At 50.8% G+C, this 67,479-nt stretch overlaps 5 protein-coding genes across 8 annotated transcripts; 3 read left to right on the forward strand and 2 right to left on the reverse strand.

The window, feature by feature from the left end:
• The first annotated feature begins 11,676 nt into the window (after nucleotides 1-11,676).
• Gng13 (G protein subunit gamma 13) lies at nucleotides 11,677-12,021 on the forward strand. The gene is made up of 2 exons (XM_035447941.1): nucleotides 11,677-11,788; nucleotides 11,916-12,021. The coding sequence occupies exons 1-2, from the start codon at nucleotides 11,691-11,693 to the stop codon at nucleotides 12,019-12,021; spliced, it is 204 nt and encodes a 67-aa protein (XP_035303832.1). The 5' UTR covers nucleotides 11,677-11,690.
• Nucleotides 12,022-12,034: 13 nt separating this feature from the next.
• Chtf18 (chromosome transmission fidelity factor 18) lies at nucleotides 12,035-20,345 on the reverse strand. Of its 2 annotated transcripts, none has more exons than XM_027425058.2 (22): nucleotides 20,133-20,345; nucleotides 19,815-19,994; nucleotides 19,575-19,722; nucleotides 19,262-19,430; nucleotides 18,791-18,883; nucleotides 18,649-18,701; nucleotides 18,389-18,527; nucleotides 17,535-17,744; nucleotides 16,992-17,089; nucleotides 16,634-16,757; nucleotides 16,392-16,540; nucleotides 16,197-16,290; nucleotides 15,774-15,872; nucleotides 15,575-15,705; nucleotides 15,069-15,216; nucleotides 14,051-14,275; nucleotides 13,819-13,968; nucleotides 13,595-13,725; nucleotides 12,850-12,994; nucleotides 12,633-12,764; nucleotides 12,354-12,411; nucleotides 12,035-12,274 (listed from the first exon to the last, which is right to left on the reverse strand). In XM_027425058.2, the coding sequence occupies exons 1-22, from the start codon at nucleotides 20,221-20,223 to the stop codon at nucleotides 12,138-12,140; spliced, it is 2,904 nt and encodes a 967-aa protein (XP_027280859.1). In that variant the 5' UTR covers nucleotides 20,224-20,345; the 3' UTR covers nucleotides 12,035-12,137. The 2 variants fall into 2 exon arrangements, with proteins under 2 accessions (XP_027280859.1, XP_027280857.1); XM_027425056.2 differs by having other exon boundaries at nucleotides 19,815-19,997; nucleotides 20,133-20,343.
• Nucleotides 20,346-20,616: 271 nt separating this feature from the next.
• Rpusd1 (RNA pseudouridine synthase domain containing 1) lies at nucleotides 20,617-24,756 on the forward strand. 2 transcript variants are annotated; one of them, XM_027425067.2, is made up of 6 exons: nucleotides 20,617-20,742; nucleotides 21,100-21,310; nucleotides 21,442-21,565; nucleotides 21,706-21,808; nucleotides 21,951-22,052; nucleotides 23,681-24,756. In XM_027425067.2, exons 2-6 carry the CDS (start codon nucleotides 21,129-21,131, stop codon nucleotides 24,079-24,081), a joined length of 912 nt encoding a protein of 303 aa, XP_027280868.1. In that variant the 5' UTR covers nucleotides 20,617-20,742; nucleotides 21,100-21,128; the 3' UTR covers nucleotides 24,082-24,756. The 2 variants fall into 2 exon arrangements, with proteins under 2 accessions (XP_027280868.1, XP_035303818.1); XM_035447927.1 differs by having other exon boundaries at nucleotides 20,633-20,742; nucleotides 21,122-21,310.
• Nucleotides 24,757-25,559: 803 nt separating this feature from the next.
• Nucleotides 25,560-41,059, forward strand: LOC100773505 (mesothelin-like protein). The gene is made up of 17 exons (XM_027425065.2): nucleotides 25,560-26,336; nucleotides 29,235-29,312; nucleotides 29,868-29,999; nucleotides 30,822-30,933; nucleotides 31,950-32,070; nucleotides 35,566-35,651; nucleotides 35,800-35,926; nucleotides 36,004-36,194; nucleotides 36,549-36,639; nucleotides 36,801-36,942; nucleotides 37,287-37,474; nucleotides 37,546-37,701; nucleotides 37,776-37,903; nucleotides 38,952-39,082; nucleotides 39,241-39,335; nucleotides 39,677-39,926; nucleotides 40,591-41,059. Exons 3-17 carry the CDS (start codon nucleotides 29,957-29,959, stop codon nucleotides 40,788-40,790), a joined length of 2,061 nt encoding a protein of 686 aa, XP_027280866.1. The 5' UTR covers nucleotides 25,560-26,336; nucleotides 29,235-29,312; nucleotides 29,868-29,956; the 3' UTR covers nucleotides 40,791-41,059.
• Nucleotides 41,060-41,574: 515 nt separating this feature from the next.
• Nucleotides 41,575-49,855, reverse strand: Msln (mesothelin). Of its 2 annotated transcripts, none has more exons than XM_027425070.2 (17): nucleotides 49,709-49,855; nucleotides 46,875-46,965; nucleotides 46,443-46,486; nucleotides 46,061-46,110; nucleotides 45,652-45,772; nucleotides 45,010-45,095; nucleotides 44,678-44,807; nucleotides 44,392-44,585; nucleotides 44,071-44,161; nucleotides 43,897-43,996; nucleotides 43,461-43,639; nucleotides 43,207-43,362; nucleotides 42,979-43,121; nucleotides 42,771-42,898; nucleotides 42,412-42,506; nucleotides 41,867-42,053; nucleotides 41,575-41,795 (listed from the first exon to the last, which is right to left on the reverse strand). In XM_027425070.2, exons 2-17 carry the CDS (start codon nucleotides 46,960-46,962, stop codon nucleotides 41,707-41,709), a joined length of 1,881 nt encoding a protein of 626 aa, XP_027280871.1. In that variant the 5' UTR covers nucleotides 46,963-46,965; nucleotides 49,709-49,855; the 3' UTR covers nucleotides 41,575-41,706. The 2 variants fall into 2 exon arrangements, with proteins under 2 accessions (XP_027280871.1, XP_027280869.1); XM_027425068.2 differs by lacking the exon at nucleotides 49,709-49,855 and adding an exon at nucleotides 47,084-47,143.
• Nucleotides 49,856-67,479: the final 17,624 nt, after the last annotated feature.

A 67,479-nucleotide genomic window follows, 5' to 3' on the forward strand; every position in this document is an offset into this window, starting at 1 on the left:
TAAACCTAGAATCTCCACTCAGTAAGCCCATATCAGTAAACTCAGCCTCACCCAGTTTTACGTTCCTCCCACCATTATCCCATTGCTTTAAAATCCATTCCCACACATGTTCCCCAGACTTGTGCTGGAATGAATTATCGAACTCATTAAGCTCTTTAGTAGTGTGGTGTACCTCATGAACTACACTCTCTACCTTCCCATTAGAGCCTGCTTAGCCTTAGGTCTCTTTATAGGTCTAGAGGCAACTGCTGGCCAGTCATGAGGGACATAGGTACTGTGCTGTCTGGCACTTCCTTCAGACAAAGTCATTGCTGGTTTAGCAGACAATGAAGGATTAATTTCCTCAGTCAAAGGCAGAACAGGCCATATTTCAGAGTGTTGGGTGGGAGTACATCTTCTGCTGAGGTAAGGAGAATACTGCCTCAAGTGAGATAAACCCTTGAGAGCCTGAGAGTTCAAGGCTGGGCGTTGGTGGCACACACCTTTAATCCCAGCACTCGGGAGGCAGAGGCAGGGGGATCTCTGTGAGTTCAAGGCCAGCCTGGTCTACAGAGAGAATTCCAGGACAGCCTCCAAAGCAATACAGAGAAACCCTGTCTGGAAACAAACAAACAAACAAAAACCCTTGAGAGCCTGAGGGTTCAAAGTCCTCAGCTCCAACAGGGTCTTCCCACACATCCCCAACCCAAGTTACCCAATCTCACTCTTAACCAATTAATGTTATTACTTTAACTGCTGACACCCTCCTGGGCTGGGTCTTGAATTTTAGCTGTAATTCAGTCAACCTTATAATGAGGGCTTCAGTTTGATTTTCCAAAGCTTGAGCTCCGTGGCTGCTGGAGAGAAGATTCTTAGAAACCGTTAAGCTGTTTATATGCATCTGAGCTAGTCAGTGTTTTCACTGAGCTCATCGTTGTCCTTCACCATATTCTGAGATGCTAAAAATTTGGTTAATTTTTATCACAGACCTCATTCTTTTCCTTTGTCAGTTTATCCAGAAATGCTAGGAGCAATCAACCAACAGCATCATTTCCCTTATTTTTCCATCAACTGTCAACTGTTTGTCTTCTAACTTGTAGGACATGGTTTAGCCTGCTCTGGCTCTGTGCTTTCCCTCTGAACTCCTGGCCTTCCAGAGAACTAGGACTGAGGAGCCAAACCTGTGCTGGTTCCGGGGCCCAAGGGTGCATCCTCAGAGGGGTGGTGAGAGGCTTCCCCACCCCAGGTCCAGCTGGTGGGCCTGGCATCCTCCTCTAGGAGCTCTAAGTTGGTCCTGCAGGGTGTCACCAACCTGTACATTGCCTATGCTCCATTTGCTGCTCTTCTCTGTAGCTCAGACTCTTGAGCATGCTTTTGTCTTCTCTGGAGATTATATTCACTGGCCCAGATATGCAGTGCAGTGCAGGGGTTTGCATGGAGCATAAGTAAGGCTGAGTCCCAGGGTTCAGCGCAGAGCAAACACCCCAAGCAAAATGAGCCAGAGGCCACAGCATCTCCTAGGGTACAGTAGAAAGACCCCTCTGACCTCTCCAACATAGGACCTGCATCATGGCCCTTGACAAGGGAGCCTTCTTGGATAGACTCTACCCACCCAGTCAGGAGACAGCTCTAGGGTGCTGAGATATTGGCTGAGGTGTGGGTGGCTGGACCTGTGGGTATCTAAGAAGAGCAACTTTTCTAGACTTTACACTTGCCTTGTGAAGGACGCTGGGACCTTTGTATAGGAGCAATTCCATTTCTGTTAGAATCACACCATTTATAATCACATTTGTTCTTGTGTAGGGAGGAGCACAGGAATGTGCACAGGTGAGCTACACAGCAAAGGATGTCCCCTGTAAGTTCTCACAAAGATGGTCTCCCAGCCTCGGCAATTTACTTTGCTGTGTGTCGTGTCATTGCTTGGGGCTGCCCTGAGACCAATGGCTGAGCCACAGAGCAGCCCTGAGTAGATCATGGGCCAAGGATGCCCTCCATGGCAAGTTGTCCTCTCCACTGATGTTCATGAGTTCTTTCAGGCATTGCCCTCGCTCCACCTGACTTGTTCCAGTCTCATAACTGGACAATCAAAGCCCTATGAGTTGTTGAAATGAGCAATGACCCTCAGCACATCATAGCTGGGTGGCCTAGGGATCCTTGAGTGGGCCCGGCTCCACCCACACAGTATTACCAGGACACCAAATCCTGGACACGAGGAAACCCAGGTGAATCCTCCACACGCTCCAAGGTCCGCAGGTCTGGGGCCTTCTCAAGTCTGAGGCCCTCTGGGTGGGTGTCCAGCTCAAGGCTGACTAGCCAGGGCACATTTGTCACAGGCACACTGGAAACCAGTCCTCAGAACCTTATTATGTCCATCCACCTTTTGGGCTGAAGCTATCCTGAGTGACCACAGACTGGCAACCACTTTTAGGAGCACACAATTGGTTGCCCTACAGGACAGAAAATGGTGACTTCTCTGTTGGCTTAAGTGGCCAGTGTCAGAGCTGATGACAGACTAGAAAGACAGGGGCAGGTTCTAGGGGTAGTATTTGACCATTTCTGAGCAGTCACTGGCCAGATCTGGCTCCAGGTACAAGACAGGGTCCCTGTGTAGGAGTATCAGAGAGCTCAAGGTTAAAAAGTAAACAAGCCAGGTGACAGAGGTCACTGCCACTCCTGAAGACAACTCTGGCCACCTGAAGAGGATCTGGGGCTGGGACCCCTTCACACGCTCCCACGAGCAGCTGATCATGAGAGGCAACTCTTGAGCCTCATTCCTGGTTCAGGAACAGACCCAGGGCTAGAGGGACACATGACGGTGACTGTAGGGACAGCTCCCTTTGGAGTAGGATGGACTTCCAGAAGCCACAGAAGATGGATATGCACAGACTTTGTCCTGAGAACACTCCTGGTGGCAAAAGAAGTGAACCTTAACATTACAGCAGGAAAGGGGCCCTATAATTCCCAGGCTGGGCTCCGGATTTCTGGGTCAGGGTGTGGCCACACAACACTGCTCTCATGGCAGCAGCAAGTGAGGCCCACGGCCACAGCTGAGTGCTATCGTGGAGGCAAGTGCTGCAGCTGTTCACTCTATCCTGGAGCAACTCCACAGGCATCTCTACAAACAGTCCAGGTGGACAGAGCAGGTACAGTAGGTCTCACCTTCCCCCCTCACCACAGGATGTCATGTGGCTCATTCTCACTCACATGGCTCCACACGTGACCTCACCCGAACACCTATGCTGCCCAGGCCACATCACAGCTGCTGGACACTATCCTTATCTTCAGGAGGAGACAATGCCCATGAGCTCCACCCAGCCTCAGTGGCTGGATGTCAGGACAGGTGCAAAACACAAAACCATCCTCCCTACTCCTGAAACTGCACTGCTGTCAGCTGAGCAACACGGCCTGTTTGGGAGGCTTATCTTGGTTGATGCTCCTGTCTGCCATTCCCCTTGGTGTGAGGTTTGGGGATCAGTGCCCTGGCATAACCTGCTGCCTGGCTCTACAAAGAGCAAGCATATGGAGTGACAGTTGCGGTTCCTCTGGGGATGGTAACCCTAGTCCTTGGGCAGGAACCACAGAGTCAGAGAGATCCACGTGGTGCCACCACTGGGTGTGGGTTTTGTCCTTGCAGCCTCCCAATGCCTACTCCTGCTTCCCACATTAGATAGAATCAATCTCTCTCTCTCTCTCTCTCTCTCTCTCTCTCTCTATCTATCTATCTCTCTCTCACTCTGGTCTCACAGTGTAGCTTATGCTTGCCTTGAACTTCAGGTGATCGTGCCTCAGCCTCCCAAGTGCCAGACTGAACACAGACCCCACCATGCCCAACTTGCATAGTTGTTAGCATAGAGACCCTTATGTCTTCAGCAGGCTTTTCTCTGAAGCAGGATCCTCAGTTCACCATAATTACCATGGTGTCCAAGATTTAAGTCAGCCCAATTAAGAGGTATGCTACTCAAGATGGGATGTGGAGTCTGTGTCCCTAAGCTACTGTTAGCTGTCTCCAGGAGTGGAATTGGATAAGAGCCACCCACATGTGTCTTCCTTGGAATAACATTACCCCCTTGTGGTGCAGAACTAAGTAGAGAATTCTCAACAGAGGAATCTGTAATGGCTGAAAGACACTTAAGAAAGTGCTCAAAATCCTTGGCCATCAGAGAAATGCAACTCAAAACAACTCTGAGATAACATCTTACACAGGCCAGAATGGCCAAAATAAAAAACACCAATGACAATCTATGCTGGAGATGATGTGGAGAAAAAGGAACACTCCTCCATTGCTGGTGGGAGTGCAAACTTGTAAGACCACTTTGGAAATCAGTATGGCGGTTGCTCAGAAAAATGGGTATCAGTCTATCTCAAGATCCAGCAATTCCTCTCTTGGGCATATACCCAAATAATGCACATTCATACAACAAGGACATATGTTCAACCATGTTCATAGCAGCATTGTTTGTAACAGCCAGAACCTGGAAGCAACCTAGATGCCCCTCAACTGAAGAATGGATAGAGAAAATGTTGTACATTTATACAATGGAGTACTGCTCAGCAGAAAAAAGCAATAGAATCTTGAAATTCACAGGCAAATTGATGGAACTAGAAGAAACCATCCTGAGAGAGGTAACCCAGTCACAAAATGACAAACATGGTATATACTCGCTCATATATGAATTTTAGACATAGAGCAAAGGATTACCAGCCTACAATTCTCTTCACCAAAGAAACTAGGAAATAAGAAGGACTCTAAGAGAAAAATGCATGGACCCCAGAGAATGGGAAGAGGCAGGATCTCATGAGCTAATTGGGAGCATGAGGGTAGGGGAGAGGGAGCTGCCAGAATGAGAGGAGGAGAAAAGGAGGGGAGAGGAGGAAATGGAGGACCAGAAATGTTGAGTTGGGGGAAGAATAGAGGAGAGCAGGATGAGAGATACCATATCAGAGGGAGCCATTATAGGTCCGAAAAGAGATCTGGCACTAGGGATATTTCCAGAGATCTACAAGGATGACACAAACTGACAATCTAGGCAATGGTGGAGAGGATAACCTAAACACCCTTCCCCTATAATGAGACTGATGACTACTTTTTATGCCATCCTAGAGCCCTCATCCAGTGGCTGATGGAAGCAGAGGCAAATATCAGTGTATACAGATATACACTGAACTGAACTCTGGAACCTAGTTGCAGAGAGGGAGGAATGAAGATCAAAGGGGTCGGGACCAGGCTGGTGAAACCCACAGAATCAGCTGGCCTGAACAAGGGGGAGCACATGGACCCCAGACTGTTGTCTGGGAGGCCAGCACAGGACTGAATCAGACACCTGAACATGGATGTCAATGAGGAGGCCTCCATACTCTAGGGGGACCCTGGTAGTGGATTAGTAATTTTCCCTGGTGTAAGAAGGGACTTTGAGAGCCCATCCCACGTGAAAGGATGCACTCTTGGCCTAGACATATGGGGGAGGGCCTAGGCTCGGCCCAGGATGATGTGGTGGACTTTGGGAAGCCCTGTTGAGGGCCCTACCCTACCTGGGGAGTGGAGAGTGGATGAGGTGGGGGGAAGGGGGGGGGTTGGGGGAGGCTGGGGGAGGGGAGGGAGAAGGGATTGACATGTAAAGCAAGCTTGTTCCTAATTTGAACTAAAAAAAAATTAATTACAAAAAATAAAATTAAAAAAAATAAAAAAACAGACAAAAAAAAACATTACCCCCTTGTGTGTATGTATGTGTGGTGTGTATTCACATGTATATACATATGGGGATATGTGTATATATATGCAGGTGCATGTGTGTGCATATTTGTATGGAGACCCTGGGTTGACACTGGGAGTCTCCTCGATGGTTCTCCAATAGTTCACTGAGGCAGGGTGTCTCAGGTGAATGCAGAGTTCACCAATACAACTAGCCTGGCTAGAAAGCTAGCTTCAGGGATCCTCTATGTTTTAGTTACTGTTCTATTGCTATGAAGAGACACTATGACCAAGGAAGATCTTACAAAAGAGAGCTGTTAACCAGGGGTACTGGAACAGTAGCTGAGAGTTTTAAATCCTGATCCACAGACAGTAGGCAGAGACAGAGAGAGACACACACAGAGAGACAGAGACAGACACACACTCACAGAGAGAGAAAAAGACAGAGAGAGACAGACTGGGCCTGGAGTGGGCTTTTGTAACCTCAAAGCCCCCTCCCAGTGACACACCTCCTCTAAGGCCACACCTCCTAATCCTTTCCAAACAGTTCATGAACTGGAGACCAAGCATGCAAATATGAGTCTTTGAGGACCATTCTTATTCAAACCACCACATTTTATCTCTACCTTATGAGTGCTGGAATTACTGAACAGCTACTACACCCACCTGGTGTTTATGTGGGAAATGGGGATCCAAACCCCCATCCTCATGCTAGGTTCTTCTTGTAGCTATCTGGATTATTTTTGAATCCCACTTCTACACTTTCTAAGATGCTATAAAAAGCCGTCTAGTCTGTTAAGAGCTGTTTAACATGAAACAGCATTTTCCTGACCCCTAGGTTGGCTTCTGTGGCCTGCAGGGATAGGTACAAAGTTAACTTACAGGCCAAAAGGCCTGGTTCTGGCTCAGCTTCTGTCACCATGTCCCCCAGAAAAGAAGTTTCATGGATCCTGATGGTCTGCAGGGTCACAGGTCACATGCCCAGCCTTTTCAGTGGATGGAGAATGGCCAACTTGAGTTCTTTCTCCTTGGCTTGGGCACAGCTCTGATCTTTGTACTTTTGTTTCTGAGAGAACCAACCAGCTGGGTGTTATGGTGAAAGCTTGCACCCAGCCACTGGCATCCATATACCCAAAGAGTCTGGAATGTTATGGTGGAAGTTTCAGCCAAGTCTCCCTCCCCTATCTCCCCCCAAACCCTGCTGCATCTCAGAAAGCCCACCAAATGATGACCCCCTCCCCCAGAGATGCTCAAGACCACATCCATGGGGTATTTAAACTCCCTCCCAGAAAATACTCATGGTTTTCTGGTCTGTCTTTCCTGTCTCCTCTCTGAGGGGCTGGAAGGCCATCTGGGAGCGTTGTATCCATTAAACATGAGCTTTTTCTAATTCGGTTCTATTTGATCTGATTTGGATTGCTGCATTAGTGGTGCTGCTTATCGGGATGCAAAAACTTTTCACTGGGGTTAGAGGCTGTCCTCTGCATGGAGCTTCTGAAATGCTTCCCTGTCCAGTTTATTCACCACTACCACCACCACCACCACCCCTGGAGACTTAAGGAAAAAGCAATGAGCTCAGCCCTGGCTACACCAGAGTCATACATAACAATGGGCTCCAGATTTGGCTGGGCCAGGACAAGGCAGCCTATTAGCTATCTCAGCTCCTATTAGGAGCTCTCTAGCCTGGGGAGGCCATTTCTAGGCCAATGGAAGGAACCCTGTGTGTGCTCGCCCAACGGCCCAGTTAATGCCCTCATTTCATAAAGGAGCCCAAGGGATGGCTGCTCACACTTGTGTGTTAGCAGGAGGACACCATATTCTTTCCTGAAAATCCTCCTTCCATCAAACTTTTTTTGGGGGGAGGGGAGGGGAAGGAGGGGAAGGGTTGGCTTTGTTTTTCTTTTGAGACAGTTTCATTATGGAGCCCTGGCTGGCCTGGAACTCACTATCTTGACCATGATGCCCTCAAACTGAGAGAGCCTCCTGCCTCCCAAGTACTGGGAGTAAAGCTTTGTGCCACAAAACCCAGCATCTTTCACAAAACTTTTGTAGCATGTCACTATTGTGGCCCAGCATCAGGACCCCTCCAGGCTGCCTCCTGCTTGTGACAACTGGGACAGGAGAAAGTTTCAAGTCTAGCTTGGGCAGGAGGGTAAAAACTAAGGTGTCCTAGGATCCCTGTTTTAGCCCAGTCAGGGACTCACATATTCAGAACCGATGGTATCTGGGGTTTTTTTTTTTCTTTTTTCTTTGTTTTTAAAGATTTGCGTATTTATTATGTATACAGTGTTCTGTATGCATGTTTGTCTGCAGGCCAGAAGAGGGTGCCAGGTCTCATTATAGATGGTTGTGATTTCTGGGAATTGAACTCAGGACCTCCGGAAGAGCAGTCAATGCTGTTAACCTCTGAGCCGTCTCTCCAGCCCCTTTGTTTTTTTATGGTGGGTTTTTGTTGTTTTTGAGATAGAGTCTCACTATATGTCCCGGAACTCACTCTGTACACCAGACTGGCCTCGAACTCACAGAGGTCCTCCTGCCTCTGCCTCCCAAGTGCTGGGATTAAAGGGTCCATCACCTGGCTAGCAGATGGTGTCTTGAGGCCTCTCAATCTGGTTCCAAGACCTGACAACCTCTAGGACCTGTAGTTGCTCCAGGACTCGCTTGCTCACCTTGATAATCCCCTAGCTAACTTCCCTGAGTACAATTAATTTCATAAAGCCAGAGTTCAGAGCCTTTGGGGCTGGGTTAGGAGACACTAAGGCAGGTTAGGCCCACTGTCTACTGTCCTCAGCAACAGGAACTCCCCCAAGACCTGGGACTCACCTGAGGGTTCAGATTGTCCCATTGGAGCCCAGTCAGAAGCATTACCTCATCCCAGTGAACGTAGGCACCCTGGAGTCTTCTGGAGGTCACCTTGTCCTGCAGCCTCTAGAGTGACTAGCCCCTTTTCTCCCCACTGCCACTGTGCTCTCTGGTGACTCTCCTAGACTCTCTCATGCCACAAGGAGACACACCCACAGTAGCCTAAGTGTTAGGGTGCTCACCCAGTTACGGGGCACACAAAAGACCTGGGGAGGGAGGATATCACAGGTCCCAGGAGATAGGACAGCCCTCCACCCCACCAGCAAGAGTGGCCATCTGCCCTGAGGCCTGGCACCATTAGCCTTAAGCTCCCCACCCCTAAAATCCATGATAAGTAATCTCTGCTTCCTAGCGTGTCCCAGTTCCAGAGATGCCTCCTGATCCAACCACATGTTGATGCTCATCACTTCACTGATCACACCAGGAAAGCCTGCTGGGTGACCAATGGTCCTGGGAGTCCAAGGAACAGGGACCTTGTCTGGGTTCAGGCCATCTCCTGGGCAGGCTGGGCAGTGGGACTACTGAACTATTTCAGTTCCTCTAACTCTGACTTATCTTGTTCAGTAAGGGCAGAACAGCCATTCAGTAGACCTCCATCCCACAGAAGACCCAGAGTACTTGGCAAGGTCCTGGCCCTGCCTCCTAGGTTTGCCTTTCCAGAGCTCCTGCCTGGCCCACCCCTCCCTCAGGAGCTGCTGTTGCTGCCTGGGGCCCCCTGTCCAGGTTGCAGCCTGCAGCATTCGTCATATGAAGGTCCCCAAGGTATAGCTGCTCCAAGAGCTTGTAAAGTGTAACTATGGCAAGAATGACACTGGGAAGTGAGCTGGAGGGAGGAGCTGCCCTGGGAGGTTGAAGGCCGGGTTAGCCCACTGCAGCCCCATTACAATCCCCGAGAAGTAGGGAGCTGGCTGATGGGCACAGGACCCAAAGTCCTGTGGCTAAGCAAGTACTCTTCCTCCCCAGGGGTCCCAAAGGCCATCCAGCATCAGCTAAGAAACTGGCCTCCCTCCCTCCCAAAGTATCAGGTTCTGCGGTACCCATGGTTGAACATGGCTTGGGAGCTTCAAGTGTGGAGGGTCACTCATGACTAGTTCTGAGCAGATTAAAGGGTAACTGTTTTGAGGTCATTGCCTGGAAATGGTGGAAGGTACCAAGAAGGTAGCTGTGCTATGGAGGCCTGAGGCCCTGCCAAGAGAGGCTCATGTCCTGGGATTCTACAGAACGTTCCCTAGCCTACCATAAGTGGACAACACTGAAGGTCACCTGCACCCAGTGGGCTGCAAAGATCACGGTGGGTAAGCGTTTTGCTTCCTCCTCCCCCCTCTACCCAGCTGGCTGGTAGCATAGGAGGGCCCTGATCAGAGAAGCCTCATTGGGTGGGGCATGTTTTGCCCTTTAGGGCCCTGGTCCCAGGATCACAGGACAGTCCAAGAACCCAGCCAAGTGGGCAGCCAGCAGTCTTATCCGACCCAGGAAAGCCTGGAATGCTGCATGTCCCACCCCAGGGGAGACCTGGAGAGGCTGTAAGGGCCGCCCAGGGAGCTCTTGGGGTCAGCCCAGCCCTGTGAAGGCGGTGCCAAGGCCCCAGGTGGCAAGAGTGGGCGGGGCGCCTGCCTGGGCTCCCCTGGCTCCGGACAGCCCAGCCTCACTCCACACATCCCTCGGCCCTTGACATCTCTGCTTTTGCTGTCTCCTTCAAAAGTAAGTCCAATGAACAGAACCTTCACACTAGGGGGAAAACAGACCTCAGGGCTCTAGGGTTTGACCAGGTGGGTCCCCCCTAGCCTAATCCTAACTCCTGGGACTAGGGCAACTGCCTCCGGGTCTCAGGGGCGGGGCGGCCGACCGATCGAGTCCAGCGGCGCAGGAGCGATCGTTGCGCGGCGGGGGCGCGTCTGTCCTGCGCCGTGCGCGCCGCCCGCAGTGCCCGTGTGCGCCGCCGTGCGCCTGGCCGGGGGCGTCTCGGGGTGCACAAGCGGCCGGGCTCCGGCGGCGGCAGCAGCACAGGTAGGGCCAGTGGTGGGCCATGCCCCCAGCGCAGGTGCTCCCATTTGTGGAGGACCCGCAGCTGGTCCTCCGCCCACGTGGCTGTTGGCGTGTGGCGCGAGAGAACCAGGCAGGGTGGGGCACTGTAACTTGGGGTCCCTGGGAAAGGTACTCTGCAGGCGGCCGCATACACTGGGAAGATACTGACCTATACAACCTTTCACCCATTCCTAGGAAGCCCTCCCAGGACCCCTTTATGATGGGCAACTCTAGAGACAGCCCCATCATCAGGTCCTAGATTCCCCCAAGGCCGGTTCAGCTGCAGTATCCCGGGATAGAGGCTTTGCCCGGAAGTGCCCGTCACACGGTGCCAGACCCCTCTCAAGGTCGAGGAAGCTGTGATTGGAGGGAGAATCAGGGACTTGGTCTTCTGGAGTGCACCCAAATAGGGAGGGGTAAAAGGAGGCCCATTTGTTGTGTCCCAACTGACAGTTCTCCCTAGTCAGGTCGGTGACTGCTGTGTCTGAGTACAGTGGTCTCAGGAGGATACCCACCTCCCAAGTCCTGGGCTTGCTGAAGGGCCTGTATCCCCAGACCTTCTGCACATACCCCACCCTACATGCAAATTGCAGCCAAATCCTCCCAGCCCTGCGATTAACTTGGCTTCTTTACCCATGCAAAACAGGCACCCAGGAAGGCCAGGCAGCACCCAACCTCTCAGGACCCTCACCCCACCCTTACACCCAACTCAGGGTCTGAGTTAGAAGTGGGACCAGAACAAGGATGGGGTGGGGGCTGCTCTACATACTCAGGAGTTCATCTTGCAGTCTCCCTAAGCAGGGATGAGGCTGCCCTACAAATCCAGGGCTGGGCCTTGTCAGGCTCATTTGCCCGGCCAAGAACAGAAAGTTTGCTCTACTGCTAATCAGCCCCACAGGGTAGAGAAGGCCCAGGGGCCTTGTTAGTAGGTCCCTGTGGCACTGTCCAAGCTCTGTTCCCTAACATCACTGCAGACCTCAAAAGAGCCAGTGGGTGGTATTGTCCAATGGGCAGTAGTCTCTGGGGGGCAGCTGGCATTTCCTCTGTCCTGAGGCCAGGGGTGGGGTTGCAAACCCAGCTTTTGCTTCTCTTGCCCACCAGCCTCAGGCTGGCTACCTCCGACGCCCCCGACGCTATGGAGGAGTGGGATGTGCCCCAGATGAAGAAGGAGGTGGAGAGCCTCAAGTACCAACTGGCCTTCAAGAGGGAGATGTCCTCCAAGACGATCCCGGAGTGAGTGCCCTGTGATGTGTGTCATTAGCCTGTCCTGCCTCTGCCCCTTGGGTTAACCAGGGTCTCACATCCCAGTGGGCCGGTGACATGAGAATGACCGACATTCACTGAAACTCCTCACTCACAGGCTTCTCAAGTGGATCGAAGATGGGATCCCCAAGGACCCCTTCCTGAACCCTGACCTGATGAAGAACAACCCTTGGGTAGAGAAGGCCAAGTGTACCATCCTATGAGTCTGACCCACACTCTGTGTAAGGTGTGACTTTATAAATAGACTTCTCCAGATGTCTTTGCTTTTGTACATTCCCTGTGGGAGTCACTGTGATCTGATGTCCTAGGGCAGCGGGGGCTACAGCAGGTCCCTGATGTACAGGCTGCGTCGCACAGCATTGGAAACACCCTCGTTGAACCGGAACCAAACCTCACTCCTGCCCACTGCCACACCCATGCGCCACTCGTCTGTGTCCTTCTCTGGGGCTTCAGCTTCTGCAGGGACCAAAGGGTTGCACCTCAGCAGACCCCAGCCCATGTCTTCATCCCCCCCCCTTCTGTGACCCATACACACCTCTGCTTGGGACAGCCACTCTCCTGATGACCACACGTCCAAAGAAGTCCCTCTCGGGCTAGCAGAGAAGAGGGGCCACCAGATTGGTTATGTGGGCAAGTGGGCACACCCAAGCCCTTCCCATGGGAGAGGAGACTTCAATACCTCAGAGCTAGAACTGCAAGTAGGAGTACCTCTCCTAACCCACTGCCCACTTTCTGGGAGCAACAGGTGGGTCCTTGGGACCTGGAGCAAGCCCCATCCTCCATTCACCATTTGACCCAGCCCTATCCCCCACACCTGCTCTTGCACGACTGCTTTCTTCATGATGTGTTCTAGCCGCTGCTCATGGTTACGTGGAGCAGGTTGCCTCACCCCTTTATCCCCACTGTCCGTCTGCAGACTTGCAGGCCCTGAGGGACCCTGGTCCACCTGAAAGGAAGTATAGTAAGAGCTGGCTGGTCAAGGACAAGCCACTGATAGTCCATGCTATCTCAGCACCAAGGGGCAAGCTTACCTGGGGGCCACCTCTAGCCAAGGCCAAAGCCTCTGCCCGCCGCATCTTCTCCATTTCAATCTCCCGGGCAATAAGCTGCTTAGCCTGGTAGGTGAGGGGCTTTCGGGCAGGCAGCTCGGGGAAGCGGCAGACCTCCTCCACATTCCTGACCAGGTGGGTGAGGCAAGATACCAGGGTACCAGTCAGCAGCGCTGGGGTCTGCATATTGCATCACCCCCACAAACCAAGTTCAAGAGCTAGGGAGTGGAGTCAGTAGGGCCAAGGTCTGCCTGTTACACCAACCCATACACCCAAGTTCCTGACGCTACTACATCCTAACACAGCGGCAGCTGACTACCTGAAGCCTCAGTTTCCCCAACTACAAGTGGGATGACCAAGAACAGTGTCACGGGGGGATATAAGAACAGGCAGGGACACTGGGGGCCTCACAGGAATTGCAGGCTGTCCGGATTGCTGCTGCTGCGCATCAAGTCACTGGAGCCTTCTGGAGCCCCAGGGAGCAGCAGATACAAAGACATAGAAGACTATCCACCTTTGGATGGACAGAGGTCAATGAACCCCATACTAAAATCTGGCTGTCGGAACACTGTCTGACCTGGGTGGGGCACAGTGCCAGCCACATCTGTGCCAAATCTAAACTGTAACCAACAACCCCTTGGGCACCTCACCAAGGCCACACTGGCTTTGGCACCCACATTGTAGGTCCCCAGGTGTTCCTCCCTGGCCCAGGCACAGGGGCACTCACGGCTCCAGCCTGTACAAGTACTGCCCATCAGGTGTGCGCTCCTGGTGGTAGGTGAGACTGTAGGCAAGCATGGTACCCACAAGGCTGGACAACTGCTGCTTCTCACGGGCACTGTACAGCTGTGTGCTCACCTAGGGTCAAGTGGGCACAGACAGGGCAACTGAGCAATGCCAGCAGCCACACCAGCCACAAACTCCATCCTTTCCTCCAAATCTGACACTCACAGGGCGCAGCTTGGGTGCAAGGACATCCAGGAGCAGGCAGAGGGTATCCAGAACAAGGGCCTGAGGTGTGGCCCTGCTGCGGGTGGATGGTGCCATACCTGACACCAATGTCTGGATGTGGTTCTTTGTCTGGCTCATCCGGGTCTGGGCCTAGGAGAGAAAGTGAGCTAGGGCCAGGTGAGCCGAACCCCCCAGGGCCATACCCTAAGTACAAATGTAGCAGATGACACACCTCCTGCTGGCTGCTGGGGAAAGTGATACGTGGCACGTGGCTGGAGGCAAAGAGCACATGGAAGGCAGCAGGCAGGAAGGGCAGGTAGCGCAGCAGCTGGAAGCTCTGGCCATGGTGGGCAGCCTGCTCCAGCAGGTCATCAAAGGCCAGCCAGTCAAGGGCACAGCACACGGTGCCTAGGCTGGAGTCTCGGAGGCGAAGGTGTAGAAAGTTGTCAAACAGGCCCTAAGAGTAGTAAGCAGGCCATGACCCCCTGAGGAGCGGGTAGGCCCAGAGCCTCTGACCCTCATCTCCCCACAGCATGAGCTCCAGCCTCAGGATCCTTTCTCTAGCTCCTACTCTGTGAAGTCCAAGGTGTAGGATCAGCTGCCCACTCAGGGAAGGATCTACCTGTCTAATGAAGACCCTGAGACAAGGGGGCGGACCTCCAGGGGTCCAGGTGGTTTTGTCCCCAGCCCTTCCCTGATGTGGCAGAAAGTTATATCCTCAGAATCCAGGGCACAGCATCCCCAGCTTGGCCCGTGTGAGTCCAGTTCCCACTGGCCACACCATATAGCCCCTCCAAACTGCAGATTTCCAGATTGTCCGTGGATTCCCAACTGCTAATCCAAAGCTGCTTAGAGTTGAAAGCAGCTTAAGCCAGGCCTCTGGGGAGTAGTGGAGGTTATGTCATTTGCTCAAGTCCAAACCTTTACCTGCTTTCTACCCCATGTGTAACCCTCCATTTAGAATTTAGTGTCTCTAAGCCCCAGACCCCAACATGTACCTCGCAGAGATCCCCAAATGGTTCCCAGTCACCAGCCCAAAACTCATCCTTAGATGCCTAAACTGTCTTATGTCACCTCCAAATTTATTCCTTCAGTCCCCTTCCTGGGTCTGAGGGTCATTCCATGTAGCTCATGTCCTTAATCCTGCCATGCCCTTGAATGCCTGACACCCATCCACCCACACTTTGGAACTGATCCAGAGCATCTTCTGTTAGTACCAGGATCATAAGAGCTGGGGTGAGCACAGGTACCTGGACAACCTTCTCATGCTCGCCTGCAGAGGTGGTCACACGTAGGATATGGTAAAAGCGCTGGGAGGCCAGGGTCAGGGAGCCCTTGTCCCCATCATTGAGCAAGAGAGCATGGGTTGGTAAGATCAGGTCTTGGCCCACAACTCGCCTGCAAGTAAAGGGTGCTGAGGTTGACACCAAACCCAATTGAAAGCAAAGATGCCACCATCATCCTAGCCACCTTGGCTGGCCTGTCTTATATCATTCTGAAGGAACAAGCATCTCTAAACAGTCATATAGGAGCAAAGGACTCTGACTGACTAAAGGAAGGTCAGGGAAGGTCACCTTCTGGGCCGCTCCCCTTGAGACACTAACTGGGCCCCAACTCAAATCAGGTCCCTACCCACAGGACACAGTGAAACTAAACAGCTGTCCTGGAGCCCTGGCAGCACCAGGTGTTGTCTCAGCTCTAGGCACCAGGAGCATCCAGAACAAGGCTGGCCTATCACACCACCTGGACTACGTACCTTTGAGCCTTGGGCAACTGGAAGACCTCTTGCCATACAGAGAACAGCCCCTTGCGCTGGTCCTTCAGGCCAACATGGGTGGTCTGCACATCCCTCACGCTCAGCTCCCGCCGGCCCCTCCCATAGAGAAACTGGACAAAGGGAGAAGTAAGCAGTAGCCACCTCACTCCACCCTGCCTCCCCCGAGCCACAGTCCCACCTGTAGGGTGTTGATACAGGCACGGATGTCATTGTCAGTTTTCTCACAGAGGGCAGCTAGTGCACCTGGGTCAGACCGCATGCCATGCTGCAGAGAGATCTAGAGGTGGGGTAAGAAGTAGAGTGTCTACCACTTCTGAGAGGACCTATACCCCAGTATAGCACATCCTCAGAGCCAACCCTGTGGCCACAACCTGGTTCCCTGGACATGCTGTCCTGTGCTGGGACAGCCAGAGAGTGCAGTGCAGTTCCTATCTTAGGCCTATACTATAGGCCTATACTATAGGCCTAAGCCAATGGGAGAACACCAGGGTGCTCAGGGGGAAGGAACACGGGAAGGCAGCTCAGGATAGAGGCTGCATCTCGAACCGGAAGCTGTCCTCCCCCTCCTCCCCCTCCTCCTCCTCCTCCCTGCCCTGCTGACCTCCTGGAGTCGCTGCACCAGCCTGGAGGGTAGAGTTGGCGGAACATGGAGCAGAAAAGCCTGCTGCTTTAGCTGCCTCAGGGAAGGTGTAAACCTGTAGGACAGGACCTGCGGTTGCCACACCAGGGACAGGCACAGGGGCTAAGCCAGGGGACCCTTCTGGCCAGGAAGGCCCAGTCCCACCACTGCACTCACTGGTCATTGCAGATGCAAATGATGGGCCTTGTCAGGAGGCCCCCCTCGGCCCTGCGCCGCCGACCCCCTGCAGGTGCAGCTGTGTCTCCTTGCTCTGCCTCCTGTGGACCCTTGCGATTCAGGACACTCAAGAGAACATTGATGGCTGCCTTCAGGGAGGCACAGAAGACGTCAGTGAGCCAGAGCCCCAATGCATCCAACCTGGCTTCCTACCCACCCACCTAAGCAGCAGGGAGGCCTACCGTGGAGGCCCCGTCGATTTCATCAATAACCAGGCAGTTGGGCCTGCCACCTGCACCCAGCACCGACTCCATTTGCGTAGCTGCTTCAATGCGTGTACGGAAGGCCTCAGGACTACGGTCATCACTGGAACAGCAAGGCCAAGACAAGAGTTAGGGATAGCAGCCAGCATCCCAGCAAGATCCTATGAGGCTCCCAGTGGATGTAGCTACCACCAGGCTCAGCAAGCCCTGAAGGACAAGTCCCAACCCCAGCCTACACATCCAAGACCCTAGCTCTTCCCACCAGCCAGGGTTTTAGAGCTGCACCGCAGGCTCCACCTCATGGAAGCCCCAGACACGGGTCTTCCCCTCCACTCACCTCGCATTCATCTCAACCACGCAATACCCTGCATGCCGTGCAACCACGTGTGCCAGTGTGGTCTTGCCTAGTCCTGGAGGGCCGCACAGCATTGCCACCTACAGTCAGAGGATAGACCGCTGATCCCTTAGGCTCCAGGGAACCCCTGGCTAGTAGCCAGGGACTAGAGACACACTCCAGCCATCAAAGAGAACACCCAGGGTACTCAGAGAAAAACCTGAGGAAGCAAATTATGTGGGGACTTGACAGGAACGTGAAGACCCACCCAGTGGACCCGTGCCCCTTTCCCACTGTCCATCATCCTGTTGGTGAAGCACAAAGCCTTCAAGGAGCGCTGACTATATCTAAACCCTTAGGAAAATGGATTCAACTTCAAATTCACAACATTGGTACTTGATGCCAAACCTGATGTTGTTGTACCCATAGACTCTAGAAAAGTTAAAGATGTCTCATGGACTCCCAAGTCTATTGCAGTAGTACTGGCTACCCAGAGGGCAAAGTCCCAAGCTCAGCTATGTTCACACAGGTTCAGGTGTGGTTTACCTTGTGCCGGGGCCTCCGGCTCGGGTCCAGCTCATCTTCTAGCATCTCCTCCAGCACCTGCTCATGACTTTTCCACTTGCCAGGGGCTGTGGCCTCCTTCCCAATCCGGGTTGGCTCTATACTGGGCCTGGCCTTCCGGGCAGGCCTCTCATGGCCAAACACCACAAGGTCCCATAGCTTCAGCCACTTGAGGAGGCAGCGGTTAGTGAACTGTTAAGAAGAAAGCCTAAGGGAAGGGCCCCTGCCAAGCCCACATTTTCAACACAGACAGGGACATTGAGGCTCAAAAGGAAGACCCAGGCTCACTAAGGCCTCCATCTCTTAGCCCTGGCCCAACCTCTGGGACCCTGTGCTTACCCCAGGACAACCCACCACCAACTGCTGAGGGTGAGCAAAAGGACAGGCTAGGACAGCAGTTCTCAACCTGCAGGTCATGACCCGTTTGGGGGCTGAACAACCCTTTCATAGGGGTTGCCCAAGACCATCAGAAAACACAAATTTACATTATGATTTATAACAGCAAAATTACAGTTATGAAGTAGCAATGAAAATAATTTTATGTTTGGGGGGGATCACCACAACATAAGGAACTGTATTAAAGGGTTGCAGTGTTAGGAAGGTTGATAACCACGGGGCTGGGACATCTAGACCTCTAACAAAGCCCACAGCAGGTCACAGTCAACTAGCAGTAAGCCAGTTTTGTGCTGACTCAGTTTCCCCATTACCACTCAGAGTCCCCACATCACCCTTAGCACCCAGTGGCCCAGCACCATAGCCATCAACTGGATCTGACCCTTCTCCTCAGGCTGATAGGGCAAGCTAGTCACACTTAAGTGAGAACAAAAAGAGCTCACGTCATCGCTGAGCAGCTCCGTGTAGTGCTGGGGTGCAAATGCATCCACCCAGAGGCAGTGCTGAGTAGTGTGCTGGCCAGGGGCTGGGTCTTCCTCAGGGGTCCCCTCCAGAAGAGCGTCCACCCTTTCAGACCTGAGACTGCAGAGAATCAAGTCCTGATTCACTACACAGGGGTCACAGTGACCATGTCCACCATACATGCCAGAAGGTCAGTCCAAGAACAAACGAGGGTGCCTGGGGTGGGAAGGATGTAAATCACCTATGTAGAGTGTCTGAGAGCTCTTGGGCCTCCTCAAGCAGTTGCTGCCGTCGCTATACAAACAGGATAGACTAGCATCAGGACAAGTCCAGCCAGCATGTGGACTCAACACACATACCTCCCCACACTCCACTAAACTCACCATATTGTCAACCTGCTCCTTCAAGGAAGCGAAGGGGACACCCAGCAGGCCCAGCTGGCCATGGCCTCGCCACTGGACATCCAGAGGGGGATTCTGGGTGAGACAGATTTGTCATCTCTGTAACCCTCCCAGGTCACAATGCCCTTCCCCAAAAAGGCTGACAGAGAGGAAGAGACAAAAGCACGCCTAATCAGAGAGGAGCGGCCTCACTCAGATGGGCCAGGTCCAAGGGAGATCAGCCATAGGGTGTGGCAAGAGGAACAGAAGAGCAGAAAGCTAACAGCTGGGGTACAGGGTGGCACTCTACTGCCACATACCCCCAAAGTAACAAGGCTATTCCCAACAACGGACTACCTGGGCATGACAAATTCTAGCATTTCAGACAGGTGAAACTGACATCAACCTGCCGAAAGCCCATTGGCAACATAAAGGAACCAATGCTATGGCTAGCCCCATGCTGTAGTCACACACCTGCACCCCAGTGCCTGTGAGGTCAGCGCGAAGCACCAAAAAGGCCCGCTCTCCACTTGTGGATGTCACATTGATGTAATCCTCTAAGACAGGGGGACGTCTCAGGACAGGGTTGCGGGGACTTGGCAAAGCCTGCATGGTGCCTTTGTCAGCACTATCGTCTGAGGGCCTAGGAAGGACAGGCATTTCCAATCACCCTCAATGGGGAGCCTGGGCCCACACTCTGTCCTCCCATAGGCTTCCACTCCATAGCGCCTCATCCAGAGACTAGCAGCTTTCCAAGGTAGAAATTACATTTCCTCAAGCAACACACCCAGGATCCAAAATCTCAGGGAAGACCTCAGGACTCGGTGGTGGGGTGATGTCCCCTGGAGGGGAATCAGGATACAGGAGCTCCTCCGTATCTGGCTCAAAGTTCAGTCTCTTCACCACCTCCAACCTGGGTCGTTTGATCATGGGGCCTGCAGAGACAGAGGCAGGAAGAGGAGGCAGAGAAGAGAAATCTGGTCCTCAACATCCCCTACCCGAGTGCCCTGTACCCAGCTGGACATACTGGAGGGCCCAGGCTGGTCCCTACGAACATTCTTTCTGGTATTGCGGCAGTCATTTTCTGGAGACCCCACAGGGCAGGGACGCGGGGCAGTGTCCCCACCAGCAATGGCCTCTTCAAACGTCAATGGGGGACGGCTCGCTGGAGTCTGGAGGTTCCCAGAGGACGCCAGGTCCTGTGTCCCTGCTGAGACAGAGGTTCACAGCAGCCGCACACTGCAAGAAGCGTACTCTCAGCCACTGCCTATCCCATCCACGCAGCTCTCCACATCGGCAGGAGGATGCAGCCATGACCTGGCCGAGACCCAGGACCCGCACCCACCTTCCAACTCCGCCAGCACTTCGAGCTCAGCCGCGAACTGGTTGTGGAAGTCATCCTCCACACCGTACAGATCCTCCTCGTAGTCTTCCATAGCCTCCAGCGCAGCCAGACCACAAGCTCCCACAGCTAACTCACCCTCAGAACTTCCCGCGCCACTGCTACTGCGCGCCACTCCCCGCGAACCTCCAGTACCGCCAATCAACGGCAGGCGTTCCCAGAGGCGCCCACCATTGGCCAAGGGGGCAGGGCGGTTCTTCTCACGCAAAGGGCGGGAGGAGAGGAATAATAAGTTCAGTGGTGGAAGCGGAGGACCAAGGATACTTTTTATTGGCCTGTATAGCCATCTGTATTTCCCCGGGAGGCGGGGAAATAGGTGGGGCTATGAAGGTGCGTGCGCAGACTGTCAGGGAGGGGCCTCACTATCCTTCAGTGGGCGGGGCTCCGGGCCAGGAATGCCATTGGCCAGTATGGCCATCCATCAGCAGGTGGAGTGGGCAGGGTGAAGGCGGGGCTGCACGCCAGCCAGGCCAAGACCTGGTTCGTACTGTAGGGAAGCCTGGTTGATTGCCGGACTGAGAAGTGACGTTCTGGCCCCTTGATCCTTTTGCAGGTAAGTCTAAAGGGTCCGCTTGTGGTCACAGGCTGGTGGAAGGCAAGTTAGGGAACGCCTGCAGTTCTGGGTGGTCCAGGGCCAATCAGGGCGCAGCAGACCCTGTCCTCTTCCTTGCCTGCTCAGGGAAAGTCCATAACCTAATGTGTACGGGTGAACTGGACAACCAGGCTGTTAATTCCAAATCCGGGCCAGGGAGAGCTCCCTCAACCTGAGTCCAGGGCAAGTCAGGATCTCCTGACCTCGGCCAGATCCCAACACCCCGGCTTGGCCCGTTATGGAAGGCATGAAGGGTTCCAAGCAGGTGCTGGTACCCAGTAAATGTGCACAGTGCTTGAGTGCACCCTTCCACTCCAGGTTCACTCCCACCTGCGTGCAGCCCCACCATGGAGCCTGGCAGCATGGAAAATCTGTCCATCGTGTACCAGAGCAGTGACTTCTTGGTGGTGAACAAGCATTGGGATCTACGCATTGATAGCAAGACCTGGCAGGAGACCCTGACCCTACAGAAGCAACTATGTCACCGCTTCCCAGAACTGGCTGACCCTGACACCTGCTATGGGTTCAGGTACACAGCCAACACAGAGAGCCCCACTACAGCATCCTTCCAAAGGTTTCTGGGACACTGGACTCTGCCACAAAGGTGCTGGCCAGAACACAACAGGGTCCAGCCACTGCTGCCTCTCTGCCCCTTCCCAGGTTCTGCCACCAATTGGACTTCTCCACCAGTGGGGCGTTATGTGTGGCCCTGAATAAAGCAGCTGCAGGCAGCGCTTATAAATGCTTCAAGGAACGGCGAGTCACCAAAGCCTACCTTGCACTAGTAAGTCCTGGCCAGTTCCTAAGATACAGTATGGGGACTCAAGGCTCCTAGCCTACTCCAGCAGGTCCCTCTAACCCAAGCTCCATGTTAGAGGTGGCAGTGTTGCCCTGTAAGTTATACATTATGTCCTTGCTTGGCAGGTCCGGGGCCATGTCCAAAAAAGCCAGGTGACAATCAGCTATGCCATTGGCAGGAACAGTACAGAGGGGCGGACCCACACCATGTGCATCGAGGGCACACACGGTATAGTGGTTGGGATGGGGGCCATGGGCATGTCTCCAGCCTGAACCCTGCATGGATATGAACAGCCAGACAAGTGTGGATTGGAGTTAGCTCAAGCTCTAGGGCTGGCCCAGCTGACCCCCACATTTGCCTTTGTGTACAGGTTGCGAGAACCCTAAGCCAAGTCTCACAGAGCTGTTGGTTCTGGAGCATGGACAGTATGCTGGAGACCCTGTGTCCAAAGTGCTGCTGAAACCACTCACAGGTATGTCCAGGGCAGAGGAGGGCAGGAATCTGGTCATACAAGAAAGGACCTCGAGCTGGGAAGTGGTGGCACATGCCTTTAATCCCCAGGCAGGTGGATCTCTGTGAGTTCAAAGCCAACTACAGAGTGAGTTCCAGGACAGGCTCCAAAGCTACACAGAGAAGCCCTGTCTTGAAAAACCAAAAGGAAAAAAAAAAAGAAAAGAAAGAAAGGATGGACCTTGAGGCCTAGGCCTATACCAGGTGTGTGGACAGAGTCAATAGGAAGATCTTTGCTGGGGTCTGCATGTACCCTGGAGGTTTAACTGAGCTTGCTAGCTAGACCAAATGTCTCTGTAGCTGTGCCCTCACCAATGGCCACCCCAGCCCAATCTCTTGTCCTGAGTTCCAACATCTGATTTGTAGCAAGAGATGTGATGAATCCCATACTAAGGGCTAGACCCGCCCTGCCCCATCCTTCCTGGTGTTGCAGATTTGTAAAGTGGCTATTCACAAGATTCTTTTCTTTTCTTTTTCTTTTTTTCTTTCTTTTTTTTTTTTTTTTCGAGACAGGATTTCTCTGTGTAGCCCTGGAACTCACTTTATAGACCAGGTTGGCCTTGAACTTACAATGATCCACCTGCTTCTGCCTCCCAAATGCTGGGATTAAAGGCGTGCATCACCAAAAAACAAAAAAACTAGCTGGGTGGTGGTGTCACACACCTTTTTTGCCAGCACTCAGGAGGCAGAGGCAAGCAGATCTCTGTGAGCTCGAGGCCAGCCTGGTCTACAGAGCGAGTGCCAGAACAGGCTCCAAAGCTACACGGAGAAACACTGTCTCAAAAACAAACAAACAATAGCATGCGCCTTCACCACCTGGTAGGAGATTCTCTCTTTAAAAAAAGAAGATGTGGTGGCATATACATGTAATTCCAGTACTCTGAAGGTAGAGGCGGAAAGATCAGACTTCATGCCCATCCTTGGCTACAGATGGAGTTCAAAGCCAGCCTGAGCTACATGAGTCTTGGTCTCAAGAAAAAAAAAAAAAAAGAAAAGGGACCAATAAGTTAGCTCAGTGGGTCTAAAGGTGCCTGCCACCCAGTTTGACAACTTGAGTTTGATCCCCAGACCAACATGGTAGAAGGAGAGAAGTTGTCTTCTGACTTCATTTGTACACTGTAGCATCATGCGAGCACATACAGGAACACACACACAATTAAAATGTACTTTAAAGCCGGGCGTTGGTGGCGCACGCCTTTAATCCCAGCACTCAGGAGGCAGAGGCAGGCGGATCTCTCTGAGTTCGAGAACAGCCTGGTCTTCAAGAGCTAGTTCCAGGACTGCCTCCAAAGCCACAGAGAAACCCTGTCTCGAAAAAAAAAAAAAAAAAAAAAAAAAAGTACTTTAAAAAAAATTAAGGGGAGAAAGAAAAGAGAGTTGGGGGCACAGGGTAGCTGTAGAATGCTTGCCTAGCATCAACAAGGACCTGGGTTCAAACCCCAGCACTGCAAAACAAAACAGAACTGCAAGGGACTGCCATGATGCTCTAAAGCCATCCCAGAGAACTTGCTAGATACTGTTAAGAGCGAGGTAGGGATGTGATGAGAAATGGTTTATCCCAGCCTGACCTCCTATTCCCTGACCCCACAGGCCGGACACACCAGCTTCGAGTACACTGCAGTGCCCTCGGCCACCCTATTGTGGGTGACTTGACTTATGGGCAGGCTGAGGACCAGGAGGACCAACCTTTCCGCATGATGTTGCACGCCTTCTACCTACGCATCCCCACACAGGCCGAGTGTGTGGAGGCCTGCACACCTGACCCCTTCCTGCCTGCCCTTGATGCCTGCTGGAGTCCCCATACCTGCATTCAACCCCTTGAAGAGCTCATCCAGGCCCTACAGACTGGCCCTGACCCAAACCCTGTGGACGGAGGGCACAGTCCCTCCACACCCCTGGCCAGGCCAGGTCGGCCGCCTCCTGAGACTGAGGCGCAGCGAGCATCATGCCTGCAGTGGCTATCAGAGTGGGCACTAGAGCCAGACAACTGAGGGCCTCTGGGCTTTGGGGTTTGAGAGCTGCTAGACTCAGCAGCCATGATGGCTAGAGGACAGGGCGCTCGGGCTGTGGGACAGATGTCCGGTAGGCAAGTCTTTCTCTCAGCATTCTTCCAGGGAAAGCTAAGTTCTTTCCTCATGGAATAGCTTTCTGCCTCCTAAGCTTCACCCCAGGCTTGCCCAAGCCTTTAGCCAGGAGGGGCAGAGCCAGGATCCTCCTGGGCCCCATGATGCCTGAGAAGAGCCATCCTGGCATTAGCCTAGCTAGGCTCGATTACCTGCAGCCCCCCACCTGCCTCTTGCTGCCTGCCACTGTCATGTGCCTTTGCCTTTGCTGAACTCTGCCAGGGCCTCACCTCCTCTGCCTGCATCCAGCGTTTGGCCCCAATGCATTGGAGTGTGTTGGGGAATCAACAGAGGCGTCCTCCATGCATGCCCATCTCTCCAAGCCTGGTGTGGATGCTGCTTCTGCTCTATGGGCTCCTGGCTGGAGCTTCTGCCATGTCACCACCTGCCTGGCTTCCACATAGCCATAGACAGTCAGTGTCAGCCTTTGGGTCCTTTCCTGGAAGCCTTCTGGGCCTCTCCTATCCACCACAACATGGCCACAGCACCCTAGCTGCAGCTAGGCTCTAGGATTAAGAATAAATGTTTAGTGATCAATCCTGAGAGTGACCACAATATATCTGATGTGGGGTACCCTTGACCCTTCCTTGCTGAATCTGGCAGATCTCCATCCGATGGCTGCTTGGCAGTATCCACTGTAGACCTTAAGGTCATGTCTGCTGCCCTTCCTCACTCCATAGGCAATAAGAAACATGAAGTGGGGGCTTGGGAGTTCTTAATAGGGACCAGAAGTTGGGTCATCAACCCAGTCCCTAGACGGTCCCTCCCAGTTAGAAGCATTACTGTATATAGCAGCTTTCAACCAGGGTCCCTAGAAAAGAAACTGTTCATGTTGGCCTATAGCCTAGGTGCCCAGAGTCCCAGTAATCATAGGAGGGACATCACAAAGCCAGCATTCCTTCTGAGGTCACCTGGATCCTGCTCAGACCCTCCCTACTGCCATACGTCTCCTGGACTGCCACTCTGGGTTGGACTACAGCTGCCATGATGGGCCAGACCAGAAACCACTGCTCGCTAGACGTTGGTAAAGACTACATGGAAGTCAGGGCCATGAGGCCCTTAGCTAGTTGCTTCTGCTTCCTATGCCTGTTTTCCAATCTGTAAAAGTAGCTTAAGAGTAGCTTGGGAGGCTATGTCCATCCCCATTGACCCCTCAATGGCCACTCACATGTTTCTTTGTCTTTCTATGGGGAAATACAGGTCTTTTCCTGTCTCCTTAGGCTCGGGATGTCTCTCACTCAGCACAGGCCTAGTCATAGTGGTGATCTGGAGGGATGTCTCTGCAGACCTGGCACTGGGAGTTGACTTCCCTAGCAGCCAACTCCAAAGCCGCTGCCCTCAGTTCAACAGCTGTCATGCCCGTTGTCACCACACAGGGGCACTGCTGAGTCTTGTCACCAGTGTGTCTGCACCTGGACCCTAACGCATGGGTTCCTCAACTTGTGATGTGGCCAACCTCATACCTTTGCAGTTCTCAGGAGTTCTTCCCTGACAGATCTCAGGCATGGATATACCAAGACTTCCCAAAAAAGGCTTCCCTTGGGAAGTTCAACACTGACAGGCACGTGCCAGAGACCTCGGGGCAGTGCCTGAGTAAGGAGGCTGTCTTCCTACAGGAAAGAACCATTGCCTCTGAGAGTCCAGGTCAGCTTCTATAAGTCACCAAAGGCAAATTTTCCCATTTTGAAGATGAAATAAGACTGGGGATGTAGCTCAGCTTAGCATTCATGGACCCCTGGGTTCCAACCCCAACAGTACATTCAAGCAAGCAACAAACCCAAAAAGCCTTCACGTGGTGGTGCACACCTGTAATCCTCAGGACTCTGAAGCAAAGAGATCTCAAGCTCAAGGACATCCTCAGCGACATAACAAGTTGGAGGCCAGCCTGATACAAGAGACCATTTTAAAAAGCCCTTTTTTGGAGGGGCTGGAGAGATGGCTCAGTGGGTAATGTGCTTGATGCACAAGTGTGAAGACCTGAGTTTCAATCCTCAGAACCTACATAAAGCCAGACATGGTTGGCTCACAGTCCCAAGTTTCTACAGTGACATGGGAGGTGAAGACTGGAGACTCCACAGAAGCTTATGGGCCAGCATGCCATGAACACAACAGTGGACTATAAGGTACTATCTGAAACAAGGTGGAAGAGACAAGGCAAGGACTAACCCTGACAAGGTAGTCTTCTGATCTCCACACATATATGTACTCACACACACATACACATACAAACACACATTCACTCACACACATACACACACAAATATACATACACACACACAAACACACATGCACTCACATACACACACACAAACACACATGCACTCACATACATATACATCTACATACACAAACACATGCGTTCACACACACACACACACACACACACACACACACACACACACACACAGAGGGAAAGACAGAGATTATACAGAAAAGAAGCAAATCTTCCATGGCAGGTGTCTGGAACAGGAAGCAAAGCAGTGACTGACCCCATGGTCAGCACTTTTCAGGGCACAGGAGCTGCAGATGAGTCCCCAGACAGGCAATACACCTCTGCAACCTCCATGACCTAGCCCACCTCCCAAAAGACAAACCAGTGGGAGCAAAAGATGCACCCTCATGTCGCAGACTCTGCCAGACTTCAGCTTAGTGCCAAGCACCAAGTGGCCTAGGGTAGTACCAGTATGCCAGCCATGGGTTGCCATCAGGGGAGGACCCCAATGACCAGTATTCAGGATCTATCACAATGGCCCGGCACACAAGTTGAGGCCAGGGAGTAAGGAGTGGGATAGATGGGAAGATGGACAGACAGGCAGACAGGACAAGTCGGAGGGAAGGCAGGCAGAAGCCCTGGGCAAGGCCCTGCTCCAGAAAACACTCTACTACTATGTCTGCCTAGAAAATCCTAACTGACCCTTATGGTCTCCCAGGATCCTCTGTTACTATCCATGTGATCCAGCACCTGCTCCCATCCCAGGTGGGATATCCCCCTACTGAGGCTCCAGAGTCCCAGTGGGATACCCACCTTTGCACATCTACCCTCATCCTGTGGCTATGGGGTGGGCAGGGTTCAAAGGGTGGACAGGGTTCAGAGGATAGAGCATTAGACAAGCTTCCTGGAAGAGGGACCTTCTAAGACAAGGCCAACCCAGCCAGCACTCCAGGCAGGGTCAAGTAAAGGGTGAGCAGGGTGTTGAAGACCTTGCCCCAGGGCACTCTGGCAATGGCACTTGCTATGTGCCCTATTCACTCAGCCTCTCTGGGCCCCCATTTTTCTCATCTGGAAAATAAGGATTTGAACTCTTCCAAGGCTGTGGGAGGGTTCAGTTAGCCATAAACATGAGCAAGGGATAGAATGTGACTGTGCCAGCGATGATTCTATCACATGATCATTTGTTCATCTTGGGTCTAGGACTGCCCTAGAGGCCAAGCCCACAATGTGGCAGCCTCTGCCCTAGCTGGAATGTGGGAAGTCTCCTTCAGCCTAACTGGAGGTAGGTGTAGACCCCCACCACATGACACCTCTTCCTGGCAGGTATCACGGTGACCAGAGCCGCGTTTTAAGCCAAAGCAGGCATGTAATTCAGTGGTAGAGTACTTGCCTAGCATGCTCAAGGCCCTAGGTTCAATACCAGGATTAACAAATACAAAAACACAAAAACAACTTCTTACCAAAACCTGTTCCCAGGTCAGCAGTGGAGTTAGAGTGCCACTGGCAGTCTGTCCCTGACCTCAGGTTAATGCTGGGGCTCAGGGTAGGCCTGTGCTCTATGCTTAAGGTCCTTTCCCAAGCCTGTCCCTGAGATCTTGCTCCTCCAGAATGGAGGCCCCTGAGCCTCAGTGTCCCCTCACAACTGCCAAATGTAACTGCTGGAAACCACGATGTCACTACACTGGTCCAGATGAAAACCTAGGAGCCCTGTGAGACCCATCCTTCTGAACCAGCCAAGCCATCTGAGCTCCAGCCTATTAGGGAGCCCACCTGGCAGATCTTCTGGGACTCGTGGGAGGCTATGGTCTGCTCTTACTACAGCTGCAAGCCTCACATGGGGCTGAAAAGCCGGCTTGCTGGTCACTTTGCATTTTGAGTACAGACTGATTATGTAGCTTCAGACTCACACGTCAGGGCCTCAGGGCCCTGGAGCCTTCCTGCCCTCCACAGCCCCTTCCAAAGTCAGAGCTTCAAGTGGGCCATGGTCAGTGCCAGGAGCCAGGGATCAGCCTGGGACAGGTAGGATCCATACTTCAACCCACAGGCAGCTTCCCAGCAGGTAGGCTGGGAAATCCCCCTTGCAGACTTTCCTCTTACTTAGGTACTTCCGAGACTTGCCATCATCTTGGCCCTGGTGCTGATAATGATTGTGTCCCTGAGTAGATCCGTGGGCTGGAATAGGTGTGCAATGTCTGCCTCTCTGCTTACTCTGTCCCACAGCCCACATGTGTCTACATGGCACTGTGTTTTTACACCCATAGGATGGCCACGCCCAGCCACCATACTTGTCTGTGTGTGCCTAATGTCCTGTGTGGGGACAGTTTGCATATGGAAGTTCTGGGGATACATAGAATGTGCAGAATGAGATACACCTATGTGCACAGAGACACCAACACACATGAATTCAGCCCACACACACACACCCCGCACCCTGAGTAAGGCTGGGGGCCTCAAGGGGAAGGTGTGTTCTGGGTGCCTGCCAACCCTGAGCTCAGCCCAAGCTCAGCTTGAGTTTCTCCTGGGGCTGAAGAGCAGGTGCTTGCTATGTATGCCTGGGGCCCGAGGGGTTGATTCAAGCATCACCTGGCACAATCTAGTCTCCTCCCCACAGGCCTGCCTGGCAGATGTCACTGCTAGAGTGGATTGACTAGGCAGGGAAGTCCCATGCTGTGTCCTGGGCCAAGCTTGCAGATGAGCAGAAACCGTGGCAGCTTTACCCACTTCTGCCCTACATCCTGGGGCTCAGCTGCAAGGATTGGTAGAACCTGAGCCTGGATCACTAGTATCTGGAATGCTTGGTTTACTCTAGTGGCTGTGTGATCAGGAGTAGCCTCCTCCCTGGGCCCTGGACATCACCTCCTCTACCAGAGACCACATTCCTGCTCAGGTAAGACCTGTGAGGACAGAAGACACCAACCAGTGTTGCAGGCTGCTAGGTATCTGAGCCTGTTTTACCCCCTACATAGGACAGTGACCTTCCTGTGTGCCTCTTGGACCACATAGAATCAGATCACAGGGGCCCAAAAGTCGTCATACTGTACACACAGCAGGGAGGGGGAGTCAGTAGCACAGGGTAGTCCAACAGCTCTGGCTGGGCCCCCTCTTGTCTCCTAGAACTGGGATCTCAGAGACAGCTGATGCCTGAGGTTCTGGGTCACAAGATATGGGGGCACCTCTCCCCCACTGCCTGGGAGATTTGCTGTTTGTGAGATCTGCTAATTGGAGTCAATGCACCCGTGGGTCCCCGGGGCCCGACCTGTGATAAGAAAGGCCAGGTTCACTAGTTCCCCTCCCCTGCCACTCCCTGTCGTTGTGATGCTTGTTTGTGGGGTTGTTTTCCTCCCCAGACAGGGTCAGGCACCCTGCAAGATGCTGATGCTGGCTTTCTCTTTCTCTTTCTCTCTCTCTCTCTCCCTCTCCCTCTGTCTCCCATAAAACTAAGCTGAGTCACTCCCTGCCTCATCTCCAGCTAGACCTGGACCTACAACCCACTGCCTCTGGGCTTCCCTGCCCTGAGACGCTCCAGCCAGGATGATCAGAACTCTCCGACAGTCCACCTTGGGCTCCAGACTGGGTGAGAAAACACTTCCACACGGAGGGGATTCCCTGGGCCCTTGGGTGGCTGTGGATCAATCACAGTGCTGCAGAGGTGGGGATTCTTCAGGCTCTATCCACCCAATCCACATGAACTCAAACTTGGGGACATGCTACAGGGGAAGGAAGGCAGGAGAGTGAGGTTCCCTGTACACAGGCCAGCTAGTGTACATTGGACATACGGTCCCACCAACACAGGCCTGGGGGTCCTAGTGGAGACAAGGCAGGGCTGTGACCAAAAGGAGCCACCGCTGGTCCAGGCAGCAGGACATAGACCAAGTCCTGTTTGGTAGTCCTAGCATAAGCCAGGCCAAGCTCCAAGGAGGCAAGGAGGGGAATGGTCCACAAAGGACATCAGAGTATAGCCATCTTCCATTGGCCTTGTTGCTGTTGCAGAAGGGATTTTGCTAAGTGTCTACTTTGAGCGATGAGAGAAGCATCCCTGGAAACAAACCCCCTCCTCGTAGGCCGGAGATCCTTTCACGTCCCATTACAAAAACAAGGGGCTTGAGAGAATATGGAGCTAATCCCCTGTCTCTGAGTTTTGGGGTCTTGGTGTTCATATTAATACACAGAGCAGCAATCATGGAGGCACTTACACACATGCACTCGCCAGAAAAGTATGCAAACTTGTAGACACTGTGTGTACCAGAAGACACATACCACATGCAGGTCCAGGCTGTGTACACAGAAACTGGTATGGTTCTACAAACCTCCTCCAGATCCTCTGTCTTAGGAGGAACTGTGGCTGAGGAGGTCACAGGGAGCCCCTACTCATACCCTTACTGCCACTCTGTTGCAGGTGCCCTGGCGAGTCCAGGTCTCGCCCTCCTTCTGTCCCTCACTGCCCACTGCTCTGGTCCTCAGACTAAGGGCTTCCCCAAGGGAGGGCTGAATGCTAGTGAAGCCAACAGGTGAGCAAAACCAAGTCCAGCAAATTGTTTCCTGTGCCAGGGCATGGAGAGGAGGAGTGGTCCTGAGTCCTCTGTTGGTGGTCCCAGGGCAGGGAATATGTCCAGAGTCTACACATAAGGCCCAGACAGGGCTACTGTTTGACAGCTCTGACCTAGGGGGCTTAGCCTAACTTCATTGTCACTGCTGGCCTGCTTCCAGGATCCAGTGTGAGTTATATGCCAGCAAGTCCCTATCCACTGCCAAATGTGTGGGCATACTCACAAGAAGCCTCAACCATCAGAGACTTGCAACTTCAGCCAGTGTCCCCCCAGACGTCTCCCATGGAGCTCTAGGCTATCACCCCTTACTGCTTGTGCCAGGCCCAGGGCCTTCAAGGCCATTGCTATACCCCAAATCATTTTAGCTTAGTCATTTCCTTCTGTCCCAGGCTCTCAGACCTGGACTTGGATGCTCCCCTATTTCTTGGAGTGATGACCATCAATGGGCCAGTCAGTTAATGTGATGATTGGTCAGGCAGGACCCGGATCCCAAGTGGATCTAGCCAAGCCTGGGTTGGTATCAGAAACACCCTCCCACCCGATAGGTGGATTTTATGTCACACCTTGAGAAAGGTCCAGAAGATAGCCTCACCCATGGTCACCCAGCATGTGACTTCATACCCTTCAGCAGCTATCAGGACTGGTCCAAGCCTGAGTTCAAAGTCATCTGAGCCTGAGCCCTAGAAGTGATGGCAGGACCCGTGTTAAAGTCCCATCCAGCTGACAGCTTGGCCCTAGCAAGGTTCTCAAGGAAGGAAGGAAGGAAGGAAGGAAGGAAGGAAGGAAGGAAGGAAGGAAGGAAGAAAGGAAGGAAGGAAGGAAGGATCTTCCCTGTAATGGGTGCTGCCTGCCTCTTACTTCCTCAGTAGTGGAGACAGCTGAGTGATCAAGTCCCCCTTGCAGTATCCAAAGCCTTCCTTACCTTCCTTCCTGGGTCTTTCCCTTTGGACCCAGCATGGCCCCCTCCTTCTATACAGGGGCAACACCTCCCTCTTGCAGAACTTTTGGTGCTTGCCAGCCAGCCAGATGCCCCGGGAAGAGCTCTCTGCTTTACTCAGAAGCCTGGCTTCGCAGAGGGTCCCACTCAAAGCCTGGCAGGTAAGCATTTCCAGGGCTGAACAAGCACAGTTGTTGTGGGCTACCCAGGACACTGGCGAGCATACAGGTGGAAGGGTATTTTGCAAGAACTTGACGTTGGCACACAGCTTCCCTGAAGCAGAGGACTGTCTCCAAGTCATCCTGCCAACCTCAAAACCACGTAGAATGGGCCGGACGGTAGTGGCGCATGCCTTTAATCCCAGCATTCGGGAGGCAGAGGCAGGAGGATTGCTGTGAGTTTGAGACCAGCCTGGTCTACAAGAGCTAGTTCCAGGAAAGCCTCCAAAGCCACAGAGAAACCCTGCCTTGAAAAACCAAAAAAAAAAAAAAAAAAAAAAACCAACAACAACCCACCTAGAATGTGACTTTTTGTTTCTGTTTTTAATAATTTATTTAAATTTATCTTATGTACATTGTTGTGAAGGGGTCAGGTCCCCTGAAACTGGAGTTACAGACAGTTGTAAGTTGCTGTATGGGTGCTGAGAATTGAACCTGGATCTTCTGGAAGAACTTTCAGTGGTCTTAACCACTGAGCCATCTCTCCAGCCCCTAGAATGTGACTTTTTGGTGGCCCCACTGTGACAAGAAGTCTGGCCCTTCTAAGGAGACTCTTCCCCTATAGGGCGATCTGGGTGAGCACCCACATTGGGCAGCTCTAGCATGTTTCAGCAAGTCTGTCTACAGGGTGCTTCTGCCTTGACTTGGAATGCTCACAGGCTTGTCCACTGCCTCAGGCCTCTCCCTATGCTCATCTAGGACATGGTGCCTCCTTGGGGTGGTCCAGCCCCAGGGCTCATGAGGGAAGATCTTGCAGCCCATTGGCCTCTCTCTCAACTGGGGCTGCAGGAGTCTGCTGAGCCCACTTAGTCCTACATCACCTGTCCATGTTAACAGAAAGAAAGAGCTAGACACGGCATGGGCCTTTAACCTCAGCGCTTGAGGGGCTCTGGCAGGAGAACTAATTTGAGGTTAGTCTGAACTGTGTAGAAAACTCCTCTATTTTTTAACATAATATATGTACACCACAAAGTGTCCAGATACACATGACACAAATTGATAGAATGGACAAAGGACATGTGAATCTGTTGTGGTAGCCAGTGACATCCACTGCCTGTCAGGCCAGGACAGGTGCAGCAGCCGGGATCAAAACCATGAAGAGTTCATTCAGCATCTCAATCAAGTACATGGAGCTGATATGTGCGGAAAACCTTATCCCACAACAACAGAATGCATACCAAGACAGACGCATCTCTGCTTCTAAGATCTACCTTCCCCAGCTTTACAACGTAGACAGCATCCAGTATCTGTTCTCAGAGCACAACAAACTTGAGCAAGAAATCAGTTGCAGAAAAGTATGTAGAAAACTCACAGATACATGGAAATCTTTTTTTAAAAAGGAGATTTATTTTATGTGTGTGGCTGTTATGCTGCCATGTATGTATGTATGCACACCACATGTGTGCCTGGTGCCGGAAGAGGTCAGAAGAGATGCCCCAGAACTGAAGTTATGGATGGTTCTGAGCCATCATGTGAATGCTTGGAATTGAACCCAGGTCGCCTGGAAGAGCAGCCAGTACTCTTAAGTGCTGAACCATCTCTTCCGCCCATGAACAAACAACACACTTTTAAATATTACTTGAGCCAAAGAACTCTCAAGATTTTTTTCTGGGAGTGGGGGTCTCATGTATCCCAGCCTGGTTTTGAACTCACTGTGTGGCCAAGGATGACCTTAACTCTTTTTCTTTTAAAGAGTTTCTAAAGTATTATTAATATATATGGGTGTTTTGCCAGCACATACATCTGTATACCATGAATGTGTGCAGTGCTTGAGGGAATCAGAAGAGGGCATTGGATCACCTGGCACTGGAGTTACAGACAGTTGTTAGCCACCATGTGAGTGCTGTGAGCCAAACTCAAGTTCTCTGCAAGTACTGCTGATCACATGCCTACCTCAAGAGCCCTCAGCCCTGAACTTTAACTCTTGATCTTCCTGTCTCCACCTTCCAAGTGCTTGGGTTACAGGTATGACTGCCACATCTTCCATCAAGACAGTTGGAAAAACAATATGTTTTTAGCTAAACGAAAATAAAAATAGAGCCTGCTATGCTGTCACCCCAGGCCTCCAGAGACTGATGCAAGAGGTTTGGAGCCTAAGCTACAGAGTGAGACCCTGTCTGGAAAAAAAGAAAATTTATCAAAAACTGTGGGGTACAGTGAGAACAATGGTTGACTATGGCTTTGAATATGTGTGTTAGAAAAGAGACAGATGTGGGTCTTGCAAGATGGCTTAGCTGGTAAAGGGATTTGCCGCTGAGCCTGACAACCTGAGTTGGATCCCAAAACACAGATGATAGAAAGAGAACTGTCTCCTACAAGTTGTCCTCTGACCACCACATGCATGCCATAGTATGTATGCAACCCCACTATCACCACAATAAATAAACAAATTAAATGTTAAAAGAAAGTATCTGAACTCAGCGGTGCAGTTTCCTATCGGGAAACCAGGAGAAGACGAGAAATAGAAGAGATGGAAGGATGAAAGCTGGAGGTAAAAAATGAATGAAACCGGATGGAAATCATCAATGCCACAAGCTGCTCTTGTGAAAAGGTGAAGAGCCCCCCAGCCTGGCTAACAGAGAGGGAAGAGACACAGATTATCAATAGTGGAAACGAGCAAGGGCCATTTGTTGCAGGCCCCTTGAAAATAAAGCGATTGTAAAGGGATCTGTGTGCACAGGTGTGACAATGTAGATGTAACGAACCAGTTCCCTGAAAGGCAGATCTGTCAACAACCACATGGGGACATGGAGACAGGTCATCAGAACAGGCATGATTCTATGTCTGTCTTCTCAGTACGCAAGAGAGTCTTGAGTTCACATGGCCAGACAGGTTACACAGTGAAACCCCTATGAAGGAGGGAAGGAAAGGAAGGAAGGAACTAATGAATGACCGAACAAACGGAGGAAGGGAGGGAGGGAAGGGAGTCAACACTCCCTAGGCAAAGCTGACCTACTTTTAATATCCGTGGGGCCATTGTCTTAGATGAGCATTGTAACCTGTACAAGGTTGACTGACTACAAATCTAATTTGAACATCTGTGGATTTTTTTTTTTTTAAACAGGGTCTCTACATAGTTCTGGCTGCCCTGGAACTCACTCTGTAGACCAGGCTGGCTTCCAGCTCACAGACATTCTCCTGCCTCTGCATCCAGAGTGCTGGGATTAAAAGTGTGCACCCACCGGGTGTGGACCCGGCTCATCTCTGGCTTTTAGCGGCAGTCCATTCATTTGCCTCTCTCAGGACTGTCTCAGACCTTGTTTTTCTCTCTGCCTTCTCATCTCTGAGCTACTACAGGTTTTTTTCCTCACATATATCTCCAATTCCTTCTTAAAGTGTGCCTTCTCCTGAGGGGAGTAGGGGCTGAGCAGTGTCCCACCAGGGCCAGTCCACACTGGACAGATGGTGACCTACTGTCCAAACTCTGCCCCTGCTCAGCTTAGCTGCTTGGCCAACCTCGCTGCACAGCAAGGCCTTCAGGATGACTTCGAGTTCTACCCACCCAATCTCCTACTTTTCTACAAGTGAGTGTCCCTGCTGTGGCCTTCTCATTTCTGTGCCTGCCAGCTGTGGTTGGGCTGCCTCCTCTGGTCTTGGGCTACCCTGGAGACACTAGGAAGGCTATTGGGAGGCCCAGTCCAGCCTCCCTGACATCCCTCCACTTGTTCTCAGTCTGAGCCAGGTGAGCGAAGCCAACTGCCGGGCCTTTATTCACCATGCTGCCCAAGGGGACACAGAACTGCTGGCCAACTTGCCCAACCAGAGAGTTGCCCTACAGCACACAGCCTTGGCCTGTCTGGTAGGTGCCTCAGGTGAGGACAGGATTGGGCAGTGAGGCCAGGCCATCTGTTTAGCACTGACCTACTGTCCCTGCAGGGGAGACCCCACCTACAGCTCAGTGCCTCAGACCTGCGGCTTCTCGGGGTCCTGGTATGTGACCTGGAGGCACCCCAAATCGTGACTTCAGACCCCCATGTGCTGAAGAACCTGCTTCAATGCCCGAGGCTAACTGTCACACAGACTACTGCCTTCAACACCCTGCTGGCCAGTGGGAAGACACAAATTGGGTGGGTAGGGAGTTTTGAGATCAGGGTAAGGGTGGACCAGGGAGGCTAGAGGGGTTCCCTCCTTGAGATAAGATGGGAGGGAGCTTGAGGTTTGAACCCAGGATGGTAGGGATGCCTTCCTAGAGTCTTGCTATTTGAATCCTGACCCAGCCCCCACCCCACTCTGACATTGCATGCTGAGGCATGGAGGCACAGGGTTAAGGGTGCTCCCACCACGTGGGGCTCACAGCAGAACAAGTCCCTGTGACTTTAGGCACTGGCCAGGAGATAAGGGCCTGTGAATATTCTGCCAGCCTGCTTAGGGGGTGGGGTGACATGTCAGGTTCCGACACAGCACCCTTTCCCATGCACCAGGCCTCCTGGCTCCTGGAACCTGGAGGAGCTGAAGGCCCTAGGACCTCTGGCCACCTACATCAGCCCCCACCTGTGGGAGAAGGTGCAGGAGGTAGGAGGGAAGCTGGAGTGGGCACCAGGGCCATGAGTGCCACACAGCCACTCTGAGTGGTGGCCCTGGGTGCTCCTATCACCACAATATAGCCTGTGGGACAGAGGGAGGGACTAGGCTGGCTATTTGAATCTGGGAATGGACACACTTGCCCCTGCCAGGCTGTGGGCTTGGACTTCTTCCGCAGTGTGGTGGCTGCTTACCGGGCAAGCCAGCTGAGCAGGCATGATACCATGCGCTTCATCACCAACTTCCTGGAGTCCAAGGCCAATTCAGTGTCCTCAAGGCTCAAGCGGCGCACAGGTCAGTGTGACCAGGGTGTACTAGGGACACTATGCCTCCCTCAGTCTAGACTCCTAAGTTTGGCCTAGTCTGGGCCAAGCGTTTGTCTAGAGACCAAGAATGAGGAGTAAGTCAAGGTTTAGTTACAATCAGAAGCAGAGGGGGCTGGGCATGGTGGCACTTAAGGGGCCAAGGTAGGAGGATTTTAAGTTTGAGGCCAGCTTGGGATACATAGCAAGACTCTGTCCCCCAAAAGCAATCAGACAAGAAAAAAGTGGAGACCAGAGTCTAAAATGGGTCTTAAAGCCAGAAAGTTGTTGGTTCGGGGCTTCACCAGCCAGCCTGCTTATCAGCACATTCTTCAGGGAGCGCCTGTGTCCGTGGCAACATCACAGCAGCCACCCTGCATGATGACCTCTTCCTGGTGCACTACGACTGCACCCAGCTGGAGTCCTGCCTGGGCACACGTGTGCTCAGGGCCAACCTGGACCCCTTACTACAACACCCCCTGCCTGCAGAGTGCCAGCGTGTTGTCAAAGCCAAGCTCGCTCAGGTGTGTGGATGGTCATTATGGGGTGGAGGCTAGAGGGCTCAGCTACAACTTAAACTGCCCACCTGCCTCAGATCTACCCACACGGCATTCCTGAGGACCAGCTGCGCCTCATCACCTCGCTGGTCTACCTCTACTCCCTTGCTGAAATAGGCCAGTGGAACATCACATCTGGAGACACAGTGATGGTCCTGCTGGCCTCAGATGCAGCTCTGGAGAACCAGACAGAGGTGAGAGCTGGTAATGGGGCTGAAGCTGGCTGTTCTGGTTTGCCCAGAACCACTGACCCTGGGCCTGCCCCTAGGCAGTTCTACAGAAGTACTTGGACCATAATGGCAAGGTTACTGGCGCTCTTCTGGTGGCCATTGGGGGTTCCCGTCTCTGCTGGATGAGCCTCAAGCAGATCCAGATCATCCAGCCCTCGGAGTTCCGGTGAGTCTCCCAGTCAACCACCTTCCCAGCAAGAGACATAGGGGAAACTGAGGTTGGGGAGAGGGGGTGGAATGGTCCGAGCCAGGCTATCAGAGGCATATTGGACCACCATAAGAAAATGTCACAAACAGCAAGGGAGACAGCACAGGGACCTGAGTTCATGTCTCCAGCACACAGCGTAAAAATCTGAAGCTAACAGTCACACCTGTGATGCCAGCAATCTATCTGACCAGTCTAGCTGAAATGATGAACACCAGGCCAATGTCCCCCAAAATAATTGCTAATGAGGAAGATACCTGGAGTCAACCTCTGGCCTGCACACATGCACACACACACACACACACACACATACATACACACGCAGGAACACGAACACACACAAAGAGAGTTAGCAAGAGGGTTCAGAGGGTAAAGATGCTTGCTGCCAAGTCTCACAACCCGAGTTCAATCCCTGGGTCCCACACAGTGAAGGAGAGTACTGACTTCTTCAAACTCTCCTCTGACCTCCACACATAAACTGGGGTGCCCATGCACATGTACACACACACACACACACACACACACACACACACACACACACACACACACACGAATAATATAAAAATGATTTTAAAATATATAGAATGAAGGAAAGGAAGTGTCACAAACCAAGTGACTTAAAATGAGAAATATATTCTCTAGGACTTCTAGAGGCCGGAGTGCGATGTCAGAGTGTCCGCAGGGCCAGGCCCCTCGGAACCTCACAGGAAGGCCTTTCTTGCTCTACCTGTGTGTCTGTATCCAAAAGCCCTGCTTATCATAAGAACACAAGGAAGTTAGGCCAACCTAATGCAGTGGAACTTCATCTTCTACTCTGATTTCATCTGCCAAGAGTTTATTTCCAAATAAAGGCACTTTCTGAGGTACCAGATGGATTTAAATTTGGGGGGTTATACTCTCACCCAGTACAAGGGACAAGAAGAAATCTGTGTTTCAAGGGGTAGAGGCTATACTCAATGGCCCAGGTCAAGGGGCTTTCAGCCTATTCATCTGCTCATCCTACTGCCAGACTTGCTGGGGCTCCAGACATCTCTCCCTGCCCTCAGAGTCGGAAGGATGTGCTCTTCGCCAAGGCTCGTGAGGTCTTTAGGAACACCAGTACTGTAGGAGAATACTACTACTTAATCCGTCCCTACCTTGGTGAGCTCTTCACTGTGTCTCCTCTCCCCTAAGTCCTCTACCTCTCCTTAACATGCCCGCTACCTTTGCCCTGTGTGTCACCACACACACACACACACACACACACACCACACACGGAGTCCCTCTACCTCTTTGTCTCTTATCACTGCTCTCTCTAGGTGGTGCCCCCTTGGAGGAACTTCAATACCTAGCCCAGGCCAACATCTCCATGGACATTGATACATTCACCAGCCTCAACCCCTTCATGTTGAAGGTGGGCCCAGGGGCTGCCTCTGTTTTGTTTTGTTGAGATGTAGCCCAGGCTAGCCTGGAAGTCACTATCCTCCTGCCTCAGTGTCTTGAATGCTTGGGTTACCACATTGCCTGGCTCAGACTCTGTCTCTGTGGGGTGGGGTTGGCCAAGCTGGGAACCCCAGGTCTCAGACCCATATGTTCCAAAGCCTGAGGAGTGCAGATGACATGTGACCTCTGCGCCCCACAGTCCTCACCCTGCTCATTCCTGGGAGCAGCTCTCACCTTGCTGGGTCCTTGGCTGGGGAAGGCAGACCCATGGATCCTCACATCTCTCCCGAAAACCTCTGGTTTCATTTACAGAACATGAGTGTGGACAATGTGAGAAATCTGCTGGGCCAGAATGTAGGGGACTTGCAGAAGGCCCGCAGCCATCCAAATGTTATCCTGTGGATGCACAGCCACAACATGTCAGACCTGTCGGAAATGGGCCTGGACACCAGCCCCACCCTGCCCTATGTGACCAACAGGCCCCCTAACACTGCCTACCCACCGTCCGCTTTGATCCACACCTCGAATCTTCCAGGGAATGATGGTGTTGCCCCTGCCTCAGGTATGGTCCACTCCCCTTGTTCCCATCCTTAGGGGACTCTTGGCTGTCTATGCTTTTCATTTGCCCCCTGGGGGGTCTGCCATATGTCACAGGTCGTTGCCTGATGAAACATCTATAGTGATACAATTGCCTACTTCCAAAACCCATTAAATGAGGACCAAGCCTGGTGGCCCAAGCTACTCAGGAGGCTAAGACCAGAGGAGGACTGCAAGTTCAAGACCTGCCTGAGCTACAGAGAAAGTTTAAAGCTAGCCTGGGAAACTTGGAGATGTGTGTGTGTGTGTGTGTGTGTGTGTGTGTGTGAGAGAGAGAGAGAGAGAGAGAGAGAGAGAGAGAGAGAGAGAGAGTGTACGCACACACGTATGTGTATGTGTACACACACATATATGGGGGTGAAGAGAGCTGGGGATGTAGCTTAGTGGAAAGAGCTTGCTTAGTCAAGTACAAGATCCAGGGTTCAATCCCCCAACACCACAGAAAAAAACAAATGCCCCCCAAAAGACAAACCACAAAAAGGGACCAGGCTGAGACCAGAAGAGCAGCTATGGATCAGGTCCTCACTGACTCTCATAGCTATCACCACCACAAAGGGAAGGATGACAGAGGGACTCTGGGGGTGTCTTCTAATCAGGACTGATGGATCCCTTCCTTGTTCTATCAGCAGGAAGCCCTTCATTTCATCTTGGGTACCTGTCACTTGCTGTGGCTGTGCCTTCCAGCCTCTTGTGGCTGCTACTGTGTGAAGCACCTTCAGGGCCAATAGGCACTGCTCACAAGGCACTAAGACCCTGGACACTGCCAATGGTGCTGACCCAGGACAGTCAGACCCCTGAACATCAGATACAGGAGCAACGGAGCTGCTAAGTGGAACAAGACACCCACCTAGGCTGAAGTACATGTCCCAGGCCCCAGGAGACCTGCTGTGTCCCCCATCCTAGGAGACTGGCTCTGGTACACACCTCAGCTCTGAGGATCAGGGCCCATAAGGAGATAGAATGTCCCCAGCCACAAGAACAGGTTGGTAGGAAGAGACAGGGTCCAGATCTTTTGACCTATTCAAATGGAACTTGGTGTCACTTCAATGTCACTGCCCTCACTGGTGGATCTGAATAAAGCACAAGGCTATTATTGTACAGCCCGTGTCTCCACTAGGGCCTTGTTGGGGACAGAATCCTCTTGGCAGAGCCCAGACCTGAGGTGGTGGTCTCCCACACACCTCAGCTGGGGTCTCAGGACTTCCACTACCTCGGATGGCCCCAATCCCATCAGGAAGGCTTTGAATACTACCACCTACCTGCAGGCCCATTTTTCATCCCTCTTTTCCCTTTCTTTTTCATTTTTTAAAATATTTATTTTATTTTCTATATATTAGTTGTTTTGCCTACATGTTTGTCTGTGTGAGGGCATCAGAACCCTGGAACTGGAGTTATAGACAATTGTGAGCTGTCATGTGGGTGCTGTGAATTGACCCTGGGTCCTCTGGAAGAGCAGACAGTGCTCTTAACTGCTGAGCCATCTCTCCAGCCCCCATCTTTCTTTCTAAGAGAGTGGGAGGGATGAGCACAGGGAGCTGAATTTGTTTGATGTCTGTGATCACAAGAACCTTCAAAGTCATTCTCTTGAGTGGTTGGGAACACTACAGGACATCTCAAGGGGGCACATGCCACTGTTTATTGAGTTCAAGAGTCCTCAAACTTGGGCAATAACCCCTGGGACCGGCTCCTGGTCAAGATGGGGCTCCACAGTAGGGCTGGGGCCAGGAGCCTTAGGGGTGGTGGTCTCAGCTCAGTATAAAAGCTGAGAGCAAAGCTGGAATCCATGCAATTACAAATCCTGGTCCAAGAAGTGGGGCTCCACTGGAGAAGGCCTCTGCAAGGAGAGGAGGCAGATCAGGCTCCTGAAACCATCCCCCAACTCTGCCCCTGGGCAGCCCAGCTCACCTCGGACATTGAGGTCTAGAATCAGGTAGCCATTGGGGATGCCACCCTGAAGTCCCAAACCCAGCCTGTCCAGGTCTTCCTGCCGCTGCTGGAAGAGCCAGTCCCGGACAGGGCTTTTGTCCTCCTCGGTCTTCAGATCCGCAATGTGTGGCCCTAGAAGTTTCTGTACCTCAGCCACAGTCAGCCCCTGCCAGAGCATGGGGTAGCCATCAGGGTCTCTAAGCCCCCAGAAGGTTGGAGGGTCCACTGTGAGTAAACTGCAGCCCACAATAACCTCAACTCCTGTATACAAGGGGTCCCTTTGCAAGGCCACCACGCCTCTTCCAGCAGGGCCTGTCCAAACTCCTCCCTCATGAGAGAGGCTCAACCCCTCTCATGAAGTCCTGTTTCTTGTTCCTCCTATACCTCCACTTTACGCCAGGCCTTCCTCATGAAGCTCTACCCAACAAAGGCCCTTTGTCCCACATAAGGACCATCCACACAAGCCCTTCTCCTCAGGAGGCCTGACCACTTCCTGTAGGGAAGTGAGTTCCACCCCCACTTACCACCAGGGCATCCACCTGCAGCTTCTTGAAAGTGGCTAAGTCCATGCTCAGGTTCTGCTGGCTGAGGGCCCTCAGGTCCTCCACAGAGGCCCCACCTGCAGGTTCAGAGCCCCAGTTTGAAAATCCACAGTGCAATATAGTCCCACTCTTGGCTATAAGCATACTTAGTTTCTCAGGGCCCAGGCAAACTTCTATGTCCAACAACCACCTGGACCATTGGGATCAGAAGGGATGGGAGAGCCAGAATCATCAATTCCAGATCCCACATATGCCTAGGAAGCCCTGGGTGTGGCATGGGCAGGATAGGACTTGGGGTCTACAGTGCCCCATTGTACCCACCAGTATGTGCCTTGACTCACCCAGGAATGTCCTGATTTTCTCAAAGTATTCCTGCCTGCTTGAATTCTGAAAGGCCAAGCAGGCCTTTTGATAGAGAATATCCAGATGCCTCTGGCTGCAATTGTTCAGGTCTTGGGGTTTAACCAACCTGGGGGACATTGTGGGATATGGCAGTTATTAGGAAGCTCTGAATATCCATTCAGCCCTGAAGAGCAAACTGGAGCTCACCACATAAAACTGGAGGGTATAGAGTGCAGGTTCTGGGGTTTGAAGTCACATAAGTAGGTTAAAGGGATGTCATCCATGGCTTTTACTATGTCCTGGTCTAGATGGCCTCCTCCCCGAAGGTAGCAGGCAATCAAGGCAGTCACCTATGGAAGAAGCCACTAAGGCACCTTGGGGCAGGGAAAGAAGCATCCCCTCATCCAGCCACATGTCCTCTGGGGTAGATGTTACCTGAGCATCCATCTTTTGTCCTTTGGTGACTTTGAGAAGAGTTTTCACTGTGTCTGGAGAGCTCACATTCCACCGGTGGATGTCCTCGGGGCTGATGTATCGGAAGAAGTGACCCAGCTGCTGGATCAGGGACTCAGGATAGCCTTGTGGGTAGGTCTATGGAAGAAAGTACCATGAGGGCCAGAGCAACTCCTAGGGCCATTGAGAAAAGAGTTCTGGGCACAGCAGACGGATAGAAGCCCATTATGAATTACCTCGTCCAGTTTGTGCTTGAAGATGTCGAGCTGCTCATAGGTGAAGGGAATCTCATTCACAAGGTCCATCTGGGTGGCTAGCATGGCACCATCCACACAGGCCTCTAGCTCCCAATTCTGGTAGAAGATGAGGTTTTCATCCACCTTGTGGGGCTCCATCCCTGGAGGGCAGGCTTTCTCTGGAGGGGCAGACAAGAGTCAGAGGCGATATGCGCCTCTCAACTCTCCCTCCTCCCACAACTACCACAGCACATCGGCCTCAGTTTACCCGCTGACAAAATGGTGTGATTCTATTCACCCTGTGAAGTCACAACTGACCAAGCTGAGAAGCCTGGAAGGGCCACTGGTAGGAGCAAATGAAACTCTACAATTCTAGATCCTTCTCCCTAGTGTCCTGTCTCAGGTTGCTACCAAACAGACACGGCTCTGGACTCACTCTCTGTGTCCCGCCGGAACCTTGGGATCATGGCAGTCAGCTTAATCCCCCGCCAGGAGGGGCCACGGGAGATGTGTTGCAGCCATTCAGCTTTGACATCCTGAAGATGGAGCATAGTAGATTGAGCCTCAAAGTCCAGCATCTTCAATGAGAAGCCAGGTAGCAGGGCTTTACCTTGGGGATGCTGTGGATGATGGACTCATCCAACACTGTCAGCAGGCCCTGAAGAGCATTCAGGGTGGAGACTGACCACCTCGATGGGGGGCTGTCCAGAAACAGAGGCCCAGCTCAGTGACCCAGAATGTGGCCCCAGACAGAGATCGCAGAGACAGAAACTGGGTCAGACAATGCCTCTGCTGAGCCGTTGAGGAGTGCAGCCTCCTAGGGAACAAGACCTGACAGGATACAGCAGGGGATACATGGCCCTAGGAAACCCATTCTGGCTATGGATATCCTCACACAGATCTGTCCATATGCTAAGCCATTCCTACTCACCCGTATGGGGATCTTCCACTCCTCAGAGCTTCCCTGACTGCCTCTTCCTGGCCCTCATTCAGGGGTCCTCGGCAGCCTGCCAGCCAGGGGAGGAGGACTTCCGAAGATTTGACCACATATTTTCCAGGCAGGTCACAGACCAGGCCTCCGAGAGCCTTCGCATCTGTCTCACTCAGTTGAAAGCTATACACGCCCTGCACACACAGCCGGCTTCAGAACCTTAGGGAAACCACCAGGCCCACTCTGTGCTTTGTCTCTACCTCTAGTAGATGGTACCATTCCATACCTGGCATTCCAGAGCTCTAGGCAGCAGCCTTTGGCGCTCCAGAGACCTCTGTGGGAGCAAATCTATATTGGCTTTAGAGATGAGAGAGAAGAAGTGGACACAGGCTTGTTGCCCTCGAAACATGGCTGGGCTGTGGAGAGATGGTATGTGGATTACTCACGCGCACACACACACACACACACACACATGCACGCAGGCACACATGCATGTACACACACACTCCATTGCATGCCTCCCTGGCAAAGCCATTCAGTCACTGTACATTGTCCTCCAGGGCAAGGCAGGGGTTGGAGGGACAGGAAGTGAGACCAAGTCCCCAACTTGAGACCTACTTGAAGAAGAGCAGCAGGTCCAGTGGGAGGGCATCCAGTTCCTCATTGGTGAGGTACTTAGGAAGGCGACGTGCCAGACAGCGCAGCTGCCAGGAGACCAGGACATGCAGCTCAGAATGTTCTGGGCCACAGCCCTCAAGGATGGCCTGGGGCACCCCAGTTCTATTCCACCCTACAGGCCACACGCTGTACCCTGACTCTGTTCACACAGCCTGTGGCATGCACACCCCATTGCGTCAAGAGCCAGGGACAGGCTCGCCTTGGTCTTGAATCCATAGAAGCTCCTCAGTCTGGCCTCCCTCTCCCTATCCTGACCATGCCACCACTGACTATGTTTTGAGGACAGAGTCTTGAAAGATGAGGCAAGGTCTCCAGGAGAGGGACAGCAAGGTCATCTCAGACTTGAGAAACGGTAGCAGGCCCAGAGGGAAGGCATTCAGATACCCAGAGAGCTGCACCCTCGTACAGACACACAGCTAGTGGTCAGCTTAAGTGGCAAGAGGGGCTCTGAGGGGAGCCACCAGCTGGGATGAGATCCTGGGTCGGGACGAAGAGAGCAGTGGCATCGTAGAAACCAGTCACCAAGTTCCCAGCCATGGTGTGTCTCCCCCATCCCACCCAAAGAGCACACAGGGGACTGACCTGATTGACTCGGAGTGTGATGTTCTTTTGTTTCACAGCCATAGCCAGCGCCTGGGCGTGTGCCATGCTCAGACCAGACACTTCTTCACAAGTGAGGCCAAGGAAGAGGCCTGCAGGGAGACTGTGGACAGGGCTGGGAGTCTGACCCGACACTGTCCCTCTCAAAGTGCTTCCTTGCCCTGAGGCCCTCCCTTCAGGACCCCGGGGTTCTTGGAGCCCTCCATGGGACTAGTAGCTGCCTGGAGGGGACAGTGCTTGTACCCTGGAGCACCATCCTCCCCCAGGCCTGAGCCAGCCAGGTGGGGAGGGAGGTGGATAGAGAGATCAGACAAGACACAGAGGACAGTGAAAAATGAAATTTTGAGAACCTGGCACCTGCTTATTCAGCCCCAAAAGCTGCTAAACCCACCTGGCGAAGTCAGGGTTGCCGATCAGTTCATCACAGAGATGTACAGCCTCCTACGAGACAAGACCTGGCTGACATTTCCCCAAGCACACCGGTACTTCTTTGCCTATCAACTTGGTCTCAACTCTTTCAAGGTCCGGGTACTGCCTGGGTCTGGCTACTTCTGGGGCCTGTGACTTAACTCCCAAGGGCCTCACTGGTTCCCAACTCCGCTCTTTTCAGGGCTGAGCTGCAGTCAAGATTCTGCTACTCCCTGGGCTCAGCAACACTTTGATCAACACCCATCTTTGAAAACTGGCACCCAGAGATTATGTGTAGAGCAGAGAAAACAAAGCCCACATCCCCCAAATTAGAAAATCCTTCTGGGTCCTCCAGAGTATCTCACCTGGTCCGTCTTTGTAGCCTGGAGCTGCAAAACTGGCATCCACCCTGTGGGCAGAGGGTACAAAACTAGAGGAGAGGCTGGAGCAAAATTGGGCTGCTCCCTGGTCTCAGCCCTCTGCACAACCCACTGGGTATAGAAAAAGAGAGTTAAGGCCCCTGCACTCTGTTATGTCATATAGCCTGCACTCCCCAGACCCAGGGGTCTTCCCCAGTAGGAGTATGACACCACTTTCCAGGCCATTCATTGTTCTTAGTCTCTAACCCTCCTGGAACTCAGGCCACCTAGCAATGGTTCAAGGAGAAAGCATAGGGCAAGAAGAGCCTCTCCCAAGGTCCCTACCCATGAAGGCCTGGGCACCCTTACCTTGCTCTGGTGATCACCTCACCCCATACTCACCCAGACTAAGAAGTGATCAGCTCATCCCATACTCACCCAGACTAAGAAGAAGTAATAGAAGGCTACTGCAGCAGATGGGGCTCCCACAAGACCCCAGCAGGGGTCGAGCTGTTGGCAAGGCCATGATCTGTGAATAACAATGGCTCTGAGGTTCCCAACTGCCCAACCTTCACCCCACACCACTGTTTGGGGACAATGAGAAGCCTTTGGGCCTGGGAAAGCACCTGCCCAACCCCTGTAGGCACCTGCAGTAGTGTCTACCAGGCAGACTCTCCACACAGACGGACCGCTTGCCAGACCCGCCCCTAGGAAAACCAGCCCTCCTGTAGGGAGGGGCACTGGGTCTGAGTCAGCTAGGCTCCTCAGCTATGAGGCCCTGTGGACAACTGAGCCATCCTCTGTCCCTACAGAGCAGGGAAGAACAGTACCAGTCTCCTGCTCAGGATGTCACTGGTGTCCTCAACTATACTAGGGTGACTGAGTGGCTCAGGCTGGGGGTTATGTTGAGCCACCCTTTTCCCTGGGGCATGGGACTGAAGGTATCCGATTTGCACAAACACGGGGCCCCATCAGGCAGACAGTGCTGAGGGGAAGGCAATGCCTCTTCCATGTCAGTCCCTTGGGGTTTCATGGTTTCTCTGAACACTTCAAATGCTAAGGTTAGAGCAGCAGGTGGATAAGTGGGCACCTGAGGATCCATGTATCTCCTCTGGGGTGGGGTTCAGAGCCCTGTGGAGAAGTGTCTTCCTGGACATGTATGGGGCTGTATTCTGTCTTTGCCTCATGCTCCCATGTTTAAGTTGCCTGGTCAGCCCAGCAGCAGGGGATGTCTGGGGAGCCCCAGGCCCCACAGCTAAGAAGTCCCAGAGCAGGTAAAACAGGCTGTGGACCAGAAGATGTTGTGTAGGGTGGCGAGCCCTGGCAAGAGTGTCTCAGTGTCTCCCCTCAACCAAGGAAACTATGTAGCTTGCAGCCCAGCCCTATGTGAGTCAGGACCTATCTATCATCCCTATTGGGGGCTCCTTAAGAGCCTGGCCTCTGCAGGCAGCTGTAGGCCCTGGAATCTGCATCTTTCACACCCACATCCTAAGAGGGGCAGATGGGAGCCACTATCCTACAGTAACATAGAATCCAAGATCCTGCATAGGTGGTGCCCATTCAGCCCGGGCCAAAGACACCTCAGTGTGAAACATAAATACCCACAATGGTTCCATTGGCAATGTGTTATGGGGTTTCAGAGATGGGGGAACACAGGAGAGCCATTTAGATGCATCCCACCCCTTACTGTCCATGATCAGCATCCATTGTTCATTTGTCCCACACACACCTGCTGAGCACCAACTGTATGCCAGCCTTGCTCAGGTCCTGTCCAGGACTCTAAGATGGGACCTAGCCATGGAAAAGGCTGACCCTGGCTTTTCCTTGTTGCCAGGCAATATCGACCCTTATTCCCACGGGGTGACTTTAAGCAGACCACAAGCTCCTCGGAATGGGTATGAGGTGAAGCGGCTGAGTCTACGGCAAGGCATTAGCCATCCTCCCTCCAGGATGGGGCAGGTGAGGGGTCATAGGACCACCTAGCCAGCTATCTCCACAGTCCCCTTGCACAGCCTCCCTCCAGCCCAGTCCAGGTCCAGGAATGATAGGAAATGAAGTCAGACCACATTCCTTGTAAAGGTCAGACTTGGGTGAGGGTGGGTGGGACCCAAAACCAGGGATGGGTCTTCAACACAGGGCTATTTGGCTCTGCCTAAAGCACAGGGATGTCCTGAGGCCAGCTGGAGAGGGCAGGAGGGGACGTAAGTACTTGCCACTCCCTTTTGTGCAGCAGGGAAAGACACCCATGGTGGGTGAAATTGTCTGGCCCCTCTCCTGAGAGTTCCCAGAACCTGGGATGCTCCTGTCCTGACCCATGGCCAGCTGGACCAGAGGTGCCTAGGGCACTGATGCAGTTGAATGAATGTTCACCCTACCCACAATGTACTTTGGATTCATGGAACTCCTGACCTCTGAGTTAGCATAGGATCCCTCCTCAGTGTGACCACCTTAAGGCCATTGTGAGCCCCTTAAGGGTCTGGACACTGGGGTTGGTTCTAGGAAATACGATTCCCAGGAATGCCTCTACCATCCTGTTATGAGAGCCCCCGGCTGAACTGAAGTTCCCATCCCAGGGAACCAGCAGCAGGATGCTTAATAGGAAATGAGTCCATTTCACTTACAGGAGACTTGTTCATACTGTTCATACTGGTAGGGGGGCAAGTAGGGAAAGCAGCCCCTTGTCAAGATCTCCAGGAGCTGGAATGGAGTCAGGGAGAGTGTGGGGTTGTATACTGGGGCAACAGGGTGTGGGCCAGTCTACATTCCTGGCAAATACCGATGGTCTGTGTCCAGCAAGAGGGAAAAGCAGCTGACCAGGTGGGAGACGGCTGAGTTCTTATATTTCCCTACAGCTTAGTTTGCCCTGAGCATGGACTTCTAGTGCCCATTACAGCCTCCAGACCCCTAGGGTCCCCAGTAGTACCCTACACTAATGAACTGGTCTCTTCTGACTCAGTTTCCTCCTCTAGGAAGTAGATGTTGACAGATTGTGCAGCCTCTCTGGCTGTCCTGGCACAGGCATCTGCAAGTGAGGCTTCTCATGCCCTAGGAATGTGTGGGTGTGGATCCTGTACAGAACTGCAGGCAGGCTTTCCCCCTGAATCACAGGGGGAAAGAGGGTTGTTCTCAGCCTTCACCTTCAGGGGAGAGCCAGATTTGGGCTTTCTTCTTACCCCTCCATTTGTCGGGGGAGGGGAGGCAACACTGAGAAAGCACATGGCAGAGCTACAGGACAAGACAGAATATGACTCCCAGCAGAACACCATACTCACCTACAGGAGCAGGGAGCTGAACACAGCCAGGCCATAGCTCCTTTCAGTCTCAAACCATGCTGTGGACATCACAGTGGCCAAGCAGTGAGCAGATGAGAGGCTTTGAAACACAGACCCAATGCTGGGTCAGAAGCACTAGATCCATGAAGCTGCGATGACTAGACTCAACCCACCCTGGGCATCCAGGGGCAGAGCCACCATGCACGCCACAGTGTCCTTCTCAGCCTTCAGTCCCCACTTAGTGGAGTGACCTAAAAACTAAAAGACCTCACTTCTCCTGCAACCCTTCCAATAATTAGCAACTGCCAGTTCCCAGCATGGAGGTTGTCCCTGCTTTTAATACCTACACAAAGAACTAGGCTGTGGCCCCGTTGGTCCAGTGTGCTCTTAGGAGGCCCTGGATTCCTCAGCACACACATACACACACACACACACACACACACACACACACACACAAAAAAAAAAAAAAAAAAAAAAAACCTGCAAAACCCTTCTGTTTGCAGAACTGAGTTTACACAGCTCCCACCTCTGATTTTTTTCCAGGAGTGGGTTTCTATTCTACGCATTTGGCCCAACCTTAATCTGCCCAGAATTCAACAAGGCTGCCAGGGAAAAGAGTCAGCTTACAAAATCAACAGAGATGTAACAACTAAAAAATGCCAGCCCAAACGTGTCACACAGTGGGAAACAATGCCCACACTTTTTACTGGTAAAATTAAAAAATATAATAATTATATTGGTTGTTTTATTGTTTTGATTTTTCTAAAATTATTGTCATATTTGAGAGTCAGTTCTCTCCTTTGACCGTGTGGGGCCCAGGGATCAAACTCAGCTCGCCAAGCATCAAACCTTTACCTGCTGAGCCACTTTGCTAATACTTGTTGTTTCTTGAATCTGATATAGCCCTGGCTGGCCTTGCATTGACTCTGTAGACCAGGCTGGCCTCATACTCACAGAGATTCACCTGCTTATGCCTCCCAAGTGCTGGGATTAAAGGTGTGCTCGATCACATTTGGTTCCTTGTTTTTATTTTTGAGACAGAACCTCCAAGTAACACAGACTAGCCTCAAGCTTGATGAATAGCCAAAGATAATCCTGAGCCTCTGATTCTCCTACTTCTACCTCTTAAGTGCTGGGATTACAAGGGTTCCCTGATCTCAACGTTGCTGTTGCTTAGATCAAAGAGATAAGTCCTTGGGTGAGGATATCTGTCACCAAACCCAGTGACGAGTACAATCCCCAGGATCACATGGAGGAAAACAGACCCTGACTCCAGAAAGTTACATGCACATGCTGGCACACAGATGCACAGTAAATAGATAAATGTAATAATAATATATTATTGTTTCTTGTCATAAAAATGTGTTACAGATGTCCCACTTGTTCTCGCTGATCTGTGATGGGATTTTACACACTTCATCACTCAGATGCCCCTCTTCCAGGTTCATGTTGGTGAATGAGCTTTGCAATGTGAAAATGCCCTTTTTCCTTTGCTTTGAGGAACATAAATGAAATGCCTGCCACAAGCGTGCATGGGAATGGAAGTCACTACTTGTTTCAACCTTGACCACACAGGACAGACATGAAGCATGTTCTTTGTAATTCCAATAGTGTTGGTTGCTGAAATGATGGCAACCACATCATATGCTTCCACAGTCCATGTTTCCAAGGCACATGCTCCCACACTACATATGTCCATGCTACATGCTTCCACAATGTTGTAGAGCCCTCTAGGTAACAAACATCAAATTAGCTGTGCCTGCTTGCAAACAGCAATCATAATTGGGCTTATGTACTGCTGGCATTCCCTCATAGAAGGAGAGCATGAGAAGTGTCATTGCAGCCTCACCTGAATATCCAGCTGCTCCTCCACTAACAAGCAATTCTGCTCCAACTGCATGTGGCCTCAAATAATATGGGTTAATGGACTCTTTCTCTCTCTCTCTCTCTCTCTCTCTCTCTCTCTCTCTCTCTCTCTGGCCATGAAGGTGCTGTCACCTATGCTGGGTGTAGACCCTCCAGTGCAGCTACTCTAGAACCACCCAACCACCCACACTCCTTCCCCAACCTCTCATCCATACTCTTTTAAAAAGCTTGGTGGCAGCCTGCACCTTTAATCCCAGCACTCAGGAGGCAGAGGCAGGTGGATCTCTGAGAGTTCGAGGCCAGCCTGGTCTACAGAGAGAGTGCCAGGACAGCTCGGGCTACACAGAGAAACCCTATCAAAAGAAAGAAAGAAAGAGGAAGGGAGGGAGAGAGAGAGAGAGAGAGAGAGAGACTGACTCATGGTTCATGGTAGAGTGGTACTTTGGTTTGTGATTGGGACCCCCAAGGCCAAGTTCTCGGCACAAAGGAGATTTATTTATTCCAGAGGGATACAGGGCAGGTAATAAGAGACAAAGACAGGAGACAGAGAACAAGGGAAAAGGGAAAGAGGTATTATCCTCTGGACTGCCTCTAGATGGAGAGCAGACAGATGTGGCACATAGGCAAATAGAAGTTTATAAAAGTACAAGGGAAACCCCATGCTAGCATGAGGTATTTATTCTAATTGGGCCAAAGAGGGCTTTTGATTGCTAGACATCAATAGTTTGATAGCTGGACCTTGGTAGTCAGTCTCAGGAAGAGGAAGTGACCAAATAAGGGACTAGATCATGGTGGCTAGCTTTAGGAACGTAATCTAATGGTTTTTAGCAAAGCAGAGGGAATGAGGAGAAGGGCAAGGCCTGCCAGAGCCAATTTCGCTATGCCCAGGCTGGACAGAGTCCCTTCAGGCACTATCAGGAAGAAGTAAATATTTTTTACATCTTCCTAAAGAAGGAATGCTCGCAATTAGTACATGCTTCTCACAGAAGGACAACTTTCCCTTGCAATTTTATGTTGAATTCATTAAGGAACGTTGTAAGCTGGGTGTGGTGGCTCACACTTGATATCCCAGCACCAGGAAGCAGGAAGGCAGGAGAATTGCCATTGAGTTTAACACCAGCCTGAACCACATAGTAAGCCAAGAAAGAAAAGAAACATTGATTTTGAAGCTGTCCATACCCAAGGTCATTCAGTGTTGGCCAACACAACTAAGAAGATCTTTCCTGTTTGTGAGAGTCCCCTGCTCTTGGTGGCAGAACCATAGCATACCTGGCCCACCCTGGGAGGGCAAGTCAGGCTTGTTATTCTTTTGCTTAAATTAGAAATTCGAGAGATGGACTCGGACTATAGAGAGCACATTAACCAGTTCATTATAGGACAGAAGAGGGAGAGAGAGAAATGGAAGAACAGAGAAGGGCAGAGAGTAAGAGAGAAGAGAGAGAGAGAGCAAGTGAAGAGAAGGGAGGAAGAGAGAGAGGAAAATAACGCTGGGGGTTTAAAAGGGGGAGCTCGTGCATGCGCACTGAGTTCCTATGCAGCCCCATAATGAGAGATGTAGCCATGACGTGGTCGTGTAATGCAGGGCACTTTAAGCTGCTTAGGTATCTGCCTGAACCTTTCAAGGCTGTTATTCAGTATCCACTTCTGATAAAAAGTTTCAGAACTGGTGATGGCAAAATGCACAGTTGACTTCAACAATTCAGAAGCACCCAAACACTTCCCATAGGAAGTGTGCTGAAAAATAACACAGTGAGAAATAAAGGAGCACCTGTATACACTTCCCAGCTCCCAGCTCCCAGCTCGGCAGACCAGGCCCCCTCAGTCTTTTCTCTTCCTACACACTTTTTCCAACATCAGCTGAAACGCAGCAGACCCCCCAGCTCAGATTCCACTGTTTACAGCCCTGGGGATGTTCTTGCCTGTGGGATCACTGGTTAGGCCTGTGGAATCACTCACCTCACAACTCAGCCAAAAGATAATGAATGATTCCTTCAGTAAATAGGCTGCATGGTCAGTGACTATGGATTCTATGGATTCCTATGAGCCAAGAAAAATCACTTAACATCACACGCTTGAGTTTACTTTGTGTCTCTTTGTTTCTGGAAACAGTAACTGATTGATTATGTAGCCCACACCCTGGCCTTGAACTTGTGACCCTCACCTTAGCCTCCTGAGATCTGGGATCATGGACTGGACTCTACACCTGACTTGCTTATTTTATAAATGAGTGCATGCCCACGCCTGTGTGTGTGTGTGTGTGTGTGTGTGTGTGTGTGTGTGTGTGTGTGGTCTGCAGCACATGTGTGAGAGAAGACAACTTGTGTGGTAGCTTTCTCCTTCTTCCGTGAGTTCCCAGGGACTGCATTCAGGTCATCAGGCTTGGTGCACTCCTTTACCTGCTGAGCCATCTTGCCTACCGCACTGTTTTTGTTTTTGTTTCTGTTGTTTTGTTTTGAGACATGTTTTCTCACTGACTGGAGCTCACTGTTTCAGCTGGCTGTCTCTGCCTCCCCAGTGCTGGGATTACATGGATTCTGGGGATCAAACTCAGGGCCACATGCTTGTGAGAACCTTCCCCAAGTCAGCCTCCCAGCTTCCCACAATGAACATCATTCTCTCTCAGAACAGCTGCTCTTGTACAAATATCCGTAAACAAAAGTATTTCTTTAGAATTTACCTCCTCGAATGTTGCAATCTAACTTTTCTTGCTTGATTTACAAATGAATGTCATTGGGTTGTAGCCTCATTTTCTTTCTTTCTTTTTAATTTTTATTTCTGTGAAGCTGTTCTGCTATGGTAATATGTTCTATTTTTAAATTTTCTAAATTTTCTGACTAGTTTTCCGGTGGAGTGGGAACATTTCCTGTGATGATAGCAGCTGTGGTGTCATTACACCCTAAATGCAGTGCCATCTGATTTTTGTTTGTTTTGTGTCGATACGGATAAAACTGGTGGGCCTGCTGCATGCTGGGCAAGCATTCACTTCTGACCGACACTGCCAGTCCAGTCCACCAAAAAGCCAGGTTCCCTTCACACACAATGAGCCCCAGTAATAAAAGAACATAGATGTTACAATGGAGAACATGTGGCCTCAGCATGCTGGATTTCTGCAGCTGCTGTGATCCCCAGAGAGACCTCAGGCAGCCAAGCAAAACAAAGAGCCCACCCCTTCGGCGCTATTCCATGGTTGTGGGAGCAGAGTCATGAAACCTTACCAGTAACACAACTGTGTGCCAATTAAATTATATTCAGGGACAGTTTTCATGTATCACCAACATTATCCTCTTTTGGGTTTTTAACTTTTTAAAAATGTAGAGGCATAGCGCAGGGTGAGGGGACTGAAGAGACAGCACAGTGTTTAACAGTGCTTGCTGTTCTTGCAAAGGACCTGGGTTCAAATCTAAGCATGCATATGACAGCTTACAGCTGTCCATATCCCTAGTTCTAGGGAATCCAACATGCTTTTCTGTACCCTGCTTACACACAGGCAGGCATACACAATGTACATCAAGCATATCTATAGGCCAAACACCATGCACATTTGGGGTCTGGGGATGCTATTCAGTAGTAAAGGGTATGCTTAGCATGCTCAAGCACGTGGGTTGGGTCCTCACCACCAAAATCTAAAAAACAAAATTGATATATCAGTTAAGAAACTGAAGCCGAAGGATCACAAATTGGAGGCCAGCCTGGGCCACATAAAAATATACTGTCTTAAAAAGTACCAAAAGAAAAAAATGTTAACCCACACATTAACTGGCAGAAATATGGGGGAAGGAAGGGGTGAAGCTTAACTAAGCACTGTCAATAATAGACAGAGTTTAAATATAAGGACAGGGGCTTAAAGATAAAAGAAGACTGGGGGCAGAAGTCCGCTCCTGTAATCTCGGGACTCAGGAAGCAGAGGCCGGAGGACTGGGAGTCTGAGGCTAGCCTGGGCTACATAAGGAGACCTTGCCTCAAATAAAAACATGGGATGACCTTTCTCAGGATGTGCAGAAGGGCACAGCTGACTAAGGCAAAGCACACTGCTCTGAGCACAGCACACACACACTTGGATTCACCAACACAGACCACATGGGGAACTCTACACAAGTCTCCACTTTGAAAGGATTGAAATGTAGAGTGTGGCCCAGCAGTGGTGGTGCACGCCTTAATCCCAGCACTTGTATCTCCGTGAGTTCGAGGCCAGCCTGGTCTACAAAGCAAGGTCCAGAACAGCTATGGCTACAAAGAGAAACCATGACTCAAAAGACCAAAAAAGAGCTGGGCATTGGTGGCGCACGCCTTTAATCCCAGCACTTGGGAGGCAGAGGCAGGTGGATCTCTGAGAGTTTGAGGCCAGCCTGGTCTACAGAGCGAGTGCCAGGACAACCTCCAAAGCTACACAGAGAAAACCTGTCTCGAAAAACCAAAAAAAAAAAAAAAGACTAAAAAAAGAGAGAGAGAGAGAAGAAAATAATGAAAGGAAGAAAAAGAAAAGAAATTATAGAGAATGTTCTCTGACTACAACAGGATTAGACATCAGTAACCAGCTAGAAAAATACCAATTTAGTGATCCAAAGATTAGAGAAGTTACCACAGAGAGTTATGATGCAGGCCTGTAATCTCAGCACTTAGGAAGCTGGCATAACAGATTGTTGTGAGTTCTAAACCAGCCTGGGCTACAGTGTCTCAAAAAAAAGTTACATAGGAAATATGATATTTCTCTTTGAATGACAATGAGACGCATCCTCACTGAAGTGAGAGTGGTGAGTTTTCTTACTTGTAAATTATGTCATTAAATCTGGCTTGGGTTAGGCATGGGGCTCAGTGGTAGAGCATTTACCTAGCATGAGTGAGGCCCAGAGTTCTATCCCCAGAATCATATAAAAATAAGCAAACAACCATAACCTGTAGAAAGTTGTTAGAGGAACAGGCAATGGTGGCACATGCCTTTAATCCCAGCACTCAGGAGGCAGAAGCAGGTAGATCTCTGAGTTGGGTCTACTGAGCAAATTCCAGGGATACAAAGAAACCCTGTCTTGAAAAACATAACAAAACAACAACAGAGAAGAAGAAGAGGAGGAGAAGGAAGAGGAAGAAGAAATATTTTAGAAGGCTGGAGAGGTGGCTCAGTAGCTAAGAGCCATACTGCTCTTCTAGAGAACCCAAGTTTGGCTCCTAGCACCCACATTGGAGGGCCCACAATCACCTATAACTCCCACTACAGGGCATCCGGTGTCTCTGGCCTCATCAAGAACCTGAATTCATGTGTAAATACCTGCCCACAAACACATACACATAGTTAAAAATAACAGCCTAAAAATTTTTAAGTTGTTTGATGTAAATTGATACTGTGTACTTATTATATATAATCCATGCCACTTGAGAGACTGAGACTTGAGGATTACCTGAGATTACTTGAGTCCTGGAGTTTCAGACCCATGTACATACTGGGGGAGGGAAGGAGGAAGGAGGAGAGGGAGATTAGATTTCATCTCAACAAATACAAGTTGTTTTCTCTAGCTGAAGCAGTAAGACTAGGAAGGGGGGAGAAAGGGGAGGGGAGGGCTAGAGAAGAGGATGGCAGCAGGAGGAATGACCCGGAAGAGTCTACAGCACCCTGCAGTAACTATGATAGACAACAGTTAACTATACATTTCAAAACAGCCAGAGAAGTCTGCAACTGCTCTCCAGAAAAAAAAAGATCAGTGTCTGAGGTGATAGGGCCCATGCACACTGTAGACTGGAATTGAAATGCTACACTGGCCCCAGAAATAGCTACACGTACTATGCGTTGCCTAGTTTATCTTTATCTTGTATCTGATGTGTGTGCACAGGTGTGAACACCAGAAAACAATCTCAGGTATTGGTCTCTGCCCTCCACTTTGTTTGAAACAGGGTCTCTTTGTTGTTTGCAGCTTCGTAAACCAGACCAGTTGGCCCAAAAATACTTCCTCCTGTCTCCACCTCCCACCCTGTTATAGGAGAACTGGGATTACACAGTCATATTATTGCATCTGGCTTTCACATGAACTAGGGTCCCCATACTTGCACACCAAGTGCTCTACCCGTTGAGTCCTCTCCCTAGCCAGATAGACATCCATTAAAATATATATGTTAAAAATATGCATGGGTGTTGGTGATGAACATCTTTAATGCCAGTTCTTGGGAGGTAGAGGCAGGTGGATCTCTGTGAGTTCAAGGCCAGCCTGGTCTACAGAGTGAGTTCAAGGACAGGTTCCAAAGCTACATAAAGAAACCCTGTCTCGAAAAACAACAACAACAACAACAAAATTTAGGGGCTAGAGAGATGGCTCAGAGGTTAAGAGCACTGGCTGCTCTTCCAAAAAGTCCTGAGTTCAATTCCCAGCAACCACATGGTGGCTCACAGCCATCCATAATGAGATCTGGTGCCCTCCTCTGGCCTGCAAGCATACAGGCAGAACACTGTATACATAATAAATAAATCCTGAAAAAAAAATATTTATGGGGGCTGGAGAGATGGCTCGGCAGCTTAGAGAACTGGTTGCTCTTGCAAAAGTTCTGGGTTCAATACCCAGCACCCACATGGTGGCTCACAACCATCTGTAACTCCAGTTCCAGCCTCTTCTGACCTCACCTGGCATGCACATGGCACATATGTGAGCAAAACACTCATACATACGAAATAAATTAACTAATTATATTTTTAAACTATTTATTCAGGGGGCTAGAGAGATGGCTCAGTGGTTAGGAGCAAAAACTGCTTTCTCTTGTACAGAACCTGAGTTCAGATCTCAGCCTTCAGGTCAGGTGCTTCTCAATCATCTGCAACTCTAGCCCCAAGGTGATTCAACATCCCTGGCCTCCACAAACACTACAAGAACATACACATAATTTAAAATTAATCTTAAAAATATTATTCAAAGCTGGTGACACACGCCTTTAATCCCAGCACTCAGAAGGCAGAGGCACGTGGATCTCTGTGAGTTGGAGTACAGACTGGTCTCCAGAGTAAGTGCCAGGATAGGCTCCAAAGCTACACAGAGAAACCCTATCTCGAAAAACAAAACAAAACAAAACAAAACAAAAAACAAAAATATTATTCAAGCCAGGCATTGGTAAGCACACGCCTTTAATCCCAGCTCAAGGACCACATTCTTATACCTGCTACAGTGTAGATAGCCTTAGAAACATTGTGGTCTCACAGAAGCACAAATATCACAAGATCCTATTTAAATAAAATGGAAAGTATGGAGACAACAAACACAGAAGTCACTAGAGGCTGGAGAACAATGAGGGGGTGGGGGAATTGTTGTTTATTGGGTCCAGAGTTTCTGTGTGGGATAACAACAATTTTCTGGAAATAGATGGTGGGGGTGGTCACATGACATAATGAAAGTACTTAACACAACCAAACAGTGCACCAAAATATGATCAAAACATTTGGTTTTAGCCAGGCGGTGGTGGTGCACGCCTTTAATCCCAGCACTCAGGAGGCAGAGGCAGGCGGATCTCTGTGAGTTTGAAACCAGCCTGGTCTACAAGAGCCAGTTCCAGGACAGCCTCCAAAGCCCCAGAGAAACCCTGTCTGGAAAAGAAAACCAGTTGGTTTTATGATAAATATATTTTACCACAATAAAAAGCATGCCTGGGGCTCAGTGGTTAAGAGCATTTACTGCTCTTCCAGAGGACCTGAGTTCGGTTCCCAGCACCCACATAGGGTGGCTCACAACCACCTGTAACTTTGCTAGCTCCAGGAGATCCAACACCATCTCTGGCCTCCCCAGGCATGTGCAGTTACACTAGTGCACAGTTACACACACACACACACACAATAAATAAATAATACTCATGTTCTAAAAAGAAGACACAAGCTACCAGATATTAAAAGGCAATGCCCCAGTGACTAAGTCAGCAACAGATGATGGGACCATAGACATCACACACCACACACACACACACACACACACACACACACACACACACACACACACGCACAATGTGGAAACAACATCCAGGAGAAAGGAGGCTCTCCAACGCTGTGGAGGCATAGTCCTATTGGGCAAATGGTGTAGAATCTGATGAACTATGAAAAGAAAAATAAAGCAAGGCACTGACTCACATTATAAGCAAAGCAGGTACCAATTGCATTGAAAGCAGGTGCCTTATTGGGAGAACTCATGCCTACCATACACAAGGTCCCAGGTTCAAACCTCAGCACAGTGCAGGTACATAAGGCATGTATGATAAAGCTCAGGAATTAAAAGGAGAGAAGGAATAGAGAAAGAACAGAAATCCCCCAGAAGAAACCTGTTGAAATAACAGAAGTGTGGTTATTCAGTGGACAAATTGGCAATAGTGGGAGATGCCAAATAGGAGAAAGATGTTCGCACCATCTGAATGGGTTAAAAGCCCAGTATATAACAGGACCTGAGCAAGAGATGCAACAGAGCCAAAGGCACCAGGCAGCACTTCGAAGAAGACTGAACAGCTGGTGGGTTTATGGGCAGGGATTTGCCTTGCTAGACGTAGAACTTCAAATAAAAATTTGCATATATACAAGCAGGAGGTAGTGACACAGGCCTTTAATCAGAAGGCAGAGGCAGGCAGATCTCTGTGAGTTCTTTCGAGGCTAGCCTGGTCTACAGAGTAAATTCCAGGACAGCCAGGGTTACACAAAGAAACCCTCTCTCTAAAAACTAATAATAATAATAATAATAATAATAATAATAATAATAATTTCACATACAAGTACAAAGCATGGTGGGATGTTTTGACACATAGAAGGGGCACACAACGCAGCTTCCCAGCTCCTGCCCACAGTGGGGTGTTGTTCACTCTCACCCTCTGGTTGGGGATCCATAAGTGCTGCCCACAGACACGGAAGGCTTCCTGCCAAGCATATGTGCTGCCAGGCTTGGCACAAGTGCCCTTCTCTCTTTGATGACATAAAATGAGTTTGAGGTCATTTATTTTGCTTGTTGGTTTTTCACGTGGTCAGACCTCCTTCTCCGCAGGTGATCTCTAGGCCCATCTGAGAATGTAGGCGAGCCGATGGCTCTGCTTTGCTGGTTTGGATGCATCTGAGCTAATCTGAGGATCCTACAGAGGCTCACGGGAGACTTCAGTCAGCAGCAGGTGTGTAGTGGCAGAACACATTCTGAGTTTGGATTTCTGCTTTGGTATCTCAATATTGTCCCCCCAAAAATGACAGGAATGTCCTACTGACCTGCAGTCGTCTTCAGGTGGCATCTAGGTTGAGAAACACTCAGGGGTCTTCTTTTCTACTGAGGAGTTTCTGGAACAGTGCTAGCCCCACAGTAGCCAACCCCTTCTTTCAAGGATGAATTGTTGTGTTGACTTTTGGGGTCACAAGGAATGCTTCCCATCTGGTTATTATATACAGAATATGACCTCCATTGTCTTCCCTCTTCAATACTCTCAGGGTCCAAGAGTAGAGAAGTGGACCAAGGTGGGCTGTCTTAACTAACAAGAAGAGTGGGGCTCCCCTTACCCCCTCCCTCCACTTTCCTGCCCTGATGACACTGAAGTTCCTTGAGTCCCAGCAAAGAAAAACTTAGAGTTAAGTGGTGAATACAGGGCCCAGTCCTCTGAACTCTCCATGTGCACTTCGGCATGCCAGTGTTTACATACATACATACACACAATAAATAAATGAATATAAGTAATTTTGAAAATTAAATAATGTAAAGTCACATAGACTGTGGCAGCATGCACACAGCCCCCACAGGTCTTCACCAGATGAGTTCTAGAGCTGAAAGAAGTGGACACATGACCCCATCCCTGACCCAGAAGCTAGCTCCAATTGATAGCTTCTTTCAAATAAAAAAATTAGCTTTCTACAAGGGAGTCTCGCTGGGAAACAAACCACCCTTAAGAGTAGGCCCTATTACCGGGCGGTGGAGGTGTACGCCTTTAATCCCAGCACTCAGGAGGCAGAGGTAGGCGGGTCTCTGAGAGTCTGAGACCAGCCTGATCTACAAGAGCTAGTTTCAGGGCAGCCTCCAAAGCCACAGAGAAACCCTGTCTCAAAAAACAAAACAAAACAAAAACAAACAAACAAACAAAAAGAGTAGGTCCTATGCCCAGCGATAGATGGCAGACACAAAAACCCAACCTCATCTTTGGAGGTTCTTTGCCTCATAGCATTAAATTGGGGCTTTTTTTTTTCTTACCTTATAGGTCCTTTGCATATATATTATAGCTTCCAGATTTGTGTTTTTATGGGATTTTGTGTGTGCAAATGCATGTGTCTATATGTGTTTCTTGTGCTTTTTCTTTGCCTCCTTTTCTTGTTTGTGGTTTATTCTGATTCATTTGTTTTTGTTCTATGGGGGGGTATGTTTTTGTTTTGTTTTTGTTTTGTAAAACCAGGTTTTTCTGTGTGTGTAATCCTGGCTGTCTTGAAACTCACTCTGTAGACCAAGCTGAACTTGAACTCAGAGATCCACCTGCCTCTGCCTCCCGGGTGCTGGGTTTAAGGCATGAGCCACCACCACCTATCTAGATGATTGTTTTCTAACAAGAGACAGAAAGGGTTTGGATCCAAATGGGAGAGAAGTTGGGGAGGGACTGGGAAGAGTAGGGGAGGGGAAAACCATAATCAGAATATAGTGTATGAAAAAAATCTATTTTCAATTAAAAAGATAGAATAAAATAAGGAAAATACTTTACTAAAAATAAATAATAGGAACCAGCGAGACGCTCAGTGCTCAACCCAATGGCTTGAGTTTAATCCTTGGAACTCAACATTGTGGAGAGAGAACCAACTCCCAAAAATCATCTTCTGACCTCCACATCTTTGCTCACACATAAAAATAAACAAATAATAAGAAAACAAGTAAACAGACTTTTTAAATAGAAAAGATAAATGTAAAAATAACAATAAAAGGAGCTTATGCATGAATAAGTCACCATTGTCCCAAACACCTCAACTGTCAGGGTACACAAACCACAGTGACAGCCCAGCTCACGTCCCATTCAGACCACTGCTCTGGTTGAACAGCCACTCAGGCCTCTCATTAGCTACTAATTGCTGCCTGCACAGGCTCCCCCTGGGGCTGTTGCTGGGATCCCACCTGTTGACAAGATGTAGAGGCCCCAGAAGGACAAAACCATGTGTTGATTATGCCACTAATGATGTGCTCATTGCCAGCAGTAGTTGCCTTCAACAAATAACTCTATCTTGAGTCTTACTTCACACTAGGCTTTAATGAGGTAGGTAGTGTTCCAGTAGGATAAATACAAGCCAATGGGGGTCCAGGCTCCTTGTCACCAGCACCACTGCAAAATCTTCCTACAACAAGCTACTTTATATTGAGAGAGATGCCACTTGTGGTGGGAAGCCCACCCTTTGCAAGGAGCCCAGAACCCCAATGGGGCCTTTCCCATGGGGAAGTTCCTACACGTCAAGTCATAAGGAAGGGATAGGTTGAAACAAATTGGACTTACATCCACCCACACAAGAGTGGTGGTGATTCCATAACCATCAGGGACCTAGGCTGATTCACCCACAACTTACTGATTGGTGAGGAGAGATCTCAGCTGGCCACTGTAACAATCAGCTTTGTCACTGTAACAAAATCCTGAAATACTCAAGAAGAAGAGGAAGGAGGAGGAGAAGACAAAGAGAAAAGAAAAAAATAAAAGAGGGACTGAAGAGATGGCTCAGTGGTTAAAGGAGCTGGCTGTTCTTCCAGAGGACCTGAGTTCAGTTCCCAGCACCTACATCAGGCTGTTCATAACTGCCTGTACTCCAGCTCCAGAGGATCAAAGCCCATCTTCTGGTCTCCAAGGACACACACACACACAACACACACACACACACACACACACACACACACACACACACACACACACACACACACACACGGTAGAGAAAAAGAAAGACCATTAGATGCATGGAACCCTGTGTTTAGTCTCTAGATTGTATAAGCTGGGTGTGGTGGTGTGTGTCTGTAATCTAAGCACTCAGAGGTAAAGGCAATAGTGTCACAAGTTCAAGGCTAGCCTCAACTACAGTGAGTTTGAGGCTAGTCTGTGCTACACAAAATCTTGTCTCGGAGGGAGGGAGGGAGGGAGGGAGGGAGGGAGGAAGGGAGATGTTGAATATGGAGGTTTTGGTTCGCCATCATTTAGCCCTGTTACCTTCAGGTCTACTGTGTGTGTGATCACATGGTGGCTGTGCACCTCATAGCATCTGGGAAGCAGAAAGAGGGGCCCTCAAGAGCAACCAACTTTCCACATACCCTTCCCCTACAGAGTGGACAACAGTCCCTGAAGGTGCCTCTCACAGACCCATGGAGCCAGGTCTTTACACACCAACTTAAAGGCACATTTAAGACCCAAACCATATCAGCCACGCACACACTGATAAACGAAAATAGTGAATGCCCGCTCACAGACCATCTGCAGGGTGAGCAGATGAGAGGCACAGGGGCACAAGGCTGTCTAGGGCCACATCACCTGCCCTGAACTTGGATTTGTCTGACCCAGGTGCAGGAACCCTCCAGTTCAGCATTTGACACAGGTGGGATGTGCTGCCCTCCCCCCTCCCACCAGTGTGTCTAGCAGCTCTCGGGACATGAACTCATTGCTAGATGATACTTCTGACAGGTGGGAGGGAGAATCTGATTGCGGAGGCTCCACGGGCATAGGCCTCCTCCCACCCCTGCAGGGCCTCAGGGTGACAACAGCATGTGTATCCTTTGGGCTTTGGAGACCACAGGCAAGTGCAACTTGAAGCAGTGGAGAGGGGCACCACACAGACGCCACGTCTCCTTTCTGACTTTTTTTTAACAAAGTATCTTCAAACACAGCATGGGAGGGACTGCTGGAGAATACAGGGCTGAAATCAGACATACCCCCTTCTACCGGCTCTTTGTGTCTCCCTCCTGGCAGCACCCTCCCACAGGCCCTTCATTTACTTACTTATTTTGAAGCAGGGTCTTATGTACTGTGGCCCTGTCTGGCCTCAATTGTGCTGTGTAGCTGAGCATAGCCTTGAACTTCTGACCTCCCTGCTTCCACCTCCCAAGTGCTAAGATAACAGGTGTGCATCCCATGTCTGGTTTAGGCAGCACTAGGGATTGAACCCAGATTGTGTGCCAGGTGGACAAGCACTGTCAACTGAGCTATTATCTAACCCATTTTTTTTTTTAAGACTAAACCTTTCTCAGCCACCAGAGTGCTAAGGTTACCCATCCCTGCCCCACCCCAGGGTCCTTTTATACCCATATCACAGAGCCAATCACACTGACACTGGCCAGCTCTAGGCTCTCTCTCACTTCCCATCGGTATTAGTTTGCTTTTCTGTAACTGTGATAAAACACCACGACCGGGTAGTGGTGATGCACACCTTTAATCCCAAATCTCAGGAGGGTGCTGTGAGTTTGAGGTCAGCCTGATCTACAGAGCTAGTTCCAGGACAGCTAGGGGTTGTTACACAGAGAAACCCTGTCTCAAAAAACCAAACCAAACAAACAAAACACCACCATGACCAAAAGCACCTTGGGAGAAAAGGGTTTATTTCATCTTACAGGTTAGAGTCCATCGCCTAGGGAGTCAGAACAAGAGCTCTCAGCTGGCCACTGTAACAATCAGCTTTGTCACTGTAACAAAATCCTGAAATACTCAAGAAGAAGAGGAAGGAGGAGGAGAAGACAAAGAGAAAAGAAAAAAATAAAAGAGGGACTGAAGAGATGGCTCAGTGGTTAAAGGAGCTGGCTGTTCTTCCAGAGGACCTGAGTTCAGTTCCCAGCACCTACATCAGGCTGTTCATAACTGCCTGTACTCCAGCTCCAGAGGATCAAAGCCCATCTTCTGGTCTCCAAGGACACACACACACACACACACACACACACACACACAGGCAGAAGCCTAGAGGCAGAAACTGGAGCAGGGACCATGGAGAAGCTGCTGACTGGCTCTCTTTCCAAGGCTTCCTCAGCCTATGTTCATATACAACCAGAGACCAACTGCCCAGGGGTGGAAATGCCCACAGTTGACTGGGCCCTCCCACATCAATCATTAATAAAGAAAATAGCCCCACAGATATACCCACAGGCCAATCTGATGAAGGCAACCCTTAAATGGGGAACCCTCTTCCCAGATAAGTCTGGTTTGTGTCAAATTGAGGAAAACTAACTGGTCCCTCTACTGTTCCCACAAGGTAGGCTGACATCGAAGGTCTCGAGGTGATCATTGACTAAGATGGACCCTAAGTCTAGTGACAGGAGTTTGACAAGAGAAGTTCAGAGACACGTAGAGGTGATCGTGTGAAAACAAAGGCTGGAACTGTGTGCTCACACGCTCAGGCCACCTGGAACCCCTGGAAGAGGCACAAGGCAGGAAAATGTCTACCCCACAGTCTGGGAGGGTGTGAAGCGCTGCACAGCCGGGGATGTCAGACTTTTTGTGTCCAGAGCTGTACAAATAAATTGCCATTACTAAGCACCCAGTTGTGGTCATCTGTCACAGCAGCCCCGGGGTACTAGCACATGGCACATCCTTACACATGGTGAAACTGGCACAGTCAAGGGAAGAGACTGGACTATAGGCAAGCCTCAGTGCACACCACATGGGCAGCAGGAAATGGCTGCTCCCCCCAACTTGTGGCAAGTTGGTACCTGTGGACAAAAGAGTATCCAAGGGAGCCAGGGATGTCCAAGGAAAGGAATGTCACATTGGGGCACAGTGTCACAGCAGCCGAGACCCAGCTGGTTTCTTCCAGTGTCCCTGGCTGGCCCCTGTGTCCTCCTTTCCCCTCCCTGACGTCTGTGAAACCTACAGTTCCCAGAGTCTAGCTTAGGGACCTGCACAGGGGAAGCACATGGTAAATACCAGCTAATGGTGATGATGAAACAATTTGCAAAATAGGAGCTTGGGGACCCAGAGGCCTGACATCTGCACAGAGCGAGTGCCCAGAGAAATGAGTTAATGAAAGATGTCTGAGGGATGGCAAGCCCCCTCCAACACACACACACACACACACACTACACACACACAGTGGGCACAGCACACACACACACACGTTTACATGCATGCAGTAATACTTTTTCTAAGATTCATTTATATTTATTTTATGTGCATGAGTGTTTTGCCTTTATATATGTATGTGAACCATGTGTATACCTAGTGTCCACAGAGGTCAGAAGAGGCCAGTGGCTCCCCAAGAACTGGAGTTACAGATAGTTGTGAGCTGACATGTGAGTGATGGGAACCCAGCCCAGGTCCTCTGTAAGAGCAGCCAGTACTCCTAACAGTTCATTCCTCTCTCCTGCCCCATAAATAATCATTTTGTTTTGTTTGTTTGGTTTTTGAGACAGGATTTCTCTGTTTAGCTCTGGATGTCCTGGAAATCAATCTGTAGACAAGGCTGGATTTGGACTCAGAGATCTGCCTGCCTCTACTTACCAAGTGCTGGGATTAAAGGTGTGTGCCACCACCTCCTGGCTCATAAATAATGTCTTAAAAATTGAAGCAATCCTCCTGTCTCCAGTTCCTAAGTGATAGGATTATAGGCATAAGTCGCTGTACCTGGCTACAGCTCTGTCCTGTCTCTAATGGCAGCTTTATTAAGATACAAACTCACATGCTGTACAATTGCCCCATTTAAATAGTACAATTCACTATGAGTGGTGGCATTCCCCTGTAACCACAGTGTTCAGAAAGCTAAGTAGGAGGATCAAGAGTTTGAAGCCCAGGCTGCATTACTCAGAGGCAGTCTCTGTTTGGGGGGAGGAAAACAAAGCCAAAAGAAAAGTATAGGGTTTAATTGGTTTTAGTAGCATGGTTCTTTTGTAAAATTGCATTTATCTGTGTATGCATATCTATGTGTATGGATATATTCGTGCTATGCTGTTCCTGTGGTGGTCAGGGTTGGTTCTCTAGTTCCACCTTATGGCTCCTGGGGATTG

This window comes from Cricetulus griseus, chromosome 7, assembly GCF_003668045.3.
Source record: "Cricetulus griseus strain 17A/GY chromosome 7, alternate assembly CriGri-PICRH-1.0, whole genome shotgun sequence".
Taxonomy (NCBI): domain Eukaryota; kingdom Metazoa; phylum Chordata; class Mammalia; order Rodentia; family Cricetidae; genus Cricetulus; species Cricetulus griseus.

Coding starts and splice junctions, on each gene's coding strand:
- Gng13 (XM_035447941.1), top strand. CDS start 11,691: ATGGAGGAGTGGGATGTGCCCCAGATGAAGAAGGAGGTGGAGAGCCTC. Junction 11,789..11,915: donor TCCTCCAAGACGATCCCGGA/GTGAGTGCCCTG, acceptor CCTCACTCACAG/GCTTCTCAAGTGGATCGAAG.
- LOC100773505 (XM_027425065.2), top strand. CDS start 29,957: ATGATCAGAACTCTCCGACAGTCCACCTTGGGCTCCAGACTGG. Junction 36,195..36,548: donor AGTGGGAAGACACAAATTGG/GTGGGTAGGGAG, acceptor CCCATGCACCAG/GCCTCCTGGCTCCTGGAACC. Junction 36,640..36,800: donor TGTGGGAGAAGGTGCAGGAG/GTAGGAGGGAAG, acceptor TGCCCCTGCCAG/GCTGTGGGCTTGGACTTCTT.
- Msln (XM_027425070.2), bottom strand. CDS start 46,962: ATGGCCTTGCCAACAGCTCGACCCCTGCTGGGGTCTTGTGGGAGCCCC. Junction 44,808..45,009: donor GACCTGCTGCTCTTCTTCAA/GTAGGTCTCAAG, acceptor ATCTCTCCACAG/CCCAGCCATGTTTCGAGGGC. Junction 42,507..42,770: donor GAAAATCAGGACATTCCTGG/GTGAGTCAAGGC, acceptor CTGAACCTGCAG/GTGGGGCCTCTGTGGAGGAC.
- Chtf18 (XM_027425056.2), bottom strand. CDS start 20,223: ATGGAAGACTACGAGGAGGATCTGTACGGTGTGGAGGATGACTTCCAC. Junction 18,884..19,261: donor TCACAGGCACTGGGGTGCAG/GTGTGTGACTAC, acceptor TGTCTCACCCAG/AATCCCCCTCTGGATGTCCA. Junction 12,275..12,353: donor AGTGGCTGTCCCAAGCAGAG/GTGTGTATGGGT, acceptor TGGTCCCTGCAG/AAGCTGAAGCCCCAGAGAAG.
- Rpusd1 (XM_027425067.2), top strand. CDS start 21,129: ATGGAGCCTGGCAGCATGGAAAATCTGTCCATCGTGTACCAGAGCAGT. Junction 21,311..21,441: donor GACACCTGCTATGGGTTCAG/GTACACAGCCAA, acceptor GCCCCTTCCCAG/GTTCTGCCACCAATTGGACT. Junction 22,053..23,680: donor GCTGCTGAAACCACTCACAG/GTATGTCCAGGG, acceptor CTGACCCCACAG/GCCGGACACACCAGCTTCGA.